Here is a 64,572-nt window from a genome sequence, read left to right as displayed (position 1 = left end):
ACACACACACACACACATACACACACAAACAACATCAGTGCGACAGTGAAATGAATATTGAGTTTCAACTGTCTCAAATCACTGGCCTATTCATCTGCACCCTCAGACCATTCAGCGACCCCACCCTTACACACACACAGACACTCACACACACACAATCCCCACTTACCCATTACACACACACCCTACTCCACCCAGTGGTCCGGGGTCTGCTGGCCATATGTCAGCCCATCTCTTGTGAGACACCTCTCCTGAGACCCTGAGCCCTCTTTTGTGTGCGTGCATGTGTGCGTGCATGCATACCCTAATGTGTTTGCCATCTTTGCTCACGATCCATCTCGAAACTGCTGTCATCCACCAAGTGTTTGAGTGCAACTGACCGCACCACATCTGCACAGAGTCAATACTTGTCTAATTGCCAAATAGGATCAACGCTATTCACCGGTGTTCATACTTGGACCACCAGGGTCTTTGTCTTTGCGGGGTGTCAGAAAAAGCATCACTTCATGTTGAACTTAATCTGTTCCAGGATGCTAGTTGAGCTCTAATGTGTTCCCCATGAGAATCATGGAAATACAATAAATCAGTTCAAAAAACGGCTTCGCCTTCAAAAAAACATTTATTAACTGTACGGCCAATGTTTATAGTAAGATTTTGACGTTATGTGTCGTGCATAGGATTTATGTACTCACCTTTGAGCCTGCATGCTGAATGTGGTGCAATTTTCTCCACGCCACCATGAATGCATCAATCACAATGAGGATCGAAAAAAAAAAACAATGGAAGTGAACAAGGGTCTTCCCTTTTTGCTGTAAGACAGTTGCCCACACTAAAGCGACATTTTAGGAGCAGATAAGAGATTTCTGCAGCAAAGTGGAGACTTTGGTATAAAACTGCAGTGTCCATAGCTGAGGCGCAGCAACATGGTAAGCTACCATTGTATTTGCCTGCTGTGTATCCTCAAATATTGTCGCAATGTGATTAATCTTTTTAATCTTTTTTTAATCTTTAATCTTTTTTTCTTTAATTGTTATTGTTGTCTGTGCCATGTTGTAGTGAGCATCCATAGTGTGTGAACTGCTTTCTTACATTGCATTCAAGGTCAACATGAAACTTTCCATCTTTGCCAACAGCCCTACACCAATTTGGAAAAACACAAAAAGGTAAAGAATAAGAAAAACACAAATCCTTGCGATGCCTCCTGAGCTGAGGTCTTGTGTGATGATGGCTGACATTAGCGTTGCTCCTCACATTAGCAAATCTATTGAATACTTCCATTCATTTCCTATCGTGCTTGTCCTCAACAGGGTCGCGGGTGAGCTGGATTCTATCCCAGCAGACATCGGACAAGATTCAGGGTACACCCTGGACTGGTCGTCCGCCAATCGTAGGGCCAGTGAAAACAAACAACCAGTGACCCTCACATCCGCACCTATCAACAATTTAAAATCTTCAATCAACTTAACCTGCATGTTTTTGGAACGCAGGATAAAAAAAGCATGGAGAGAACATACGAAGGCCCGAGCTGATATCTGAACCCGTTAAGCCGACAAATGTATTCTTCTCTTAAAATGATGTGTTAGCAAGCAAACTTTCCTGCGTGTCCCTGTGAGGAATAGCGAGTTCAATATGGGACTGATTGGATCATCCCCAGTGCTTGGCCCATTCCTTATTGCGGTGTTTAGTTTTCAAGTCCTGTTATGATCTTGGCTTCAGAGTCAACCAAGCTAAATTCTTTCCCATTTTGTCATCCGTTCTCACCACTGTCACCAGTATCTGGCAATACAGACAGGCGGATCACACACAGATTTGGCCCAAAAGTGCACTTGTGTTGTTATTTTATCGACATCTAATTTGTCATTGAAAATTGAGTGACTTGAAAACTTTCCTTTTTACGCCTGCATAGGAACTTCTGCTTGCCTCATCATGAAACCGTTGGGAACATTTTATGGATCCGCTTTGTAGTTCTGATTTAGTTGAATGCATTGCGAAATATGCATGCTCTGTTTCAGGACAAAAAAAAATCATCACACCATTTGAAAATGTATCATGACTGCAAAAGTTTTAAAACACCATACAAACAAAAATACTGGGCTATTACGCCCACAGGAAGTAACAATTGACATGTGGAGCTTCTCCCACCTTTGCTGCAGTCAAAGATTTGACTCGTCTGGGAACGAGTTTGACGATTTTTCTACATCTTTGAGGCCGCACATGTTGAACTTGACCTCGCAGCCCACAATCTCTGGCCAAGTTCATTTCAAAATTTGGATGGGTTTCTTCCTAACCAAACTCATGAAAGCATGCATGCCATTGAGGAAGCATGCATGCCATTGAGGACCTTGCTTTTTACATTGGAAACTAAAAATAATCTTTCACAAGCTATTCCCACAAAGCTAGAAGTAAGAGAGGAATCCACATTAAGAGGTGTCTTTTAATTCCTTTTTCTGTTTTGTTTGCAGTTTGAACTATGAAGCCGTGACCCCGCATGTCGGAACTTTTATCCTCATTCTCTCCACACCTTTGATTTCACTTAAGCAGCCATCTTTGTTTTGGGGGATCTTGTGTAAACAGAGTCACAGCGTGCACATACGCAAACATTTACCATTTGCCACAAATTTGTGCTCTTCCTTTAAAGTAAGCAAACAAGCGTCCGGTGGCATCCTCACAAATGTCTTTTGAGTTGAAGCTCCCACTAACGTAATGCATACTAAACGTGTGCGAGTGAGCTACTAGAGTAAGAGAACTCCAGTGTGTTGACTCTGGACTGCGAAATTTGTTTGACAGCCCCTCTCGTTCAAAACAAATCATACCATGTATTGTAAACATGACTTTGAAAATGAAATAAATTACAAATACAATGTTGTGTACATGCAAGTCACCAAGACGACAGGCTATTCAAATACAAACTCATGTGCCCAAGCGCATGCGCTGCCTTAACCCTTTCGGAGACAGCGGCTACAGTGGACAATTTATCGGGTCATCATTATTTGTGCATGAAAGGGTTAAAAGTGAAAGGTCCTGCCAACACAATATTTGTGCAACAAAAACACGTTAAATTATTGTAAGAATATTCAATTCATGAATTCAAGAACATAAGACTTCTCCCCTGCCCAAGTAAACCATGAAACGACCCAAAAATTACAGTACGCTCACATAATGTACTACGGTACTTAAATGAAACCCGATGACGCAACCCACTGTATTTCTTATCTCAGTGGTATCAATTTTAAAACGTCCTTTATTTGAAATCATCTCACATATATAACCATTCATATTAATGATGTCAAGATTTGTCAACTTATTTGCAACTTGAAACGTTTGCGTATCCCGCAGGATGATCGCAACGACGACACGCATGGATCTTGTTTTGTTCTGGATTCTTCCTTTTAACCACGTCATCAGTTGCGCACACCCAGACGCTAGTGCTGCCTGCGTGCCACCTCTCGACGGCATTCCTGTGTTAATGCATGAATCATGACACTTTGACTCAGTTGCTCTCTTTCTTCCTCTCCCTCAGGCCGCAGTTCATGTCTCCGTCTCTTTCTCACTTGTGTCTCTGGCCCGGTAACGCTTTAAGGCTGCACAGATGTCTTGCTAATGCTTCTGTCTCTGAAGTGCTTCGTGGGTCACATGCATGAAGATTCACGGTTAACCAACAGACAGATTGGGGAGGTGGCTAAAGAGGGTCATGGTCAAAGGTCGGGATAATAGGGAAATCCCAAAGCTGGACGCATGGAGATACTTGTGAGGTGACTTTTATTAAGAAGTATTTGGGTCTTGTCCACGTGAACAACTTTATGTTGTCTGCTGACTGCAATCCATCCTGCTCAGGATTGGCCTCAATCACAATATTTCCTGAAATTGTGTCTTTCGAGCTTTCACTCACTTCGCTTTACATCTTCAGGAAATGTTTGAATCGATTTCTCTGATATCAAAGAGTTCACCGCTCAGCCCATTTGAATTTAATTGCTTACCAAAAACAGCACGTCACGATGAAGTGGTCTCTCTGGTCACCACTCCCAATATGTACTGATAGTTTGTCTGTCGATTTTCTGTGCTCAGGGGTGTTGAGGGTAATTATTCCATTTCACTTAATTAATATTATATGTATTTTTTATCAATAGCAAGTTATATCTTTGCTCAACTGTCTATGCCTGTGATAGTGACAGAAAAAATAAACTGAAATAATCTTCCACTAAATGGCAGAAGGTAAAATTAAAACCTGTGTAGCTTCTTGTTGCCATTCATATAACAAAGCATTTTTTGTTTGGTGGTGTGCTGTGAGATTTCTCGAATGTAAAATGGCTGAGGTATGAAGCAGTAGCAGTTCTTTACCGCTGCAAGCTACACCCAAAATACTGCAGTGAATTTACTGCATTGTGAAAATAAACAAATACCGGTACCTCGAGCTACCTAAAAGTCTGCTCGCTTGTCCACCCCCCAACTAGTAAACCATTTGCAGCTTAGACGCCCGTCAAGTAGTAACCGAAACACGGAGTTTACAATTTGTGATTAAACACGCAGAGACTGGTTTACTTCAATCACTTGGAGGGGCATCATTGGAAAAATTACGTGTAAATCAATGTTGCGGCTCTAAATATCTACCTGGAAACGCTCTGCTCACTGAGGACAGAAAAATTAAAGAGACATGTCATTCGTGAGGAGCACCTCAGGTTGGTCCCCTTTTTTTCCCCCCCAACTACATTTTGCCAAGATAATAATGCTCAGTTTTATTCATGCTGTCATAATTGCATCATAGCTGCAATCTTAATCATAAAATCACAATTTACTACTTGATTGCACTGTAATTTAAGTTGGCACCAGTGAGCTTGTATAAGAAAGCAGATGGAAACATTAACTTGTTGGTTCTTTTTATGACCTTAGACAGCCTCCCGCCAACTGATTTCTGCAAGGGTCCGGGGAAATTCTTTTGCACAGCCTGGTAAGTTATTTGACCTTCACACACACACACACACACACTCACACACACACACTAGCACAAGGCTGGGGGGGGGGGGGGGGGGTACATTGTAGTAAAAGAGGTGATAGTGCTTCAGCAGGTACATGTCACCTCTTCCTGCTCTTTGATTTGCTCAGACACTTCCCTTTAGCATAGGACCGCCAAATACACACACAAAGCTACAGTCTCTTTAGTGCTTGCATAAAGTAACCCTAACTTGTGTTTGCAGCAAGTCATGCTTGAAATGCCATGATTGAAATGCTAGATTGGTTGCAGTCAAAGGTGTTATGTTTGGAACCACTGACCACACAAGGGGAAAGAAAGACAATACCATTTTGGAATTTGGAATTGTATAAACCTCGGGAAGTCGATCAATTCAGATGCTCACCGGAGGAAGCTGGACTTGACACAGAAGCCTTAAATAGTAGAAATGAGTCCCAGTGTCTATTTAGCATGTAACTGTCAAAAAAGGAACAGGATGCATGTGTGTGAATGGGAAGAAGGAGCTCACAATGCAAACTTTTTCAATCTTTATATCTCATTGACTCCAATCATTTACTGTGCTGAAACAAGATATAAAACATTAATTTTTTGCAAGTCTTGCCAAAAAGCACTTGTATTGTAAAATGCAAACTATTTTATGTTTGCTGCTTTACGATGCTGATTGTCGCTGTACCCCCAAAAATCTGTGGTAAATAGGCCTCCTTCTGATACTTACAAAACACTGTATTTATTCCCAAAGACAAGGTATCTCAAAGTTAGGGTTGGGACACAAAAGGGGTCTTAGGTCAAATTTATTTGATTGTTGTCACGTTAAAGTGCTGAAAATGTTTGATAGAATCGGGGAAAAAAAAATAATTTAATGTTTGATTTTAGCCTTGATCCATATTTGGCAACCCTAAGCCCACACGCCTCAGTCTCAGACGCTAACAAATTGTGACTTCTCCAAGTCGGACAGTAAAGAAAGATCACAATAATGATGGTGGAAAATAACAAAATAAATACAATAATATGCACCTGACGTAATAATATCATAATTCCTTTTTTTTTGCCTATGGTTGAAAAAAGTCGTTTTCTAGTCTTCCAAGATTGTGAGTGCCAGAGAGTTCATGTAATCGTTACGACCAATATTGTAGGGAACGCAGCCCCTTCTATTGTGTAAGTCATCTGACACGGTGATATTTGTCGGAGTATTTTGCACTACAATATGACATTCAAAATATTGATTGTGAAAAGAAACTTGAGTTTTTCTTTCAAACCTTTGAGCCGACCTCATTATTATGTTGAGAGAGGAACATCATACGGTATGTTAATCCAAGTAACCATTATTTCTTTCGAGACGGTGTGTTTGCCTGTGTATTAGGAGGTTAGTTAGAGGATCATCTCCTACTGTCATTGAGGTGTGAAGCCTGGACTTCTCATGTCCTCCTACACCCCCACCCCGACTCCTTTTTTACACCACACCAGGTGTCAAAGCCCCCACTGAGGTGACACTTTTCACTGGTGTGAGAAAGCGCTTCCCTGCAACAACGCACACACGCACGTACACAAATAGTAGAGAACGAGTCGTGCTAGGAAATGTCTTTTCTTCTTGTATCGGATCAAAACAAGTACTCCAACTAAACTCATGATGTCTGTGTACACATTCTAGCTTTTGGGGCCCACTAATAGTCTGACTTGTGGTTGGTCTGCGCTGAGATTTATACCTTCATTGAGCATTAATCTCTACCTTAATGGGTGTCTGTTTTTAGGAAGCTTGTCTTGTCCTGCTCTTCCTCCTCATTTCCCCTTACAGATAAAGATGTCACTCGGGTTGTAGAGACGTGTGTGTGTGTGTGTGTGTGTGTGTGTGTGTGTGTGTGTGTGTGTGTGTGTGTGTGTGTGTGTGTTGGTATGGCGGTGGATGTTGAGTCACCCGCATGAGCGCAAACACCTTTTTATATCAAGGCACCAAAATGACTTTTAAGGGCTGAGATTTTGCGGGTCTGTGTGAATGAGTATTGTTTTGACAACTTTTCAAAGGCTTGCAGAAGTGTCAAAAGTATTCACACTCTTTATTTAAGCACTTTAGTAGAAGTGCATATCCTTGTGTAACCAAAAAGAAAAAAGTGGTAAAATGTATTGTCCATAAAGGTTTGGTGTAATTAATCAATGTTTAAAGGCAAGTTACAATAAATGAGGTGTTACGTTTTCAATTGCGCCAGTTGTCTAGGTGTCGGCAAAGCCGTTAAAGCATCGATATCTGATTTAATGAGCCATTTGCAGCTTTACAGTGCAAACAGGTCCGTGTGTACATAGATTTGCACGGCTTTCTCGAGATGTTCATCTCGAATTAGCCTATAGACGACAAAATGAACAACTGTAACAAAATGAGTAGGAGCAAAAGAGTTGATAAAATCGAATTGAAGACTTTATTGTACATCCCAATGGATGTTATGAAAACATAAAGGACAACAAATAATAACAATGACAAGTATGTAGTACTAACTGCCAAGATGAGAATTTTGCTGTAAATGTTCCCACGGCTCGAGCACTTCTCGACCCTCGACCGTAGCTCAGAGACGGAGAGAGGGTGCTTGAACCGTCATCCATTCTTGTTTTGTGAACCTGTCTCGGTGAACGTAAACTGTCAATCTCCTTTACAGTACTGGCTCACTGGTAAACATATTGAAATAAAAGGCTCAGTTGATTCAATGAACAGCCAGCTCACCAACAGACTTGGCTGGAGGGCCTATCCTTTGGTGTATGGGCCATTGAGTGAGTCTTTTATATACCACGAGAGGAAGCCCACGTACCACCACACTTTGAGAATTAATTGTCTGTATCATTTATGTTGCCTCCTTGAAGTTGCTTTAAGACTGTGGATGCCAAAAAACACTCTCTTGGATCACTCCCACCTCAGTTATTGTAGCTGTATCTGCCGGTGCATGTCACGGAACTCCCTTGTGATAAAAGATGATAAAAGTTGTCCTCTACAGTCCTCCAAGGTGTCTTGTTCCACGTGGGTGTGTGTGTGTGTGTGGGGGGGGGGGGGGGGGTCCACGCGACTCCTTCCAACACAGACAACGTTTGATGTATCACCCCCTCCGCCTTCACATCATTTTCATGGTTTCAAGCACTCTACTTACTCGTCTGGAGTCTTCTTGTGGTTAGCATTTAGAAAACCTATTCAAATCCCACTTTGTTTCATTACAGGCTTTTGATTATGCCATCCCCAACTAAGTGATTCAAACGTTGACGACCCATTGGAAAAGCAGTGGTATCCGTTTTTCATTTTATGACATAATCCACAGCTGCAAGCGCCCCCTAGTGTGTGTGCTGATTACGTTTGTTCTAAATACTGAACAGGCACTGCAGATGTACCGAGTTGACAGAGAGTAAGTCTGCCACCTAGCGTTTCTTTTTCAAGGCACACCACATTGTTTCAGGGCTGAGCAGTTTGCATCATAGACCCGAGTCTTGTATCACCTAGTTAAGTAATTAAATTTAGAATTAGCGAATTATTGCTATATTTCCAAAGAGATGTGACCTACCTTTTATTTTTATTGTACTTGAACGGTTTTAAACTACTAGCACATTATGTTTGAGAGGAATAATGTTCAGTGTTTGCTGTATTTGTCCATTAGGCCACATCCTGCTTCACACCACTGTGCTGTTCAAAACACCAACCTAAATTAGCTGCCATTTCCTTAAACCAGGTGTCACCAACATTTTTGAGGGTGAGAGCAACTTCATGTGTACCGATTGTGTGAAGGGCTACCAAATTGATACACGTCTGAAATAACATATTTGTCCAAAATACCTTCAATAATATGAGGATGGGTTATTTTTAATACTTGATGATTTAAATTGTCAGACTTTGATCGTGTTTCGAAATGTCTCACAGTACTGCCAATGTTTGCATTTTTAAATCATAATTTCTACTAGCGGGCGGCCCGGTAGTCCAGTGGTTAGCGCGTCGGCTTCACAGTGCAGAGGTACCAGGGTTCGATTCCAGCTCCGACCTCCCTGTGTGGAGTTTGCATGTTCTCCCCGGGCCTGCGTGGGTTTTCTCCGGGTGCTCCGGTTTCCTCCCACATTCCAAAAATATGCATGGCAGGCTGATTGAACACTCCAAATTGTCCCTAGGCGTGAGTGTGAGCGTGGATGGTTGTTTGTCTATGTGTGCCCTGCGATTGGCTGGCAACCGATTCAGGGTGTCCCCCGCCTACTGCCCGGAGACGGCTGGGATGGGCTCCAGCGCCCCCCGCGACCCTAGTGAGGATCAAGCGGTACGGAAGATGAATGAATGAATGAATTTCTACTAGCAAATCACAATGTCCAGGCACTGGCGGGCTACTCAAGTGGTCTTCACGGGCTACCTGGTGCCCGCGGGCACCAGGTTGGTGACCACTGCCTTAAACGATCCTTAGTGCATCGAAAACCAAATCTGCGTTTCAAAACAATCAAAGCACGGTGCAGTTTTCAGTGTGAATTTAGAAAAAAGAGAACATTAAAACATTGAAGATTGAACCTGTATTTGAATACCCATCAAGCGTGTTTACAGATGCAGAGAGCCTTTGCTGAATAAATTATGCATTTATATTAAACGATGGATGGATGGATGCATGTGAAACTGCGCTCTTATTTCTCATCTAGCGGTGCCTAAATTATATAAACAGTTCTGTTTGCAGTCTGCAAGTCATTCATCCCTATAAGATCTTTTTGTCCAATCATCAGGGATCGGACTCAACACTACTCATGTACCCATTCACCAACATGCATTATGCACTCATTCACATCTTCATGTATTTATGGGACATGAACAGTAAACCTCCTTGCCGTCTTGAGTGGATGGATCTTGCGTTCTCTCCCCCTCCCTCCTGTCGCATCCATCCCCGACTATCCCCACCCCCGTCTCTCATTGGGTACTGTGTGGTGTGATGGTTGTGGTTTCTGTCTGTGATGTCTCTGCCACAGCGTGTACCGGATTACTGCCCTGCATCAGATAGATAGATAGATAGATAGATAGATAGATACTGTAGATAGATAGATAGATAGATAGATAGATTTTTTTCAACATCATGGGAGTGGAATGCATATTTGTTTGCTGAGCTCGTGAGGTAAGATGTCACATGATATGGTTTATGGGATGATGGCTTGATACATAACGTATTTTTGGCATGTGTCTCATCTGTTGAGGTTGTGTTCATAAAAATCCATGTATTATCCCTCAGTACTTTACAATGTTTATCCACAACATACATTAAGTCACATTCCAACAGTGCTGCAGTGAGGCAGGCATTTATTGCCATGAAACAGCATCTCATCCCTATTGGAGAAAAGAGCTTTCACCGAGCAGTGTGAGCATCATTGATTGGCTGGTTGAGCCCTGTTGTTGAAGGCTGTATAGTACATATACTGTAGTACCAAAACATTGTTGTACATGTGAGATTCAGGGGAGGGGGGGGGGGTCAGTGAGGATGGGCTTTTAAGTGGAGGACGGAGTTTGGGAATAGACTGAGAATGCTTTTGTCAACGTTTGTATTGACCAAAACAAATACAGTGGGACCTCCAAAGTCAAACACAGTTTGATTGCTGACTCACCTTCAGTTTGTTTTAATTTCAGAAGCAAGGTGAATTAATTCATTCCAAGCCTCAGTTGTTACCACCATAAAAACTTGATTACCGGTAAGTGTACAGACAGCGTTTGAAGTAACAGTACAAACTGACCAGCTATCCCATGTCGTAATAAGTATTAGTTCCTTGTTCGATGGTTATCATTACCGGTACTCTTCCTATTTAGACTACTACCGCAGAGACAATGGTTTTTAACAGGGCTGGATGATAATGGAAATAATAATAAACATGAATATTTTAATTGAGATTAAAATCATGATTATTAAAACAATTATTCAATGACTTCGAAACTGATGCCTTGCATCTTTGCATCAATTCAAACCAGTGAACAACCGTCTCTGTTATCGCTTTATATTTCTTTTTTAATATACATCTCAACATTGAATATAACTTGAAAGACAATGAGAAGATTAGTAAGAAGAATTCGTAAGAAAGTAAAATAAGAATATACTAATATACAGTAATAGCAATTAAAAAAAAAGCAATACATGAAACCCAATACCGACTGTTCCTACTGTGTGTGCATTTGCCTCTTGAGTGCAGCGTGGTGCACGCATCGAGTTTATACAATGAGACATGAAGAAAGTTGGAATTAAAGTCTATTATGAGTCTTTTTCACAGAATGGGAGGAATTTGTGCCTTTGTGTACTGTATTATGTGTGTGAGCTTCCACGTTTGTGTATGAATATTTGTTATTTGAAGAAATAGCACTTCTGAAGTTGATGCTAATTTGCCGTTAGCATGCCAATGCGATTTTACATTGACTTTAGCATTAGTACTTACAATGTTTTTGTAAAAAAAAAAAATGTCGTGAATATAAATATACAATGTGTGTAAATCATTTTGTTGTGCATTTAGCTTTAGAGAAAATTCCAAATGTTGCATCATTAAACAGCTTCAATGATGCTTAAGGACGACAGAAGCACATTAAACTGCTCAGCTCATACTTTTGACTCTTACGTGACCTACAGTGCATGACAAGACAAGTAAACAATACGTAAGTAATAAGTAGGAGATTTTACAGTATGAGGCAGCAGTGGCCATCAGACCACAGGGCGTCAACACTGAGTCATGAGCAACGTTTTTCTCTGCAGGAACTTAACAGTGAAAAAGGATCTGGAAGTAAACCAGTCATATGATCCATGGTCAGCCCGAAGCTATTAGGGTGAGAGAGGGCCAAGGGAGAGAGCTCTTAGCGCATTTTTGCAAACGCTCATGAAGAGGAAAAGGGCAATACATCGTTTATTATTGCCTCCGGTCATAGTTTGTGTTATAACGAACGCTCCATAGGGTGCTAGCTTCCATATTTCTTCTCATGGATGCCTATATTTCCAAAGCCAGAGCTTAAAGGTAAACTTTGATTTGATAAGCAGTACCAAACTTATTGTTTATGGATGCAAAAGATCTTGTGTGATGTACTATATCTTTCTCTTTATTTGCAATAGGGACAAGGTAGTATGTTGGTCTTATATTCTGCTCATAAATTCTGCAGATTCTCTTCTGAAACACACCAACGCGAGCCATTTCGAAACCCTGGTGTTGGTGTGACCCACAATCACATTGGCATCAAAGCATCAGGTCAAGGAGGCTCCCGCCCGGCCATGTATTCCCCCCAGAGCCTCCATCGCTGGGGCATCACTCACAGTGAGAGTATGGAGCGCTTCGCCTATGGTCAAGGTAAGCGGCCACTGCAAGAAGTGCAGTACAACCGAGATTGGTAGCCAGCTAAACACAGGCCACATATACACGAATTCACACTCACACCTAAGAACAATTTGGAGTCTTAAGTACCATTGCTCTAAATCAGACATAGCAAAGTACCGCCCGCCCGGGGGCCACATCCGAGTCGACCCACTGAGTTTCTGAATGGCCCTCACAGTGACCATGAAGTCAAAGTAAAATGCAAAGTATGCAGTGCTTGTAAAAGTGCTTGTAAAAGTTTTATTTATTTATTTTATGCACACGTGTGGATGCTAGAAGTGAAATAGTGAGCAAGAGCTATGACCTGTGTCTGCAGTGTTGCCAACTTGGCGACCCTTTCACTATTTTCTGCACTAATAGTGGTCCGAATGTTAGTAGTATGCTTAAAACCATAAGCACATTACTTACCGAACATGAATATGCAATGTTTGTGAGATACAGTATGCCTAAAATTACGTGATTTGCGTAATAATTACAGCGCTATTATTTTTTCATCCTCGCACATTCTCGCGAGAATGGGCTTTTTGATGGCAGGCAATGCAGTTGTCGCGCGTAGCCTACAGGTGGCGGCAAAGCGGCACAGTATGTATGACGTAGTGTTTCCTTTTGTGTGTCTCGTGAGTGAGTTGTTGACACCGCCCCTCCGGAGAGAAGCTGCAACGAGGGCGGCACTGTCACAAGCAGACCGCGGCTCACTTTTCCTGGCTGTAAACAGCTCCACGGCGAAATCATGCACGGAAAAGAAAGCGTCTCCGAGGAGCGGCTCCTCTGTATTTTGCCACCGCCGGTGCTACGGACGTTCACCATATAGACTATCGAACGACGCCTATCTACGGCCGCCTAGCCTCACGTCACCTCCCGTCGTTTCTCTTGGACTAGTGCTTCACCTGTCAGTATCGGTCATTGTTTAGCTGATGCAATTGCTGCTTTTTCTAAACTGCGGTTGTGAACGATCTCCGGGTAACTCGGCGCCAAGCTCACCCGCCGAGCGTGGGGCCAGACCAGCGGCTGCTTAGCTCCAGAGACGCAGCCTAACATGGCATCGGCCGCCGAGCACGACCTGGCGCTTTCTGAGGCCGACAGCAGCAAGGATAAATCTCAGGTGTTCGGAATATTGAGGTTGCAAGAGGAGAAATCTAACATCGTCGAGAAATGTATCCCCGCTGTGAGGGGAGGCGGGGGTGGAGGAGGAGACGGACGATGGCAGGCTCCCATCTTCGCGTTAGCCAGGAAAGCCTCTGAAACCATTTCAGGGAGCATTCACGTGCTGCCTAAAGTGTCGGAGAACAGAGCATCCATGCCAGGAGAATGGAACGTTCAAGGTAGTGTATCCCCACTCGTACGATTTCGATAGCGCCTCTCCTCATTCGCTGATTTTGGGGAAGACAGGGTACATAACACCCTAGACTGATCATTAGCCAATCGCATGTCACTAAGCCATTAATACAGCCACAGTCGCAATTTAGAGTCTTCAATCACTCTGGCTACCATATTTCTCAAATCTGAGAGGAAGCAGCAGAAAACACGCACAAGCACAAAGAGAACCATGCTTTTGCTCTGCCGGGAACAGTATCTCGAAATTCATAAAAGTTGAAACGTTTCTTTCTTTCTGTCAGCTTTGCGGGATCCCATGGCCATGGAACGAGCCAACCTGCTCAACATGGCCAAGCTGAGTATTAAAGGCCTGATCGAGTCAGCCCTGAGCTTCGGAAGAACACTGGACTCGGACTACCCGCCTCTGCAACAGTTCTTCGTTGTCATGGAGCACTGTCTCAAACATGGTCTGCGAGGTGAGACGACTACAGCTTCATGCACTGCACATGTTGCAACTCCCGTTCAATAGATCCTGTGTGTATGTAAGTGTCTTATTGGCTCTCCTATTTTTTTCCAGTCAAAAAATCATTTCTGGGATTTAACAAGTCTCTTTGGGGACCTCTGGAGCTGGTCGAAAAACTGTGCCCGGAAGCAGGAGAGATCTCAGCCTCTGTGCGAGATCTGCCAGGACTCAAGTAAGGAGTAAACACGGCCCATGATTAGGAACTTCAACCAAAAATTCCCAACCAAAAATATATCATGTCACACAAAATCACTGTGATACAATGTTCAAGATGCCTTTCTCACAAGACTTCACTAAGGATTAACTTCACATGAACGTTTTCCACAAATGTGGTCCTTTTGGGGAGGGAGGGGTTATCAACAATGTCTATTCTAGAGATTTACATACGAAGTGAAAGAAAGACAAAGTAATCTGATGACATGTTCAAGTAACCTTTTCTTCGCATTAAGGACTCCTCTAGGTCGGGCCAGAGCGTGGTTGCGACTGGCCCTCATGCAGAAGCGGCTGGCCGACTATCTGCGACTCCTCATCACTCGAAAAGACTTACTATGGTAATTGTTAACACCCACAAAAAGACAAACTTCTAATCATGAGTATTAGAATTGTTCATCCAAAGCGTGTGTGGCCGTACAGAATTTGGAGGTAGTTGGACTACTTGTGAGAAGCTGTTGTCCTTCCTCTGCAGTGATTTCTACGAGAATTCGGCACTGATGCTGGAAGAGGAAGGCGCCGTGATCGTGGGCCTGCTGGTTGGCTTGAACGTCATTGATGCCAACCTGTGTGTCAAAGGTGAAGACCTGGACTCTCAGGTAAGCGCAACCACATCCGCTGCACTCCACTCACCTCGTCTACAGGATCCAGTGGCGCTGAGAATGTTAATGAGATCATTGCGGAGGTAATTATAATTGGACATGACTTCTGTCGCTAATTTGTATCAAATTATAAATAGGCTTGCTATTAACTGCCGCTACGGCGGGTCACTCATTGCATCTCCGTTTGTTTTATGCGCCTTAGTTAAAGAAAAAAGTAGATCATCATATATTATCTATTTTTTAGGTCGGGGTGATTGACTTCTCCATGTATTTAAAGAATGACATCGATGATTACAGGAGCGAAGAGAGGTACGTTCTCCTGTTGTTTATTCGAAGGTTTCATGCCTTGCCCCTTTAATATGATTGTTTCTTTCCATGACAACAGGAACAGCCAGATAGCATCTATCTTGGATCAGAAAAACTACGTCGAGGAACTTAATCGGCAACTGAAGTAAGACTTCACTTTTGACCTCAAAGTTGGGAGTTTCCAAGATATTCAAAGAGATTATGATTTGTGTTCAATATTGCTGTGTCCAGTTCTACAGTTCATGGGCTACAGGGCAGAGTAGACTCTCTGGAAAAGTCCAACTCGAAACTCGTAGAGGAGGTGAGATTTTGCATTTTTGGTGAAAATGAAAGGTCACACTCAAATTCATCATCCGTCTCGTTCAACATTTTTTGTTATATGTGCAGTTAGCCATCGCCAAAAACAACATCATTAAACTACAGGAAGAGAACCAGCAACTAAGGAGCGAAAACAGCCTCATTCTTCTGAAGGCACAACAACATTTAGAGGTACTCATACACATTGTAGTACAAAAAAAGTACTATTTGTCGTATGATCAGTGGGAACAGTGACCGAGCACGATTTTCTGACTTGATTGACGACTTGCTTGACTAACTTGACTTGCTTCGCTTGACTTTTGAAAAATTCAAATTTATTGCGATTCCTTTGTATGACTCTTACTTCAGAGAAGTACTTTTAAGATGCATTAGGCCCAAGCCCGAAAATTTACAGCAGTTGTGGAATTCGGTTCTATTATTGACCAAAACAACACAGCACAAACTTACAAGCTTTTTGTTCCTTGTTCTATGTAGGTGTCTCAAGGTGACGTGTCATTGGAGAGAGACACATACAAACAGTCTCGTCAAGGTTTGGATGAGATGTACAACGAGGCGCAAAGGCAGCTGAAGGAGGAGTGTCAGCTCAGACAGGTGAGAGGCTGCACCTCACGTTTAAACGTCCGCCGTCTTGTGAGTTGTGCCAACGCCAGCGCTTGTGTACGTGGTTGTGCCTTGTGAACAGGATGTGGAGAATGAGCTGGTGGTCCAAGTGTCAATGAAACAGGAAATGGAACTGGCCATGAAACTTCTTGAGAAAGATATTCATGAAAAACAGGTGCAGATAACATCTCACGAAAAGTGTACAGTACCAGTCAAAAGTTTGGAAACTAACAATTCAGTACTTCTTCAGTATTAAAAAAAGACAATCTGAATTGCAAGTTAATACTTAAGTTACCATTATGATATTTATACAATATTGATGGAATTATTTGGTAAACAACAAAATGTGAATCAAAAAGAGAATATGTTTGACAGTTTAGATTCTTCCAAGTAGCATTCTGATTTGGAATGACTCTATGTTCTCAGCTGTGCGTTCGCAAGAGCGAATCGCTTGAATTTCTGAACCTCTGAAATCTGAGAGCATTTCAATTTGAAGGTGTCTCCCAACTTTTGACTGGTACTGGATGTGCACACGTAATAAATGTCAAAGGGTTTGTGCAACTGTTATTGCCTACAAACAGGACACGTTGATCGGTCTGAGAAATCAACTGGACGAAGTCAAAGCCATCAATGTCGAGATGTATCAGAAGATGCAGGTGCATACAAACCCACACTTCTTGTCTCATATGACAGCTATGAAATAGAAATCTTCTGTTAGACCAGGGGTCTCAAAAGGGCCGTTCACACGGCACACATTTGCTCCGGCGCTGCACCTATATATTTTGTTGCAATATATTTTGCACTGCAGCAAATTGTGTGGAGCGTTCACACGTACAAAGCCGCTGAGCGGGGCAGCCCCGACACTGTGTCGGGGCTGCCCCACTTGCATTCACACGGCAGTTTCTGCAGCGGAGCAAAACGACAGAAAACAAACGAGCTGTCGTGTTGGTTCTTTTTAAAACGTACTGTATATACACAACTCAAGCAACTACTGAACTGGCACGTCCTTCTCCTTCTCGGTCTCCGTGCCTTCTGCTCGAGAGTGACCGCCCAAGAAAATGTAAATGAACGATGACTTCAATGACACTCAGAAAAGCAAACACTAATGCGCCAAACAGAAAATCAAGAGAGGAAATCACAAAATAAATTCTATGGGGGGCGGGGGGTTGTGAACAAACAACAAAGGAACAAACAACTCCGAGACAGTCCAGTCTCCTACAAAAGGAAAGATGTTACTAGCCAAGTCTTGTGTCGTTATGAAACAAACACATTACGGATGTCCGACAGAGCACGAAAGCAACGCATTCTCGCCATATGTACTCTTCACAAGCATTTGCTCTGGAGCAAATTTAACCCAGTTGCGTTCACACGTGCAAATTTACACCGGTGCTGCTTCGCAAACGAGCATTTGGTCCGGAGCAAATTCAAATTCAAATGAACAGGTTCAATGTCAGGCTTCCGCAGAGCTTGCTGCTGATCTGATCGTTTGAATCAGCTGTGTTGCAACAGGGAGACTTGGAAAACATGCAGGACAGCGGCCCTCCAGGAACTGAGTTTGAGACCCCTGTGTTAGACCAAACTGGCCAACAGCTTCTGAGCCAATTATTCTCATCTTCTAGTCATCCGATGACGAAATGAAGAAGAAGAACAACATGATCAGTCGTCTTGAGGAGAAGACTAATCAGATCACTGCCACCATGAAGCAGCTGGAGCAGAGGTGAGCAACACACAATGTTTTGGGAAAACAAATGAATCAGCACAAGAAAATCATGTTTCCTCTTGTATCTCTTCAATTCACCCAACTCCTGGTTGCTCTTTTTGATATTTTTGTGATATTATCAGGCCGCCTTGACTCAGGGCGTTGTACAGACTTGTCGACTTTACTTCTCCAAAACCATGCTTTAGAGCTTGATGTCAAATATTAGCTAATCACATTTTGTTTTTTTTCTCGCAATGTTTGCGGAAGAGGAGGGAGCCCCTCACTGGGGCAGATGATTTTATTATTCTATACCAAAAATATCAATGACACCATCAGCGACTAGTTGACTACACAACTTTTACCACGTTAGTGTTGACTTTAAAAAAAAGTCTGTAATAATGCAAACCCTTGTTCCGACTGTGACCTTGCAGAGGAGAAACAGAGGAAAATGATTTTGGTCTTCACTCCAGTCACGCCTGTCAGGGTTTCTCCCAAGAAAATCGGTCATTAGCCACCAAACGGAACCCGTTGTCACGGCAACATGATACACAATGAAGTCTTGTCATGAAAGTGTTTGAACCGGTTGGCCTCTCAAGTTTTGTCATCTCTTCGCTCACCAGATAACATTAGCTACAGTTAATGATTAAATGTATGAACTTTGTTTCTGTGCGAAAACACTCAGTGAGTTTCAAAGAATCCTGTTCGTTCATTTCCGCGTTGTTGATTTCTTGCTAATCAGGGAAAAAAAACCCAATCAATTTTCACGACATGAATGGAACTTTCGTTGTTGAGTGCGCACAGGAACTCACTTGTAGTCACTGCTCGCTTTTGTCTGAGAATTTTGTGGTGTCGTATGCAATATATATATGGGTTCTCAATTTATTTGGAGTGCCATGCATTTGCATGAAGATTGCCGCTCCTCTGTAGCTCGATGTGGTCAACAAAACAATAAATGCGGGCTCTCACTCTGATGCAGCGCGGTTCTACACCACTGCACCAAAATGCAGCCGCAATAATGAACATATTGCCAAATGAAGATGACAGTGTCAGTGATAACCAAGTATTACCGTATTGGCCTTAATATAAGACTGTGTTTTTTGCATTGGAATAAGACTGAAAAAGTGGGGGTCGTCTTATAGTCGGGATCTAGACATTATACCCATTCACGACGCTAGATGGGGCCAGATATCATTGAAGCGAATGCTGAACTTGACTCACCAGGCCAAAGCTGTCACAAAGAATAAAATAAAAAATGGCGGTAAGAAAGAAAAGAGAAGAAAATAATAGAAGAGATAACAGAAAATGGAGAAACGTAGCGACAATCTGGATAATAAGTGGGTCGAAGATCGGAGAGGTTAACCGGCAGCTGAGGAGAAGTTATGATGTAATTTACATTTCAAAAACCAGAAGCCATTCATTTACAAATGTGATTGCACTTTAGTTTATATATTTAAATGTTGAGGTATTAAGATCTGAATGAGGCAAAATAACATGCTTTTTCTCTCAAATATATTGTTAGAATCATTTGTTTCAGATGTACTGTAATTATTTTCTGTATAAAAATTTATTTAGTGTTCAAAAAGTCTTTTTTCAAACTTAAGTCTTGAAAAAGAGGGGGTCATCTTATAATCAGTGCTGTCTTATATTCGGGCCAATACGGTGTTGACAGTATCTTTTGACACCGGATTTCAATGGACCAGATGTGGCCAATGATTTGATGTGTATGCCTTATATTTTATTTAAACCAAAAAATAAATAAATATATGCTCCTTCTATCCTGTTCTTCCCAAATCATCAATGAAAGCCTAAAATACATATTGGAGCATATTTCCGTCAAGAGTAACTTCTTCGCGATATCTTGGGAGAAATCCACTGACGTATTTAAGCTGCCACGCATGACAAGTTTGGGTATTGTTGCACTGTGTCGACGCCGATTCATGAGGAATCCTCCTTACGGTATCAGTGAGAAACCTCGCGTAACTCCTCCCCCCAACCCCGGAGTCACCCAGCCATCCGTTTCAGTGTGCTCCATCCTCTCTGAATGGTTTTCCTCTGCGCTGACATCATTACTTATTTTTTGCTAAGCTGAAAAGGAACTTTTCATTGACAGCCAAACGAGTCAGCAGCTGTATATTGTGCAGGCATCAAACTGTGCTGTGATTGTATTCATTTTCCCGCTTCTCTTCACGTCACTCAGAGTGAAAAACAACCACAACTCTTGCCTCGAGCGTGTCGGTGGCGAATTAGAATACTGATGTATTGACATCCTTTCTTCCTTCCTTTTCTTTCTGATCTTTTACCCTCCCCCCTTGTTTCCTTCCTCTCCCCCCTGTTTATCTCTTTTTATGCCATGAAATCATCCATTGATCCATTTTACCCACATTGCTTTGCGATTTGCTTCCTCTTCCCTTGCGCAGCGATAAAGATCTGCTAAGTCAGACCAGAACTCTGGCCATGTCGTTCGTCAAGTGTGCCAGCACAGACACCGAGCACCAGTACAAGCTAGTGAAGGACATCTCCTTCTGAGCACAAAGGCATACTTACACATGGACTGACTTGGAACATACCCAGCTTTACTTCTATTTTTTCCTTTTTTCCCCACGTGTTTTTGTGGACGGTGCAGTTTGGGGAAATATTGTCGTCGTAGGCCGAGTGAGGGAGGCGGGCAGCGTTGGAGAATCATTTGTGATGATTGCGGTTGTGATATCTTATTTTCTCTCATTGTCACGTCACCTTTTCCTCATTGTAACATCTCACGAAAGATATTAAAAGAGAAGCTGTCACAGCGGGGTAAACTCCCCATACCGCTATAAATAGATGCAAGCTTGCTGACTTTAAGATAAGAAAGTTGAGGCTCTGGTGTGTACAGAACATCCTATTTCGGAGCAATAACTTACACAACACCCAAGTGATATTTTCTCATTCATAATGCTTGGGGCACCATCCACTTCGGTAGACGACATATATGAACATAGAATTCTTTTTTTTTATTGTACAATCTGAGTTGTTGTTATTATTCCTGCTCGTATATACATTTAACCATCAACAAAATTGCTAATATGGTAGTCACATGAACAAGAGACCGCTTTAATATAGAGGAAGTGCGTGTTGCATTGATATTTAAAAAATAAAAACGTGTTTAAAAAAAAAAGAAATGGAGAATGTTACAGTTAAGCAATTTCTAAGTTGGGCTGTATGCAAAAAGCTGACAGTCGCAATGCAGTCAAGATATCATTCCGTCAGATGACCGATTATCGATGTCTTGAATCAATGCATATTTTCTTCTAAGCTCTCTTTTACTTGCAGTTTGATGATTTCATACTTTTAATATAATTGTAATATTCACATTTTCACTAAGAAACGAAACTACAGGTGCGTTTTACTTGCGTTATCTTTTATCAGAACAAAATGGAAGCGATGCAGTCGGAATCCCCGTTCCTTCTTACATTCCAGACTCCCTCCAATAAGTGAAAATCTGTGGAATACAAATACACGACTCAAATACACTCCAGCCATGTTTTTTTTTTCATAGCACTTTGATTGTAGGTTTTTAAACGTGCTTTAAAACAATGCAAACACATTTGTGCATATTTTGAGAGAGAGAGCTAGAGCAATAGAAAACACAGAAATATTGTACAGTCTGAAGTGTGAGCCACGATAGGGATTACTCTACTGTGAATTAATAGACCCAAGTTGATAAACATAAATCTCCCTGGTGGAGACGTAATGCTGATGCTTGTCGTGTTCCCAAAATATTTTAATTTATTTTTCGGGACGTGTGTCAAATAGGCTGTCCGCTAAGCGTTTCACTTTCAAGTTCCTCGGATTTAATTGTTTAATTGATTTCCATACATTTCAGAATCGATACAGAATCTACATCGCAATGCATCCTGTACTCTTTATTTTATCCCACCCTCGCAACGACAAAAATTTGAGCTAAAAATACACGATTGAAGTTGTTTTTTACCACTGCAGCGCCATCTGCTGGATCAGGTGGGTCACTTCCCCCGTTAACCTCAAATGCAAAATAGACACTGCTTACAGCGCTGCAAACTAAAACATTGAACGTTGAATGTTACATCATGTCAGGGCTTGGCGTACTATTTATTGACTGGAGTGACAGACTGAGACATACGAAATCCATGTTTCTAGAAACCTAACTGTCGAGGGATTTGTAAAAGCCCATGTTGTCACTGCTTTTGACCACCTTAATCAATAAAACGTGATTTTGAACGTGCTTTGGAGTGTCTGTGTAGGAAGCTCACTTGTTCATCGCAGGCCATCTCCGCCACTTTACTTTCTGCCTTCGATTGCTCCATTTTAAGTTTTTCCCCTTTCATCCTCCGTTGAGCGGCTTGCGCATCATCCCGGTTCTTTTCTACTTCCCCACCGTCCTCCTTCCCGCTCCTACGCCAGTTTTTTTGTTTTTATGTTTTCCTCGCCATGGTCCTGAGTTTGTCGCTGGTTGTAATGGCGCAGATTACAGGAAGCCGAGAGCCACCGCACCACGGCTGAGGAAGGCACCAGGCGCTTCAAGATGGACTTTGCAAACAAGGCCGACAGCCTGCAGAAGCAGATCGACCACAGAGAGAAACAACTGTAAGCCCGGCAGACGCACTTTTGTCCTTAATGCCTCCTGAAAATGGCTCGATGTCCGTGCGTTCCATTCGGCAGTCGCCGTTTGCGCCGATTCTTAATGCGGTGTCCGCTTCGCAGTTTGCAGCTGGAGACGGACCTGAAGATCGAACGCGAGTGGAGGCAAACGCTACAAAACGATCTGCACCGAGAGAGAGAAACGGTGGCTCAGCTCAGGACACAGGCGCTGCAGATTAACGGCCTCAAGATGGTAAACAAAAGAATGAGAGAAACACACCTGATGAGTACATGTACCGGTACTCTGCCTGTCACCCAAACTGGGCTGAGATCAGCTCCAGCTCTCCCACCGCGTTGAGGAGGACAAGCCCCATAGAAAATTAATGGAAGGATGGATAGCATCCGTCCCACTGTTTTACCTAATGAAGCGAGTGACATTACTGTAAACCACGCTTTCTTTTTATTTTTTTATTTTTATCCACAGGAGTTCCATCGCCTTCAGGATGAGAACTTCCAGCTGAAGAGTATATGTGAAGACCAAGAACAAGCTCTCGAGGAGCTTGGCTCCAAACTAAGCGAGTACGTCTGCTGTTTAACTTGGCCTCGACTTGGTTTCCATGTTCCAATTGGAGGGGGAACAAATGCATGAACATTAATGCAGCTAATAGAGGACTGTTGATGATGTAAATGTTGGTGTGGCCCGCCCACCTCTGCTCAAATAATTTCATGGCATTTTCTCAAACTACACACACACACACACGGGTCGACCGACCAAAACAGCAGCACTCAAACATTTCTCCATAAACATCATTTTGATATTGTTTTAATCAAGACTCTCTTGGCTTGTAAAGTGAAACTCCTCTACAACAAAATCATTTTTGTAGCAAATTTTTCACAACAGGAGGTTTCTCACTGTAGCAAATTTGATCTCAGATGTAAACACACACACACACACATACACAAACGCATGTGTACATGCACACACAAATGTATGTGTACTATTTATTTTTATTCCAATAGTGCATAAGTATGAGCATATACGTATTTGACACTTTATATAATCTGTGTAGAAAGAAAAAAAGGGAAAGAAATTGCGAAATTTACAATCAGCATTCACTTTCCCTCACATCAATTTCCTGGCTAATGTCTTTTATTTTGTTTTCTCCGGCTTTCATTTTGATCTCTTTTACCCTCTCTTCCAGTGTCAGAGCTCTTCTTGTATTAGCTGCTTGACATCCAAAGGTCCGTTTTGTAGCCATTTTAACAATGCAACGTTCTTGCTGCGTCTGAAACTAACAAAAACAAATACTTCCTGTACTACTGCCCATGTGTAAACCAGTGTGGTGGTTGTTGTTGCCGTTTCTGAACGAAGCAGTAGAGGTTGCTGTTGGATTAGACTTGGTTGGAGTGAATCTCGTCACGAGGCAAGAGCAGAGAAAAAGATTTCGTATGCGCAACAGGGTTTTTTTTTGTTGTATGCGGGGCAGGAGAGTGGGAATGGTGATCATGCATGATTCATAATTTTTTCACACTAGGGGGTATTTTTGCCCATGTAGGTTTCGTTGTAGAGGAGTTTCACTGTAGTGTAATACAGTAGTAATATTTTTTCATATTTTTCGAAATATGCATTTGCGATTAACGCCCACTGTTCAAGGGGCACCGAGCCGAGCCATGAATATCAGAAATCCACCAATAATTGATGCCCCGAACCGGGAAAGGAATTAAAATTGCTTATTTGTGCCGAGAGATGGTGACAAAGCATTTAAAACACAGATGACCATAAAGCATCAACCCCATACACCTAGCATGCACGAGGCCACGAAGCCATGTCACACAAACATGTTAAACTATTCAACACAAACAAATAGGGCTGTCACTAATGAATAATATTTAGAATCGATTATCCTTTGGAATATTCCGTCTGTCTGGCTCTGACACAATGTCCTCAACACTCTGTCATACAGATCCAAAATGAAGATTGAGGACATCAAAGAAGCCAACAAAGCTCTTCAGGTAAAATAAACGCGAAGTGTAGCTTCATGTATGTAGCTTTCATCTATAACTGCTTCAGACAGCAAAGTGTATGCAGGAAAGTGGTTAAGATTGCACGATTGTCTGTGTCTCATGTATTACTTTGTCATTTTTTTAACTTTCTTTTGATGGCGGCGCGGACACCCGCAGCAGCTCCTCTTGTTTTATGTTGTCTTGAGAGGGAAGAAATTTCATCTGTACTGTATGTACAGCACATTTGACTATAAAGTTGTATCCAATCCAATCCAATCCATTGACGTGGAGTTAGTTGTAAGCTTTCGTGTGGCGGCCCGTTGCAGGGTGGGCAGGTGTGGTTGAAAGACAAGGACGCAAGCCACTGCAAGCTGTGTGAGAAAGAGTTCTCCATCTCAAGACGCAAGGTGAGCCTAAAGTGATCACTGATGAAGCTTTACACACTTTGGGTGCCTACATCATGAGTGTTGTTGTTGTGTGTCCAGCATCACTGTAGGAACTGCGGAGAGATCTTCTGCAATAGTTGCTCAGACAACGAACTTCCACTGCCCGCATCTCCCAAACCAGTGCGAGTGTGCGACACCTGCCACGCTCTCCTCCTTCAGAGATGCTCGTCTAATCCCACTTGAAAGCTTTTCACTCTACCTCCTCTGGTATGATGAGCGCTCGTCAGCCCTCTGCAAGGTCCATCTCTTTAAAGCTTTTGCATGCACATTTGTCGCATATCTCACTGCGATTGGATTGGATTGGTTTGGAAGTTGAGATGCTGAAGTGGCGCACTGCGTTTCCTCAAATAGTGGCCTCTGCTTGAATTGGGCGGCGTGCCTCGTTACATACGGAAAATGACATGACCACAAAGCACAACCCGAGCAGTACAGACGTGGTATCTGTAAAGATGAAAACTTTTTCGGAGGCTCCCTGTACAAGGAAATACAGGATGCTGGATGTACTTCATATCATTTTGTTATTCTATTGGAATTGAATTTGTTTAAAAACTCAATTAAGTTGCATCAAATCAAACATTTGCATTTTACGATGACCTGGATGATTGAGCAACTGTACAAATATTTTTTTTTAATCCTTAGGATTATTTTTATTTTATTTTATTTTTTTACAATTGTGACAGTATTGTAAAAATAACTTGCATCATGCAATGCCAACCTTCCCCGCTAGATGGGGTAGGTACACCTTGAGCTTTCATTCCACGTGCACATTCCAACTTCATGATGTGATACATTGTGTTCGCCTATGGCAGTGCACTTGGGTTTTCTGCTCGACAGGGTCAAATATTCAGATGTTTACATCTCCTCAACTGGATGTCGCTGCTCTTTTGTTAAAATATTAGAAACTCGATCACTGCCCCATCGCGTGCGTTCTGGAAAAAGACTTAAGGCACTGAAAGAAGATGGGACTTGCCCAGCTGTAAAAGACGGGGCTTCACACTAAGAGAAAGCACTTAAGCAAAATTACTGACTGCATGTTGTTTGTACCAAAATGTGATCAGATAAGTGCCACCACTAATTGAAGATACTCACGAAAAAATAAAAAATAAAGTACAGAAAGTTTACTGTTGCCATCTTCCCAAGGCTGCTGCTCATGTTCTGTGTTGGTGCCACTTGAGTTTGTCTAATACTGTTCGTGCCAAAATGACCCAGGTACAGTCCCAGTCAGCAAAATTGGTCTGGCCCAGCTTTGGGCAGACACAACGGTACACTCGGCGCACGTACCTCAATAAATGACGGTCCTGCAGTGGCCCACATCTGGCATTCATGATGTGGGATTTGTATATTTTACTCTGAATCATATTGAATAACTGAATCTGAATTGTACTCTGAATTTGAAGCGATATACTTTTTTTTCTTTGAAACTGTATTTGATCCTCAATGGAAATTAAATTTTGTTTATTTTCATATTCAGTCATACAAATACAAAACGATGTTTTTTTTCAACGTCAGATTTAGTTTTTGAACTGAGGTTTTATATTAACTTTATGGTCAAGTATGAAGTATCCGTTTTGTATTGCAGCAAACGGAATCAAAATTAATTTCATTGTATTTCAGTGCAGAAAGGGTTCTTTTTGGCAGCCCCTCTGACTGTTCAATCACCTACATTTTCACAAGTGATGTGTCGGTTGCGAACGAGCCGGTACAGAGAGCCGGCTCTTTGAAGTGAACGATAAGCCGTTTTTAGACGAAAAAAACTACCACGTAGAGCAGTGGTCCTCAACTAGAAATGCTGCAGGTCCACTTTTTTTTTTTTTTTTATAAGACCAATCTCAGCGGTCATGGTGAGCAGGGCTATATGCCCATTTAGTATGGTCAAGCCAAGCTTGTACAAATCAACACTCCTCACAACCAACCAATAATGGGGTGCATGAAAATGAAAAAAAAATCACTTTGCCAGTACACAGCAAATAATGAGAGGTATTGATTGTGTTGAGGCACAGAAACTCTTTTATTTTGTTAAGTTGTGCCTGCTTAATAATAGAAATAGCCCTTTTAGGGAAATAAGACATTTTTACTTTAACTTTGTTAAACAGTAGTTGTCTTTTTTTCCCCTTAATTTAACAAAAACAAAACAAAATACTCTTTTTACCAAAATAAATACTAAACATGAAAACAAAAATATATATATAATATAAGAGGAGGTATTGCGGTCCGCCAGTTGAGGAAGGCTAATGTAGACTAAGGCGTATTTAAACGGAAAAAAACGACCATGCATAGTAAGGCGTTTTTAGCTAAAAAAAACAAACCTGTATAGTAAGGCGTTTTGAGCCGAAAAAAAGGACCACGTAGAGTAAGGCGTTTTTAGCCGAAAAACGACCATGTAGAATAAGGCGTTTTTCGACGAAAAAAACTACCACGTATAGTAAGGCGTTTTTAGCCGAAAAACGACCATGTAGAATAAGGCGTTTTTAGACGAAAAAAACGACCATGTATAGTAAGGGGTTTTTAGCCGAAAAAAAACGACGATGTAGAGTAAGACGTTTTTAGACGAAAAAAAACGACCATGTATATATAGTAAGGCGTTTTTAGCCGGAAAAAAAATGACCATGTATATATAGTAAGGCATTTTTGGACGAAAATTTTAGCCGAAAAAAAACGACCATGTACAGTAAGGCGTTTTTAACTGAAAAAAAAAAACATGTATAGTAAGGCATATTTGGACAAAAAAAACCAACCATGTATAGTAAGGCATTTTTGGACAAAATTTTTAGCCGAAAAAAACGACCATGTATAGTAAGGCATTTTTGGACGGAAAAAAAAACGACCATGTATATATAGTAAGGCATTTTTGGACGAAAATTTTAGCCGAAAAAAAACGACCATGTATAGTAAGGCATTTTTGGACAGAAAAAACAACCATGAATAGTAAGTAACACCTTATTATACATGGTCATTTTTTTTTCGGCTAAAAACGCCTTACTTTATATGGTCGTTTTTTTCGGGTTAAAACGCCTAACTATACATGGTCGTTTTTTTTCGGCTAAAAATGCCTTACTATACATGGTCATTTTTTCGTCTAAAAACGTCTTACTACACATGGTCGTTTTTTTTCCACTAAAAACGCCTTACTTTAAATAGTACATGGTCGTTTTTTTTGGCTAAAAACACCTTACTATACATGGTTGTTTTTTCGTCTAAAAACGCCTTACTGTACATGGTCGTTTTTTTGTTTCGGCTAAAAAAAACCTTACTATACCTGGTCGGGGGGGAGGGGGGTTCGGCTAAAAACGCCTGACTACATATATATGGTCTTTTTTTTCGGTTAAAAACACCTAACTACACATGGTCGGTTTTTTTTTTCGGCTAAAAACGCCTTACTAGACATCACTGGTGTCAAACTCATTTCACATGGTGGGCCACATACGGCCTCGGTAGATGTCAAGTGGACTGGACCATTAAAATTATACCATACTTTGCTATAAACAACCAAAACAATATGTCTTTCCTTTGTTTTGGTCTAAAGAAGCACAAGAATATTTGGAAAATGTTGTAATTTAATTAACGTATCTTTTACAAAACAATTCATGACGCACCTTACATTTCTTTCAACAAATGTGCAATTTACTTTTATCATTCACATATATGCATTGCAACTGATTCCATTGATTGTACAAACTTTAACAACTAATTGGTATTGAAAAATATAGTAATGCACTTTATAATTAAACAAGATTTTAAGAAAGGAAGTTTTAAACCATTTACACGTGCATATAAAATCTAAATGTAATCCCTGCCTACACCCTACAAACTAAGGAGAGTGCTATTACATCTCCCTTCCCAGCGTTTTTCTTTCTGAATTCTGATTGTAATTTCCCCATTGCGGGACAAATAAATGATATCTTAATCTTAAATGTGTAAATGTGAGAGTGCTGTTGATAGCGTCTGCTGACATGGGTCTGTCTCAGTGACGGATTGAGGCTGTTTTCTTCTCTGGTCAAAACAGTGTCCCCTAGCGGATACTCAATGATTTGCACCTTATTAAAATATTCATTGTCTTTTATGCATTTTTTTTTTCATTTTTAAATTATCCTGCGGGCCTGGTTTAATCTCTCTCGCGCGGGCGCGTGCGTGCGTGTGTGTGATGAATGGAATTCCGCATCGGTGTGCAATTGTAAAACAAGGCTGTGTGTTGAAAAAATAAATCTGAAACTGCTTTTAAGGGTGGCTCAATACTGGCTGGTCATATATGGACAGGAGTTGTAAATTGATTTCTGGCCCAAATACTTCACTCCACAACTTGCACTTATCTGGTTTGCCAGAGTCAAGCCAGTGCCTCCTTTGCCACTCCTGGGCCGTGTTCGGCCCACATGCATTATGCCAGTGCCGACTGCAGGCCAGCTGTGCCAGCTTCATGCCGAATCCGGGCCAGATGCCTTTGCTGACTGGGGTATTAACAGTTTAAGGATCATTGTAGAAAACAGCAATTCCCAAGTTAAGTGGGAAGAGGCTTGATTTAAGTTGCTGGAGGTTCAAGGCACAATTGCAGTCAATGCTGCTTCAGGTTTTTTTTTTCTTTTATCTGAGTCAAAGTGAGGATTAGCGGGTCAGAAAATGGATGAACATAGAATTTTATGTTTACAAGAGCATTTACCTCTCAGAACAGTCTGTAATCAAATGTCAAGACGACATGCTCATCTGCACCTTTAGTTTTGCACTTGGCACTCCTGACAACCCGGAAGTGATTTTTTTTTTCTAATTTATTGCATGTTCAAGGATAACACTTTATGTAATCTAATTCTGATTAGCACCTCATTAGAAACCTCATTTTAGTTTTGCTCTTTGTATAGGAGTGCCAGTCCTAAAGAGGATGGGGTTTTTTTGTTTATATTGTTAATGAAAGTGAACTTTATCACTACAATTATTGTCAAATTATGCTGCCTTGACTGTAGCAGTTTTGATTAAATAAAACTGTAAACCTCATCCTGCAAGATTCTTTTGCCATGTATTTTCTCCATATGCTATATACACCAAACAAATGCTAGGGTATTTCATTTTAAAAATTTATTGGGCAAAATGTACAACAGTTGTAAATGGTAGACTTGAGCTTTAATCAAATTCCATTCTGAAGATATTGAACTGAAATTTTTGTCATGAACTGAGAAAAGATTCACTCAACACAGGGTCACATTTGTTTAACTTTTAAAGAGAAACTTAGCCGGGAATACCACAACCAATCCATGTGGTCGTTGGCCCAAAAAAATATAGAACACTTCTTTTGAACTGTGCTAGCACAACTGTATTGTACTCGCATGAATTTTACCAAATATTTCCAACATGTGTCAGTAGCTGACAAGCTGAACATGTTGATGGGAACATCAACATATTCAGCTTCGACCCGTTCAGTCTCATCGTCAAAATTGAATAACTCAATGTAACTCAACGTAATTCACTGTTTTTATGCATTTTTTTAAATAAGCATGAAAGGAAAAAGAGGTGGCACACCCAAAGATCAACTTGGTGACAAAATGTGGCCCTTGAGGAACATGAGAGAGAGGTCAGGTAATGACATCAGTATGAGCCTCGCAGCCCGCTACTCCGTGAGCCGCCTCCCGAGTTACCATAGTAACCACCACGACCTAAGAAACAAAGAAAATTTTTATTTTATTTTCAACGACAAGCGAACAGAAAGATTTCACCAGCACGCACTCGTTTCCGATCCGATGGCTGTGGAGTTGAGAAAGAGCTCAATGTAGCGGTGCTCTGTGGACAACACGGACAATTGAAGATCACTCAAGTGAACGACTTCTTTTTGTTCTTAAAAATGACTTGTCAAATCATTAATACATTTTTTTCCACAAATATGGGCAATTTAATTCCTATGGCAAAAAATTGGGAGGACAGGCCGTACGCATGTGGTGCTTGTCCTTGCCCATGGCGGCCACGGCGTCCTCATGGGAGCGGAACTCCACGTCAGCCTCTCCTGTCAGCTTGCCGTTGAGAGCGACGTCGATGTGGACACTCAGAGGGTTCAAAGGTGAGAAGAACTGGAAAGGAAACAAAATGTGTCAGACACAACACCATGCCAGTGAAGCTTTTGGATGCCGTCTTCGCACCTTTGCGACGTCCATCTCGCTGGTGCGGAAAGGCAGACCCCTCATGTGGACAAAATGGCCACCGTGGTAACTTGAGCCTCCTTCAGCTTGACGACTGTAACTGTTGCCTTGCGACAAAAAGTGTCTCATTAACAATACAATGCCACGCGTTTTATTAAAGTAATTGAGCCGTTCATAAGTTTGTGCTACTGTTTTTTACATTTTAGTTCATTATTATAGTTTATCCACCAGATGGTACAACCATCCCACCACAATTTCAAAGCATGCAGCAATATTTTACAACTTCCAATTTTTTTTTCAACATGCCTGCCTTGCTACTGAAATAAATGTGGATGCATCTGCAGTTTCCTCTGTATTTATTGTTCACTCCGTGAAGTAATTCGATAAAGAGTTAAAAACCCGAATATGTGATGTCTACTTCAGACTAAAGTAGTCTAAAAGTACTTCTGTACTTCAAATATGTACAACTCAATCAAATATAAATCATATTTTAACAGTGTTGGGCAGGAACAAGTTTTCATTATCATACGAGGAGCATTTTTCAGATATTTATTTTATTCATTTATTTTTTTGTCAAATTTTTACTTACTTACATTTGTCACAAAAAAAACAACCAATAAAACTCAGGACTTTTTTTTTCACCTACTCCGCACAAAAAGCAAATCGCAGTCACGTCAACCATGATTGAGAGTTTGGGAACAACACTTGTTCAAAGAAGTCAGAAGACATTACCTCTTGCTCCTCGCTCTTCTCTTACACGCTCATCAAACATGTAGTTCCCAAAGCCGTAGTTGTTCAATCCGTTGTAGCTGTCAAAACTATGTCCATAACCTGGACGAAAACAGTAAGAATAATTAGAAAATAAAAATAAACGTCTTCTTTTGCCTCAGTCAGTCAGACTGTTTCTACATACTGTACTTAGGTACCATTTGTATTTCTGTGAAATGCATTTTGATTAAATCTTGAAGTCATAGTAATACTGCTTTTACTTCTTGCCATATTGAAGTGCAGCATGGATGTTCAAAATGTGCACGTCTTTGAACATTAATTATGCAAGACCGTGTTGTGTTAAAGGAACACTTCCAAGTCGAAGCCATCGTTCCAAGTGATATCTTCAGCATATCATGCGTAACTTCAGCTGAGCGAGAATTTCAAACCTACTTACCTCCCCCGTAGCCCCCTACGCCCCTCATGGAGTCCATGAGAGAGCTGCTGCGACTGAGACCAGAGCCAAAGTATCCTCCCCTGGGGCCCTCCATCACAGGTCTGTCGTAGGGCCCCGGTCTCTGGCCCCCGATCACCCGCCGGGGTTCGTCCAGGTAGTCTCGGATCTCGACGCGACTGCTCTTAAAGATCTCAATGTACCTGCGAGGAGAGAGTCCGGGCACGGCAAGTGAGGTGGGGGTGGAAATGGCTGAGGTGGGCCAGCACACACATACATAGAAAGATACACACAGAAAAGACAGATATGCCTAACAGTTGTCTAGTTGGCAACAACCTGGACAAAATGTCTTGCTCTACCTCAGACTCGGCAAACTGCCTCTAACAAGCCCAATGCCCCCATTATACTAGGACTACTACATGTAGGACATTTTACAGTAAATAAGAGCCGAGCACACATTACTTCTACACATTGCATTGTATGAAAGCCCCAATTAAAAGTGTCATTATTCTAGCAGACCCCCCCTCCCCCTTATTGGCAACAGAATGTGACAGAAGACATCCCCCCCAGTAGAGTATGGACTAGAGCTGAAGAAGCCCAACCCAGTCCAGCCCGTCCCCCTTGCCGTCCGTCCCACCTGTGCCCTATCCTTTCCTTGTGTTTCCCCCGAGCCTTTTCTGCTATCTCCTTTGAGGCAAACTGCACGAAGGCTTCCCCTGTGCTCCTCCCCTGGTAGTCCACTGGCAGAGTAATCCCATTCGGCACGATTCTCAACCCTTCAACCCAAGCACACAAATACATAAGTCGGTAGGTAGGCAGGTAGGTAGGTAGACAAACACCCACTGGAGCTTTCAGTTGGAGGACAAGTCATGAGGGCCACAAGCTGGACAGCTTTAACAGGGCTACATTCAAGCTAAGCATCTGACTTGATTGTGCGTGATGGAATAGGCCCCGAGGAGGGCAGAATGACAAGAACTGGCCTGGAGTCGGCAAATGCCAAATGGGACGTCACTGATTGCGTTGTGGGACCGACCGATACTCTCGAGCCACGACATTAGGTACACCTGCTCCACAAAAGAGCAGATGTGCGCTAAACCCGCACTACAGTGAAAGAAACAAAACTCAGAGTGAACCCTTTTCCTAACTTATTCCTTATTCTCAATTTGACATATTTGCGTGTTTGGCTGGAACCTATCCTAAACTATCAAGGCATCTTTTCTGTTTGGTTCTGTTCGAAAAGCAGTTGTTGTTGATAATGATGTTAGAAGTACACTTTAGTACATCAGGGAGGAGCTAAGTTCAGCCTGAGTGGATGTTACGAGTGAGAAAACAAGACGTCGGGTTTAACTTTGCACTTTGAACGACGGGAGCCATTAAAATAGGTTGCAAAAAAGAGACAATCATTTGATCTCTTGGTGCTACACTTTTACATTTTAACATGAGTCTGCGTATAATGTAGATGCCGCACAGAACAATTGCAAGTACTAAAGACCCCATCCTGAACATTACAGTGCATGACTTATGAAAGGGCAGCAGAGCAGACCCCAGGTCAGTGTCATGCATCATTCATTTCCCCTAACCCAAACAAGAACGGCCTATTCCATTACCTCCTTAATAGAGATCATACATAATATCATCAAATCATTTGACAACATAGGAACATATTAGAACAAGGTCAACATACTACAAGAACAAACAGACATATGGAGACATGCAATCCTGCCTATAAAAAGCTTGAAGGTCTACTACCCAAAACATTCTTTGTCATCTTGAGAGATATTACAGACAAGTGTACAGAAAATACAATCACGGTTGAAAATCTATTTGGATTACTACAAAATGATCGGGTAAAACATTGATAGAGTGATTTTTTGCAAGAATTTGAATAGTTGGGTTTTAACTTCCTTAGTTGGCAAAAATAACATTTAAAAAATCACGTGGGAAGACTAGTAAGCTAATGTGAGTGTCTGATGTTGACATACCTGAAAAGAACTGAACAATTTCCTCCTTGCTGCATCCAAAGGGGAGGCCTCGGAGTCTCAGCATGCAGCCGCTAGAGCTGTCGTAGTCAGCAGGGCCGCTACGTTTCAGCACCCAGTCCATCTCGCTACGGTTTGACTTGAACACTGATATACATATACGCATCATCAACACACAGTTCAACAGAAAGTCAACGGTTTAAGACAAACAAAAAAGTGAAACATCTGAATTCAAACACCCTTTTCGTAACATCCAACGATTCCTTACCTTCAATGTATCGGTGTCCCATGTATTTACGATCTTTGGAAAGCGCATTCTTGAAATCCTCTGATGTTTTCAGCTCAATAAACGCTTCGCCGCTCGGGCGGCCTTCTTTCGAGTAGGTGAAACACACACCGTTGACTTTGCCTATGATGTCACAGTCTGCATACAAGACATTTATTGTGATTATCTTTGGGAAAAAAAAGACAGACCCAGATGTGTTCTGTGCTTGACAAAAACGTATAAGAAGCTATGTCGCTGCAAAAAACGGCTAATTTTTAGAAAAATAATCTAATTGTGATCACCACCCTCGCCAGTATTACAAATCGGAAGTGTCCCCGCCCCACCCCCAAGCTCCTCCCGTGTATTTTTTAACACACACAAGCAATGTGCTAATTTGTGAACACACACTTTATGTGTGAGGAGTGCAACTATAGACCCGTTTCATACGCAAAGTAGCTTCAGATAACTTGTTATGAATCGGGGCTCTATAAATCCAATGTGAATTGAATTCCAATTTGATGTACCGGTATATTCAAGTATCTGGTTGTGAACAGGTATGTAAGCTCTGTATCACCTGAGAAGAAACTGGCCACTTCCCCCTGGGTGCAGGCCCAAGGGAGGCCTCTGATCCTGACCACGTAACCTTCTTCGTTGGAAGACATCCTAACTGGGAAGACAGAATACACAAGAGAAACAAATTGCTTGAATCTAAGTTTTGCTGGGCATCCCAAACCAAGAAATATATCATTAACAATAAACACTGATTAAGTCGTCTTGACCACACAGGGCACATTCAAGTTAGTTGAAAAACTGCTTTTACATACGAACTGGTTGTGTAGGATCAATTTGCACAGAAGCTAAGAAATCCTGCTAGTTTTAATTCCTCTTGGTAACAAGGTTGCCGGCTGTCAACAAAACCAAAAAGTTCCTATGGTAACCCTAACAACAAGCCAAGCAACTGCCTAAACTTTACAGAACATTTCATTTCTTTGTATGGCTTACGTTGTAGAGAAACGCCCCAAGCGAAACGTCACTTTAACGGTTGATTGCTCTATGATAACCAGATGATGACATTTGGAGTCAGCTCGCTAGGCTAGCGCTTATCTGACGTGCTTATGTTAGCTCTGGAGAACGATAGCAGTTAGCCTCGCCTGACAGCGGTCAAATGTCCAACCCGAGCTCGCCTAATTTAGGCCCACTAAAGATTCGTCAATATGTGCTACAATTTGTCGCTGACCATACATGCAAACCAAGCACCCGTTTATAAATTTGAAAAGGGTGAAATTGTCTCACGATGGTGGATAGTGCAGCCGATGTCTTCCGCCTTGTACCAGCAAGCCTCAGGTGACACTTCCTGTTGTCACTCTGACGCTATTTTCTCGCGAGACTGGGATTTGACTACACAACTAATGTACTTTACCACCCCACTGTGTGTCCTCGCGTTACTTCGGGACGACTACTCGTGGACACTACTACTAAATAAATTATTGAAATCAAGATTACACTGTATTTTTACCCGTTTTCTTACATATTGTGAAAACGTGTACCTGTATATATTTAGCAACCATCTAACATTGAACAATTTCAAACAAAAAAAAAACATGGAAGAATATATATTAATAAAATTAGAATTGAATCAACATGAGATCAAAAACTAAAGATGGATACTTTTAGCCTAGTGGCCCTAATTTGTGTCTTACACTTTCTATTGAGGTTCAAACGTCGTTTGGATTTTATTTCGTTTATTTTTTATCTTATTTACTTGCATTTGTAAAATTGTTTATGAATTGTTGTACTGTATTATGTAACTGAAATGGAAAAAAAAAAAGAGATGACCGCCAGAGCTCACTTGTCCAGCAGACAGAATTATTATCTCAGTGTACATACCACTTTTTTTAAAACAACAATGTTTGGTTGTTGGTATGCCCAGAGATTTTTCGAATGTAAAATATATGCCTAAATTAGTTCAACAAGGTTTTAAAAACACGGTCAGAGAGGACCATAAGAAAATCATTAAAAAGCTAGGATGCACTTTGTGCGGGTGGCAAGCCTGACTTGTGAGACCAAACTGCCTGGGTCAAAGTCCCAAAACTGCTCTGTATTTTGCACATTCACAATGGAGATTCCTATTTTTATCGTGGATGCCTTTACTAATTTACCATTTAAGGGGAACCCAGCAGCTGTTTGTCTTTTAAAACATGTGAGTAGCAATGCTAAGTTAAAACAAAATGTTCTTTTCATTTTGGATGATAAAAAACGCTTACAGTAGTTTATTCAATGGTTATGAGAAAATTTGGTTCCTGGAAAATGATATTTTATAACAAGACAGTTTCATGTGTAGAATATTCATCAAATAGGCTGCATTCATCATGTATTTTGGTTACGTGTCACAATTGTTTCTTCAGGAGCTGCTCGATGAATTGTATCAGAAGATAGCAGCGGAAATGAACTTATCGGAAACTGTCTTCATCACCACGGTCAAGCCTTCTGAGGATTTCACAAAGGGTCAAATGCAATTATTGTTTGAACGCACTCTTAAAAACAACAAAAAATCATGAAAAGTGTACATTTTGGCATTATGCGTTCAGTAGAAACACATTGTAATCTGCGAATGAAATACCCACAAAGATTACACAACGTAATCTGTTTTATAATACTGTATTTGTAAACGTTTTGCATTCGGTCTGTTTATAAAAATCTGCATTCATTCAAGCAGATTGTTCACCCCTGACCCCCCACCCCTCCAAAGTGTCATTCTTATTATTGCAAATATGATTATTTTTACTGAATTCAATGCTTTCATTTTTTTTATTGGACAGACTCAAGGTTCCGCCTCCGTTGGTTCACACCGACCACAGAGGTCAACCTGTGCGGTCATGCCACTCTGGCCTCTGCCGCTGTGCTCTTCAAACACAAGCGTAAGATACTTTACCGACTTAAGCTCAATGTGCCTTTGCATCAAGCACACACCAATAGTGACACACTCGAGCAGAACACACACCTTAATTATTTATAAAGAGCTGGTCTTTGGCATCAATAAAAAAAACATCCAATAACACCAATATCACATTCTTTTTGAAAGAATGTGCTTTTATTGTTTTTTTTTAACCTTTCAGAAAATGTGAATTCTGCTGTGGTATTTGAAACCAGGAGTGGAGATCTGTCTGTTGGACAGGAGGGTGAGGATTTAGTGATGGATTTTCCCCTCAACGCACCCACCAAGAAGGTACACTATTAGAAAAGATAATTGTAATTTCAAAGAATGGATGTTGACTGAAAAAAATAGTACAAGTCTAACATATTCTGTAAAATATGTCAGGAAAGGTAGTGGGAAATCATTTCTCTCAATGTGTGCACAATTTTTCAAATACAACGAAAAGATCAAATGCTAACACAAACACGAACATATTTTTATTTTTTTACCCGAGGCTCCTGAGCATTTTAGAGACCTTATCAAGGTGAGTAAAACAAACCGGGCTCAAAGTGTTGTTTTTTTCGCCCCCGCCCCTCAATTGTTCACATGTGATGTGTCCTCCAGGCCTCAGTAGGAGATTACCCAGTCCAGGACGTTTATCTGTGTTCCAACACTAAGAAACTACTGCTGCGACTGGCGGACACCTGTGACAGGTTCCAATTCTCTCTCTTTCACAAACACACACGCACGCGCGCACACATGCAAACACAGTCACTGCAAACCAAACGAAAATTGGAGTCAATATTAAGGAACATCCATATAAAGCAGCTGAATATCTTGATGAAGTAGCCAAACATCTCTTCGCACTGGTATGACTGAATATCAATGTTTATATGGTGCGGTGCATATTAAAGCACCTCCAACCAAGTACAGTCGACACTTCCAGGTCAGTCCTTAGCAGTCTCAAAGTCAACCCTGAAGCCCTACGAAGCAGCGACCAGAGCGGACGAGTCAAAGGCCTGATAATCACCGTGAAAGGTATTTTTTAATATCCCTTAACCTGACCCGACCACTTACAGTCTATAAATCAGATTATGACTTACTGCAATTTCATTTTGATATTATGTGGAATGGTAGTCTTTGTCAAACATCATTTATAGACTCAAAGCCATGTTAGGTACTATGACACAACCCAAGGAGATCAAATTGATCAGAAATGTTGTCTTTATAAAGATAAAGCTCACCTTGTCAAAGATTTATCACAGTATTATATTGTACAGGTGTACCATGAAATAACCCGTGAGCGAATGTAAAACTTTTGATAACTACCCATTTTTGCATAAAACAAACTTATTCAAGTCAAAAGAATCTTTCTACCAGTGTTTTTTTTTTTTAAATAGTAATCAGTGTCTTTTGAGGAACGCACACTCTTTTACAGCATCAAGCGTTGTCATCCTCTCCATTGTAATCGCATGTATGCTTAATTTAAGGATCTCCAAATTGCCAGCCAGGATATGATTTCTACTCCAGATATTTTGCCCCCTGGAACGGAATTCCGGAGGATCCTGTCACAGGTTAGGATTCTTACTACTATTCTACAACATGGATTCGTCATGACAGCCACCAAAATGTACTTGTTCACGAAAATTATGGCTTTATACGTTTGGTGTCCTTTAAAACGACACCTATTTTGTTTGCACTTGCAGGTTCTGCACACACAGTCCTGGCTAGCTACTGGTCTAAAGAACTGGGAAAGAAGAAAATGCTTGGTCATTAATTTCACAAAAGTCCTTTCACATCTTCAGTCATCAAACTCTTATTTTTGCATAGCACAGTCACAATCATCTCAGTGTTGATTTTACTTACCGGTATTTCTCCATCCCGATGTGTGTGTGTGTAGCATTCCAGTGTTCCAAGCGAGGTGGAGAGCTGCAGCTCGAGGTGAGAGAAGACGGAAGGCTCAATATAATGGGGAAGAGCGTCACCGTGCTGCAGGGAACGATCACACTGTAGACACCTGCAGAAAAGAGCGCCTTAACTCCTAAGGCACGATTATTGTATTGTGGTTTACAATACAAGGTTTATACACAACTTCACAGTCTGAGAGATGGTCATATGTACATTGCAAATTTTATTATTCCAATAGGCTACTCACACACAAAAAAGGGAAAATAGCATACATATAATCAAAGACGATCCAATAGCGCAAAGGTAAAAATTACAATTCATTAATTCATGCATTTGGAGAATTACATTGTAAAGGAGATTAGTTCATCATCATATGTGATGTTTGACTGGTTCAACTCTCAAGTTTAAGTGCAAGCATGTCAGTTCTGTTGTCCTTCCTCTTGTGTAGCATCTGCAGCAGTATCCTCAAATATCCGATCTTGTGACTTCTGCGACTCAAATCTTTTATTTGATCATAATAAGAAGGAGGCTGTTCATTTGCACCATTTTAAATAACTTAAATGATTCATTGTACTGTACATCAACAATTTTGACATGTTCACAGGTTTACAAAGTCGTATGTCGCATTCAAATGTATTCAAGTATAAAAATAACAGCAGGTAAACAGAGGTAATTTATGTCAGCTTTGTTAAAGGTGAAAAATACTCAAATTACTCATATAAATTATTTGACTAAAAACCGACAATGATTCATCACCTGGAGCATAAATATAAAGCAGTGTTTGATCATTCGAGCAAATGAATACGGATTTCTGGTACTGTAAAGACATGCAAGTTGCTAGACCGTGACCGACAAGGTTTTGTTCAGTCGCTGCCGACGTCGATGTGATCACAGGAGCATCAGGGGTAAGGCTTTGTGTGCTGACGGAGGGAGCTGGATTATGTGAGGTTAGTTAAGGTGGCTAAGAACAGCGGGTAGAGGACAGAAGAGCCAAGTTGCGAATGTTTCCGTTCAACTTGTTAGAGAAGGACAAGTCGTGCATGTTATGCACGCTGTGCATCAACAAAGTTGTTTTAAAGTTTGAAATTAACAGTGGCCTAGTGTCAGACGCTCCCCCACCCATCCCTGATAGTGAAACATAATTGACAAGCAGACTTGTCACTGGGAGTGATCATCTACGGAGTGAATTCCCTACTAACAATCTGATGAATTATTTGATCAGGGACATCATCAAATCATTACCAATACATTGTAAATGTGTATTTATGGCTGTTTCTCATACACAAATTTTAATTAATACGGGACCGTTGTGAGGATAAATGGACTGGATAATGGATGATGGATGGGAACATTTTTATCTCAAGGACTTAGATGAGGGAACTGTAGTCACCAAAGTAACAAAAAAGTGAGCACCAATATTACAGAAATAAAAAAAAGAGACAAATAAAATTTAACAAAAATCCTATACTTATTGGTATTGTTTTGGCCCATACAAAATACAATATATGTGCCTCATAAATGTTCACGCTCTTGTCACGGCAGTAGCTTACCCATAAGTCATAAATTCCAGAGGGCCCATGATGAGATCTTCAGTACTGTTACAAATACCATTATGAACATGCTCAAGAAGAAAATAATGACGAGTGTCCGGGCGCAAGCGCGCACGTCAACTCAGGCGGGCAAAACAACCAACCGAAAAGCAAACGACATGTTCTCAGAGAGAAGGCAAAGGATATCATGTTCTCCTGCTCCAGATGACCGAGTAGTTTCTCCACGGGGCTGTATCGTCTGAGCGTGGACACGGAACCCACCATGAGCAGTTTGTGTTTGGCTCTGGTGATGGCAACGTTCAGGCGGCGCCAGTCCTTCAGCAGCTCTCCTAGCTGGCAAGCAAGAAACAGGTCAGCTAACAGGTCGCCTCCGCGCACGAGGGGCGTAAACGATGAACGCGTACATTTCCTTCTTCTGTCGTACTCCTGACGAAAGAGAGCACAATGACACTCTTGTCCCGTCCTTGGTATTTGTCTACCGTGTTCACCTCCAAGCCGCTAAACGCAGACGAACGCAGCAGAGCCGAAACACTCTTCAGTTGTTGTCTGTATGGGGCGATGACGCCGATATCATTGGCCTTACAGCCGGCCTAAGAGGGAAAAACGCAGCCCAGGTTTGGTTGAGCGACGCATTCAGTGAGCCTTGGTGTCACGTGACATGCAGGCATACCTTTATCAACAGTGACAGAAGGAGGTGGATGATGGCCGCCTCGGTGTGGTTGCTTATGCCTCCTTGTCCCATTGACTCCAAAGCTGGCACCTTCCAGGAGAGAGGCCATCTTTGAACATACTTGATGATCACTTGGTAGTTGCCGATATGTGCAATATGCACACCGGGTGACATCTCGACTGGAAGCGAGGCCTACTTCCTACATACCACCGAGCAATCCAGGAAGCAAACGGGCTTGCTAGGTAACAAAGCGGCCTGTATCCAGCCCAGATCCTGCTGGGGATGCGCGTCAGGGAGGAAAATGAGCTCTGACTGGACGGACGCCAGAGAGGGAAGGGCGAGGAGAGCCGACGCAGTCCTCTCCGAGCCGCACTCCAAGCGGCCGTCATACATCAGACAATTGCTCAGGGACATGATCTGCCTGGAAAGAGACGCAGTCAGGTGGACTGGTAGTTTGAAGAAGAACTTTGGTCAATGTCATATTTCATTTTCTGCAAAGACAACGCATCAAAGCGATGCCGACTTTGACCGAGTCCTTCAGGCAAGAGGTAAGATGTACCTGTTCATGCGGTACTGGACGTTGAGGTGGACCACGGCTTCACTGTGGCACTCGAGTCGCTTGAAAAGACTCTCATCCATCCCGAGTGACCTATTGAAAAATGAAAATACTGTATATAAACAACCGGTATTGCTGAAGAATAAATCGTGACGATTGTGAGACATAGTGCACAATAAAAGTGGCGGTTGTTCTAAAAACGGTACCTCGCTTCCTGATGATGCACTATGGGGGGCAGCTGTTGGTGGTCGCCAACCAGGACAAAGCGGTTGGCGTAGAACAGCGGGCCCAGGCAGATGAGCTGGCTGATCTGCGACGCTTCATCCACGATGCAGAAATCAAAGCGCCTTCTTGTGAAAATGGGATGCTTGATGCCCATGCAAGTTGTTCCTACGACCAGCTAAAAAGACAAAACAAAAATGACATCTTCAAAAGAGCTTAGAGCAGGTCCCCCCAGTGTGAACCATAAAGCTCACCGATACTGGAAAGAAAAAAAATAATAAAAAGCGTTCAACCTCTTTGTTATAAAGCTCTTCCAGTTGTGACAATGTGTGAACTCCATTTTTCCTGATGCTTTCCTCCGTGTACGGAAGGATACTTGAATGGACCTGTGGAGAGGAAAACTCTTATCTTTCTGACTAACATTTTAGTCAATGAATTGGAAGTTTTGTACAAGTACAGCTGCAGTGTCGCCCACCTTCTGCCCTTGGCCGAGACGCAGGAAACCAACTTTGAAGCGCTTCAGCTTCAACAAGATGTTGTCGACAGCAGAATGTGTGTAGCTGCTCAGCAAGACGCTGAAGCCACACGCGTGTAAGATGCGAACCTGCAAGTGAGAGAAGTCAAGCCATTGTGACACTGGCGAGGTATTCGTCACTCTTCTAAAGTGGGTTTGTAAGGTTACCAGTGTGCAGATGGTGGTGGTTTTGCCCGTGCCGGGCATGCCAACAATCAGTGTGTAATCTTTTGACAACAACACCTTCTTCATGGCCTGCTTCTGGGGCTTGTTGAGACCTGCAACATTTGTGCATGGTTAAATCACATACAGTAAACTTGCTGTCCACTAGCGAGGGCATAATAACACACAAGAAATGTGACGGAATTTAAAAAAAAAAAAAAGACTTGGAAGACCAAGGTGAAACGCGCAACATGTCATGTTTTTAAGTTGCCGCACAAAAAAATGGTTTTCATCCAGGTGAATTTTTCAGAATGTGGATAGATTGACACTCAAAATTGGCAGGCAAAATGCTCATTGGGGGATCAAACTGTGGATGCTGAAGATGACACCGGCCGGGCCTTAAGATGTAATGACTTAAAAAAAAAGTATTTGGATTTGGTCTTCCTTTTCTTATTTGTTGCATTGCAGAGGAATTGGATCAGGACTTGAAATGGCTGTGATCCATAGAGAACACTAAGAAGTGGTGATTTATTTAATGTATTTTATCTCATCTTTCAAATCAAACATTTTATTTTGACCTCAACTCATGCCAACATCTACTGACCAATGTTTAATCATCAGTAATAAACCATAAATACTGAAAAGCAACATTAAAATGTTATGTCTATAAGATATGTTATGAAAGGAGTACAGCCATGAGGAGGAGGGGAAAAAAAAAAAAACAACCTTTGAGGATGTTTGCCACTGTGTCTTTGGCCTCTCTGGGTAGAACGTCACTGAGATTGGAAATAAACTCCGGCGAACGATGATCGACAACCAACTTCCTCAGACGATCGCTGTGCAAATTGAACACATTGCGACGGAGTTTTAGGAAACAAGTCGGAAGGACAGAATGTATGGATGGCAAAAGACGAAAATCTACCCGTCTTGACTGTTTTCCATCAGCTTGGAAAGGTTGGTGAGATGAGTGCTGAGACCATTCACTCCTTCATCGACATCCAATCGAAACACTTCCCCACTGAGCTTTGACACATCCCTGCGACAGACAATAGACTCTCTGATTTGGCTGGGGACCATGCAAGAACGACATGTCGTGAAAGATACACAGGTCAAGTATGTGGATGCATTTTTAGATCTGACCTCACCTGTCTAATGTACAACTAATGGATGTCCTGCTTATATCACAAATGTAGCCTGTTGCCAGGGCGATGAAACGACCTCCCTGGTCGCTAAGGACAACGCGCTCCCCGCTGGCCAGGCCGCAACCGCTTAAATCGTGCGTCTCGTTCGCTCGCTGGAAACGATGAAGGAAAACGCCTTCCGGGTGGACGCTCGTAGAGCCGAGCAGCTGCAGGTTCCCGATGCAACTTCCTTTCTTCTCGCTAGGAGGCAAGTTATCAGGAAGTCACCCAAAACGCCAGTCATCATCAAATAATGGCCATCCAGCAGATGGTGCAGGATTTCTTTCTTTGGAAGAACTTGTTTTTAGATAGAGAAGCGGTTGAATTTTGAAATGACTATGGCTGATAATGTGCAAAGAAATGACATTAATGCATTAAAATGATGGCCGTATTTAGTATTGTCTATTTATTTAATTTCCACACACAGAATGACTCATTGAATCCATCCATCAGTACAACGACTAATAAGACCTTGGAGACTCCTGCTTGCTATTTATTGATGTTTGGTACAGTGAAACTCCTCTACAACGAAATCTACATGGCCGAAAATACCCCCCTAGTGTGAAAAAATCTTCATGCATTAACACCATTCCCACTTTCCCGACGGAAAAAAAACCTCTGTTGCGTTATACGAAATATTTTTCTCTGCTCTTGCCTCGCGACGAGATTCACTCCAACCAAGTCTAATCCAACAACGACCTCGACCGCTTCGTTCGCAAACGGCAACAGCAACCACCACACTGGTTTACACATGCGCAGTAGTCCAGGAAGTATTTGTTATTGTTAGTTTCAGATGCAGCAAGAACGTTGCATGGCTAAAATTGCTACAAAACGGACCTTTGGATGTCAAGCAGCTAAGACAAGAAGAGCTCTGACGCTGGAAGAGAGGGTAAAAGTGATCAAAATGAAAGACGGAGGAAACAAAATAAAAGACATTATCCAGGAAATTGATGCAAGGGAAAGTGAATGCTGATCGTAAATTTTGCAATTTCTTTCCCTTTTTTTCTTTCTACACGGACTATATGAAGTGTCAAATACGTGTATGCTCATACTTATGCACTATTGGAATAAAAATAAAGAGTACACATACGTTTGTGTGTGTGTGTTTACAGCTGAGATCAAATTTGCTACAGTGAAAAAAACCCTGTCGGAAAAATTTTGTTGTAGAGGAGTTTCACTGTAATGTGTTAAATCATTTGCGTTACACTTGCTCTTTAAAACACTGCCATTGGAAACTAGACTAGACTAGACTAGACAAAGAAGCCTTTGTTACCTTTCCTCGGGCGTCTGTAGCCATACACGCTTTCGGCCATTCCTGGCCTCCATGCTGGCGGCCTCGAGACTGCAGAGCAGCAACCAGTGGGCGAAATAGTCCAAGTGTGTAGCGGCCAGGTGACCCGTCTCCAGTTGTATCAAGTCATCACTGATATCTGTGGATGGGCCTTCCAACACCCTGGCGAACGGGCAAAGGAAAAAAAATGAGGTCATCCACGATAAACGGAGAGCAACATGTTAGGATTTGAAAGAATGTACAGCCGTACCTTTCATACAGAGCACAGTTTCTCCTGTGAGGGCAATAATGGCAGGTGTTTTTGTCCGTCACCATGTCAGGGAGTCTGGCCAGGCGACTTCCCCTCACACCCTTCTGCACGCGGTTGTGGACGTAATGAACCATGGTGTTCCTCCGTTTCAGCAATTCTATAAAGAATAAAAACATGGAAAGAATGGTTTAAAAAAAGAATTGGTTTTCATACTTTTTTTTTTAACTTGAATGCATTCGTCCGTCATGGTCAAGTGTTCAGACTGCTAGCTGCCTGCCCTGTGGGGATCTCAGTTCAAGTCATTTACAGGCAAAGGAACGTGAGCATTAAATGTCACTTTACTTAAGTGTGGACAAAGAAAGAGAGGTTACGGAAACGGACCATCCGCCCCCGACATCCCTTAGCACCACAGCTATGGTGTAATTGAACAAAAACCTACCATGAAACTGCCACAATCTGCGTGCGGTTGCTGTGCGCCAGGCTGTGACGCGCTAAGGACAATTTTCATGTACCGTTTATGCATGCAATCATGAGCGTAGAGATGATCATCTCTTGCTGTCACCTTCTTTCCATTTACTCAAGGCACAGGTATAATCTCCCTGAGAAAACCACCTGGTTCTCGGATCTTAATTCTGAAAAATGAGATGTACTGATATCCAATACACCGGCAAGCTAACAAAAATAACAATTTGAGGTGCATTTCTAATTGCCCGTCTCGTGTACCTGTAACTTAACATGTAAATGATCCGAATCAGCTCTAATTATGATGTAGTTTAATTCTGCGACACTGCGAACTACAAACATGAGAAATAAAAAATATTAAATCCATTACTTGAATATCCATTACCATTCTTACTTACCAGTTATTGAAACAAGCTAATGAGGTGTCCAGCTAAGAACACTGTATGGGCCAATATCACTATAAAGCATGGATGTCACAACACTGCGGCGAGAGGGAACGAAAGTCCCGTCAGAAATCAGTGTTGCCTCAGTTAAGCCCCTCCAGCATTTTATTTGCCACGCTGTAATGTATACATAAATTATTTTCTCAGTTCCCGCCATGCATGCATCAGTCAAGCACCTCTTTAGGCCCAGGAGGGAAAAAAAATCCCGGAACCATCCCAGCTTGGTGGAGGGTCACGTACCTCTGTGGTCCATGTGGCTGGCCACAACAGGATGCAGGTTCCCGGTCTTCAGGTAAAGCAGGAAACCGGCTGCAGGATTGTACCTCTCCAATGTCATCAGAGTGTATAGAATCACCTTGACACAGACAAGACTCGACATGATCTTTTTTGAAACCCCTAAATACAATCCTGTATGCTACCGGTACGGAAGTACTGTCAAACCTGCTGTTTATCGTGGAAAAAGTTTCTAAGTAAGAATTCCTTGGAAACAGCAAAACAGTCTTAATTTTTTGGGTTTTGATTGTCGGGAGCAGGCACAATCGAACGTAGTATACAAGGTCTTCCGACCAACACAGGCAGCTGTTGTCACCCATCAACGATCGCCACCGCTGGCATTGCTGTTGCAAGAAGACGGGAAGTCTGCAAACTACTGGTCTTTCTAATCGAATCCATAATATTGGTCACCCTTTCTCTTCATCACCAACTGTGCCCCTATATGGACAATTTCCAGATACACGTCGTTCTTTCCTGCAACTATTACAGCACACAGTTTTTTTCATTGCCAAATACTGTCGACCAACCTGACTACGATGTTCGATGGAGTTGGACTCCCTTCCAGTTTTCAGCTCCAACGGGATGGTCATCACTTCAGAGGATTTGTGACCGACGTTTCGGGTCCTTTGGATTTGAACTCGTGTCGTCAAGTCGATCTTCCCTTTGAGACCAAATCGCGGCGACCACACATTCTCTTCGATGTCGGCCAGCTCTGAAATGGTCGCGGTGGCGGAGTCCTGTGTCTTGCCTGCAATCCCGCCATTCCTTGGGCTGTAGTCCCAACCAACCAAAAAAAGAGAAACGGGAATAAGACATTTGCAAATAAATGCGCACTGAGAGAAAATGTTTGTAAATCAGCAGTGTTGCAATGTTACATATTGAGAATGATGGCTTTTGATGTTGGTGAGGTAAGGTATTCCTTTGCCCAGAGCTCCAATGACGGCAGGTAATCATACAGCTCCCGTTTCATCTCCTCCTGAGTGACACCCAAACTGTACCTACACACACATACAAAATAAATCAACAGAGTGAGACTTTCCTCTTTCATCTCATTTTGCACTTCTGCTGGCTGAGGGATAAAAAAAAAAAGCAACAACTTACATGTCACCAAGATGCTGGGGACTGTGAAGAGCATCCTCGGCCATGTTCGACAAAGCACCCAGAGAGAAATCTTTAGCTGTGGCCGCTCTCTGAAAAACTTCGTGGATGATGGTGCCGTTCAGCATTTGTTTGGAGGCACCGTCAAAACTCTACTTCCGCAAATAAAATAGCAGAAGACAAAAGACGGTGGAGGGCAAAGAATGAGATGCTGAATCGAAAAGTCATACTTGTGGACCACCAACTTAATTTGGCTTGTCATACATCTTTGATAGAGCCAACAAAACCTTGAAAAGATTACGATTCCCGTCTTCTTCTTAAACAATGTTCATTTGGATTTGATAATGATGTACCGGTATGTTCATCTGAACAAATATCCAACAGATGTCTTCAATTGTATTTCCATTCATGCCATTTCATAACAATAATTTCCAAAAATAAGCCATTCATTAATAAGATGCTAAAATCAAGAATAATCCAAAGCTAGTGGGAAATAATATTACATATGAATCATGCTGTGACTAAATTATATTTACATCTTCAAAATTGCCCGTGTCCTTCCGATGTTGATATGGTGGCCAAGAATGTGAAAATCTAAATCGTGCGGTATTTGAAGATTTTGCTTCCAAAGTGAAATAACTTCTTACCTTAAACATTTCCCCGAGCACGGCCCGCCTCATACAGCGGATGGAGCTGGCAATGCTGGTGCCTGAAACAAGACTGTCAGGAAGTAAAACCAGCAGGCCTTGTTCTTGGTCCACCACCCAGGATCCAGCATCAGCGTGGCCTTCAAGGTGGACCACATCACCGCGGCCAACGGGAGTCATCTCCCTGAAAATAGAATTAATAAATTTTAAAAATATTAATAATCACCATGTTGGAGGGATAAAGGAAATTGTTGAGCAGCAGAGGGTGCCCTACCATCCGTCCTTCAGCAGACAGGTCTCAGTGGGCTGCAGAGATCTGAAGTGTGTGATGGTCAGGATTTTTTGATTCGGCTTCTCCTCCACGTTCAAAACCCAGTAGCGGTTGTTTGGACCGCCACAGAGGATCACGTGATCTGGTAACTTACTGCAGAGAAAAATAAGATGACTCAAGGTCAGATGTAGTCTATATATACAAAGGAGTGGAACAAATATTTCTTATAAATTTCACATTAAATATTTTATTCAATTAATATATTGTTCATAAAAAGTCTTACTAAAATAAAACATTTGCCACTAGTCTGTTTTAAAAAAAATATGGCCCCGAAGCACAAAAAAATTAGACTACACCCGATCGAGATGGATCCCTATTATTTAGTGCACTCCTTGAGAAATTGTTGGTGGTGTCACCTAATAACAATGGTTTATTTTTTTAGAGGTGTGGTATTTAGTTATGTTGGCAATGAACGGGGACTTTTAGAGCAGAGGCCACTACTTGATGAAATATGATGTGTGTGTATAAATTACACACACACTTGCACGCGCACACACACAGCATCTTAAGAATAAATCTTATCTTGATTGATTTTAAATGACAAGAGCATATCTTGTGATTAAGTTTGCATCTAATGGGCATCTGCGCACATGTCAAGGGAACAGGGCTGTCCGTAAGCAGAGCATTACCAGGGTTTCTCCTTGGGGAGGAGACATTCACTTGGCTCCATCTGCTCTGTGAACCAGCTCTCCTCCAGATCCTCTTGCATGGGAAATGCTGACGTGGTCACAGTTTCACCTTATTTAGCATAAAATAGAGATATCTTATTGCGTGTAAAACTTGACCGACAACAATACTGTATTGTTGTTGCATGACAACAATTGTTGAAGTAGCAGGATGCACCTCTTGCTGGCTTCTCATCGGGTGGTTTCACATTGTGCCAAACCACATCTGAAGATTCCAAGGCCGTTGGATCTTTCTCCACAAAGTCAACCTGTCCTTCCTCGACATGCGTCTGTTCAGCAGGCGTGTCGGCTTGCCCGTCAGGTGTGTGCACACAGACTGCCTCACTTTTGCTTTCTGTCGTCTTCTGCTCAATTATGGCTGTAAAAACTGCCTCGCCCCCATGTTGATGTTCTTTGTTGGGGCTGTGTTCCAATGCATTAGCAGTTCTTGGCCTCTTGGCATCACGGAGCTCTTCAGAAGGACTGACGAGCCTTTTGAACAAGCCAGAGCTCCCCCTTTCACTGTCTGACATTACACTCAGACCTTTGGAGCAGGGACTTTGACAGACAGGGGACAAGTGGACAGGTTTCCACACAGTCGCCGTTTCTTTCCTGGGCTCAGGGCTCAGGTCTTTGTGGCCTCTGGAGGGCGAAAGTAACATTTGACTACTTGGGGTCTCGGGAACCAGGACGAGGTCCGGAGAGGAGGGAAGAAAGTTCTCAATATCCCTGAGGACGCTCCTCTTTAACGGAGAGTACGCTTCAGTGGGGAGGACGCCTCCATTTTGGATCTGGAACACAGAGCTTTTTTCTGGTGACTTTGGGGGTAAAGCCTGAAAGCAGCACATTGATTTTATTATTGTTAAAAACGCAAACCAATAAAAGTCTCTGCACTAATATGGAGAAGAAAAGGAAAAACAATGAATCCAAAGCACACCACATCAAGTGCCAAGCATAATGGAGGCCATGTATACATATGGTACTTGTACAACTGCTAATAGAACTGGCCATCCTGGTGTTTACCAAAGCCGTGACTTCGGACAGAACTAACAAGATGAACCGAGAGGCATACAGGACTCACATCTAGCCAAATATGTGTCAACAGCAGAGATGCAAGTGGACTTACATGAAAATACAAATATATATTTATGATATTAACTGACTTACTAGGTTTGTCAACCTTTCTAATGTAGTCGGACAAAAAAAACACAACAGAAAGTGAACGAATGGATCGACAAATCATTCAACTAAATGTGCCAAGAGTATCGATCATTGTGGGCTTTATACAAAGCACCTTTCATAGAAGTGACACAGACATCGCAGGGAAAACAACAGCATCAAACTGTTACGGGAAGACGCAAATGAATAATCAAGATTATTTCGTGTTGATGTTTCAGTACAAAAACAGCTTTATGCACCTTGTTTCCAGGGGTAAAGAAAGTAGAAATGTCTCTCTGTCCTCCTGGTGTCACCTGATAAAGAAAGACATTAAATGCTGTTTTAGAATAGGGGTGGTTGTTTATCATCACCTAGGCAGATTAAAGTAGACCACGCATAAATCTGAAGAGGAGCAGAAGCAGCTGTTTTGACAAGCGAGTAACTCGTAACACGTTGCATTTGTTTTCAAAAACACGAATATAATGAAACTATTCAAAGTGTGAAATTGATATTGACAGCTGTAGCGTCACCTCACCTTGGGAATCTTCAGTTTGGTTCTGTTCATGTTGGCCAAAGTAGTCAAATGCGGTCTGGCTTCCTAGCGTGAACACAATCCAGGACAAACGACGACTGTATTTCCATGCCAAGTTAGCCGATACCGGTAACGTCCGATGGCTTCAGTCGGCGTTGGTGAACGTTGTACATTCACCGAGGACGCACACGATTCAACAAAAGGGAATCTTAGCGACGGGATTGAGTCTGTGTGATCTACTCTATATGTGACATCTTGAAGTTTGCTTCAGCGCGCCATACAGTACGAGTTTGGCGCAACGGAAATGACATATTATATATTTCCGGTAACTGTTTTTTTTAATTATACAGAACTAATGGGAGAAGTAAATCAAACATAAATATAACACTATACGGAATACATAAATAAAACATATAATAACAATACATAGTACGTGAAATACATAAGTAAATATTTTGGGGGTTTTAAACGTTACCGTGTTTATTTGTATTCGTTTCCTCCAAACTTTTTTCACATGGTGGTTTCCACATTTCTCAACCTAATCAAACCAAATATTTGCAAAATTTAGGACAAGCAGGGAGCTATTTTCCACATTCTAAAAATCCGCAATTTTCCCACAATTCCACATTTTCAATAATAATAATAATAATAAATAATTGTAATCATAATGCAACAAATGAACAAGGTTTCAATTTATAAGTGTCATGTCACTTTTTATAGGGCAAGGAACCATATTTGGAATGTTAATTTAATCATGAACACCATAAGGCAGTAGAGAATGTGATTTCTCACAAGCCAACAAAAACACAAATAAAAGAGAGGAGGGAGGGGTTGAGAGAGAGAGAGAGAGAGAGAGAGAGAGAGAGAGAGAGAGAGAGAGAGAGAGAGAGAGAGAGAATTGGATCCGACTAATTATGTTAAATTTGGAGCTCAAATTCTGTTAATTAACTAACTATTTAACGAAGAATTTAGTGATTCTGAAAGCACCAGGCAGATTAGATTGATGTGGCAGCTGGAATCTGATTGGACAACAACAACAAAAAAGTCTGTACATCCCGATACAAACCCAATTCAAATGAAGTTAGGACATTATCCATCCATTAGTGAGCCGCTTTATCCTCAAGAGGGCCGTGGGCATGCTGAAGTCTATCCCAGGTGCTTTGGACAGTAGATGGGGGTTAACCCTGAACCGGTTGCCAGCCAAACACAGGGCACACGGATGAACAACTAGGGACAATTTCAAGTGTTCCGTTAACCTGCCCTGCATGTTTTTGGAACGTGCGAGGAAACTGGAGAACCTGGTGAAAAAGCCACACAGGTACGGGGGAGCACATGCAAGGCAGGCAGACCAGACGTGTATCTGTTCTCTTTTACTAAAAAGGCACGCTGTTGTACAAAATGCCATTATCTTGCTGAAATTAGCAGGGGCCACCATCAAAAAGACTAATTGCTTGGATGACCGTCTATGTTTCTCCAAAATCTGTATATACCTTTCAGGATAAATGGTAACTTCACAGATGTGTAGGTTACCCATGCCACAGACACTGGCTTTTGAACTGCATCCATTAACAGATGGCTTGTTTCCTCTTTGGCCACCTCGTCTACAATTTCCACAAACAATTTGTAATGTGGACCCGTCCAACCACAGAACTCTTCCCGCAATTCCTTGCAATTTTGTTTCTTTCTGACTTCCGGGTTGAGTGAACGCTGGCGCGTTTTGGCTGCCGCTGCTCATCCCGTATTGTTTTGTGTTTTTTGTTATTGTAAAGTGTCCTTGGGTGTCTTGAAAAGCGTTTATAAATAAAATGTATTATTATTAATGTACGGTGAGGAACATTATCCTTTAAACTGTTCAACAGTTTTCTCAAGTAGTTGTTGACAGAAAGGTAAATCTCGTCCTATCTTGGTTTGTGAATGACTGAGCAATTCAGGGAAGCTCTTTTAGAGCCAATAATCATGGCACCCACATGTTCCCCGTGAGTGTTGTCACCTGCAGGATGTTCCAAAAAGATGTTTGATGAGCAACCCTCAACGTGGTCTGTCGTTTTATCTACCATTTTATGCGACCAGCAAAGCTAAATATGCAACGCACAAATATTAACTACGTTGACCTGACGATGGAAAATTAGAGTGCATAAAGTGAAGTGTAATTCAGAATCATAAAAGAAGTATAAAAGTGAATGATCCACAGTTATAAAAAAGTAGTATAAAAGTGAATGATCCACAGTTATAAAACAATCTATTTTCCTCATTTCAAGACAGTGTGCCAATTTGAAGTCAAAATGTGAAATCATGTTGGGTGCCAAAAAAATTAAATGACAAGGACATGCGTGCGTGTATAAAAGCACGGTGAAACAAAAAGATAGGGAAGCAGAGCTCTGAGATTAACTACCTCATTATTTTCGGCACACAGTCTTGTAAAAAATTCGTCATCGTAAACCGGAGGTGACAAAGGGTTTTAAATGATTTTCCTTTGATGCCAAAACAACTCCATCATAATGACATTTCATATCAAAACCAATTCTGTAATACCACTGTAGGTAATATTGCTTGAGTGGGTCTAGGGCTTTTGACTTGGATAGTGACAGTTTCATTTCCTCCTGAAAGTTAAACTCCTTTTAAGTATCCTTCAAAAACAATAAAATCAACTGTTGGAGAAATTATTTTGCAAAGAGAACCTTTACGGTAATCCCGCCTACATCTGAGGGGTTATGTTCCGGAGCACCCTCGCAAAAAGTGAAATCCACGACATAATGTAAAAATATGATTTAAATACTCCTGAAGTATATTTTTGTAACATTTACAGTGCTTAATTTTTTGGTATGGTCTTCCAGGACACATTTATAATAATACAAACACGTGCACTAAGAACAAGAGCAAATATTCTTGGACAAACAGGGCAACAAAATATCAATTCCGCTATGTGTTCACAGAAAACAAATCCCGCTTTATACAAAATAACAAAATTATCATCTCACAAATAATTATGCTAAAAGATATACATGACAAAGCCATCAGGTTCTGATGAAACGTGGTTTGCATTCAATCATTTTCAATAAAGAAAATAGGGTGTGCTGAAATACACTGCATTTTCGTTCTTTCCAATTTACATTGTCTCATCCACAATCAATGAGAGTTGGACCAAAATAATTATAAACTGCACACAAAAAAAAGAAAGAAAAATGGCGAGATTGTCAACCCGGAACCTACGATGGAGAGGTTTTTACTGTATATGTGTCACGTTGACTGTGATGGTAGAGGACCCATAAAAAAGCAGCAGAGCGGCAGACAGAGCAGGGTTGAACTGAACCATAACGTATTACGAAAACCATTTTCCGAGGCACGGTGGAAAAACGAAATCTCAAACACAAAGTTCTGAAATATCATAGAAAATGAAGCAACAAAACAAACAAACCCCCACGACAATAGCAGAAGCAAAACTACACGACAGTAACAGAACGATCCGAGATTGACTGACAGAATACAAAACGAAATACAGTACGGCAGTCATTTCCAAAATCCGGCCCGCGGTCGAATTTCATCCGGCCCTCGGCCCCTGTCATAAAATCAGCGCCGTCTGGCCCGCAGGTTGGGCGCAATGGAACACGTGTTGCATTGACTGAGGTCTCGTAGACTGGTGAGTGATGTTTCATAGAGTACTGCTTCCCTCTAGTGGCTAAATGAGTAATAGCATTTAGACACTAGGGGGCATCACTCACGAGTTAACAAGACATCATTACGTGTTTATATTGACTGATATGTCATATTTCAAATGATCATTGCAGTTGTGGATATGTGTATTGCTTGTTCATTTCCCTGTTGTTCGAGTCAAAGGTTTTGTGACTATTGAAAAGTCATGGTGATACATTTTATGTTTCAAATCAATCAATTTGCACTCAGGAGACTTCTGTTTAAGAAAAAGTCAAGTGAATAAGCAGTTGCATGTGATATACCTGTTTCAAATGAACCAAAAGAAATTCTTAAGACTGTTGAAATTAAAATAAAAATGGAAATGTGAAACAGACTGGCTTACTAAAATTTGTTGAACAATATTGTTGTTCAATGTAAAGAATGTCAGCCAAGGTCGGCCCCCCGACATTTTACCACATAAAATCTGGCCTCCTTGGCAAAAAGTTTGGACACCCCTGCAGTACGGTATAAACAAACTGACGAGCCAACAAAGACGACCTGGACAAGACCGAAAGGATTGAGGGAGCTGATTGGTTGACACCAGAGGACCCGGATGACAAGAACAGATTGACACAAAACCTAACGAGGAAGACGAAAGCATGTGAGGAAACTCAACGATAAAATAGTCCTGGTCAATCAACTAATCAATAATCAAGGTTTCCTTTTGAATTACTCTGAATTTTTAAAGAAATTTAATCTACCGGTCACCCCAAAAGAATTTGCTACAGTCATGGATGCTATTCCTTCCTTCTTGACCCTCTTGAAAGGGGTGGACGGAACAACCTCCACACCAACTCTGGACCCCAAAATGACTGCTATCGGCAAATCCTGTTTTACGTCAACATCAATCAGAAATAACAACCGTAATATACGATCCCTGTTCCAAAAAAATATTTCAACAATCCCACACGTTATTACCTACTGGTCTGGCTTTGTTGATAATCTTCACTGGGGAAAAATCTGGTCTCTCCCATACAAATGCCTCCTGACTAATAAAGTAAGGGAAATCTCTTTTAAAATGATACATAAATACTATCCCACCAAGCATTATCTTCTTAGGTTCAAGAAAGACATTTCTTAGGTTCAAAATCAACATCTGTTGATTGTTCATTTTGTGGAATGTTCCCTGAAACAATGGTTCACTTGTTGTGAACCATGTACCAACATGGTTCACAACATGGTTTTTGTTGTATGTACCAACAAAAAAAAAAATGTACCAACACATTTTGGAAAGTTGTATCCAGATTAATCATTGAACATATTGACTCTGACTTTATGCTATACTGGAAAAATGTACTATTTGGGTTCCACAAAGACAATGAAAAAAACACTAAACAAACCTTCATTATAAATGTAATAATAATTCTCGCTAAATTCCATATCCACAAATGCAGATGGAATAACTCAAAACCTCTTTTCTTAATTTTTGATGCAGAAACATAGCAGTACCTGAGCTCTATTATGGATTCCAAAAACAAAAAAGCTGTTAAGACTCTGGCTATATGCTCCTTATTTGGAATTTTTGTCTAAAAATCCCCTGGCTTCATTCTATTTTTTTCCCTTCTTTTTTGTTTAAACGTTTGTAATATGCATGTATTGGTAGCACGTTCGTTTTGTTTTCTGTTTACTGAGAATTGTATTCTGACTTGTTCAATAAAGATTTTTTAAAAAAGCATGTGAGGAAACAAAACCAAATGACAATATGGAAATGATTTCACTTTTTTTTAACCACAGTTATTTTCCAACAAATAAACTGTCACAGTGAATCGCACAGAAAAGCAGATTGACCATACGTGTGTTCTGCAGGCCGCCGACAGATATCCTGCTGTTGTTGAATGAAGCAGCGTGCGATGCAGCGCTGTATACCTCCAGGTGGGGCCAAAGATTGGCGAAGTGATTGCCCGTTTATTGTTTTCAAGAGCTGACGCGCTCAGCTGGTTTGAGGGTTTACGAAACACACGCACACACATACACGCACACACCCACGTACACACACACGGTGGGGAGACTGTGATTAGTGGACCCCGGATCCTTTCCTGACGTACAATTAATCTCAGGTGTGGGCTGATTTGTACTGTACAAGAAATTGAACTCCATGACTCAAAGAGCTTCCTGCCTACAAGTCCCACTGGAAAAGACCATCTTTTCAGCTTCTGCCCTCTCCGCCATTAACTCCCTAAACGGGAACTCAAATCAATCGTGGCTCTTTGCATTTTTGCACACCTCTGTGGAATGGTATTACTGCATTGGTCAATCTACATATTTGAACAATTGTCATTGATCAATAGTCTACAGTACCAGACGCTTTAAAGTGCTCAAGGACTTTCTGCATAATTGCACTTTATGTTGGCTCGATGACTCTGCACATTGTCGCAATCTGTCATTGGGTTGGTACTACTGCACAGTGGTTCCCTTACGTGACGGAAATTCTTTTGATACGTAAGTGGTCATGTGGTTGTTTAGTGGAGTTGCTTCTTATTGCAACACGAGAGTCGCCTATACAACCGGAGACAAATTCATTTGTGCGTTCGACACACTTGGCCAAGAAAGATGATTCTGATTTTTTTTTTTTTACAAAGTGGGGAAAATGCGCTCGGACAGTGTCCACGTATGGATCCATAGAAATTAGTGTAATTAAGTCATTTGCACAAATTGCTCTATTTCAATAAATGATGTCCATGTACTGGTGAAAGTGTCATCCATTGATGGGAAGTAACGAGTACACACACATTACTTTTAGAGTAATCATTTAGATTTGTGGGCTTGACTGACTGAGAACTGGGGGACTTTCAATGTGCAACGTAAATCAGGGAGCAAGAGCGATTGATTTGGAGAAGGGAAATTTAGCACCCCCGTGACCCTTGTGAGGATGAAGCGGATTGGAAAATGAATGGATGGATTTTGCACATGGATCCACGGCTTTATTTTAGAAATGTTTTCATGTTGCCGGCAACAAAAAGGATTCACGGTCAAAGCGTTGCCTTGTTCCAAACTTGAAACCGCCAAAGAGGTGAATTTTTTTTCAGCATTACCAATATCAAGCTTTTTTATGTTTGTTTGTTTGAACACATTTTAATATAATAAAAATCTGAGCCATAACTAGGTCGTGTAGCTGTCAACTTGGGTCACATCTAGAACTGGCTTTTGCATGAGACGTATCAGGGCTGCTGCCTCTCCCCCTTGAACCATATTGACATAGACTGTCAGAGAGTCAGTCGCATCCAGCTCGTGTTCAAGCACTCTTGACTTCATTTGAGACATATTTTATATTCCTCTCAGACCTTCTGGACCAGCAATCTAGCCTCTACCTCTGCTTTGTTAACCTCATCACTCGCCCGCCGGAAATCCGTACGTGTGCACCTAATCTTGCAACCATGTCCGGAACCTCTGGTGCATTCATCAAAGGATTCAATAAATATTCATCATTGTATATCTATTGTCCTCCCGCGTCTGCTCTTGTGCCCTCCTTGCCGCACTAAACACAAGTACATTGCGTAGTCTGTACTTGTTGAACCGGTACTTCTGCTTTTACAACTACTTTTTACACAAAAATAAATCAATGCAAAATAATTTTGGGCCAATATAAAGTCAAGTATCTATCGTCAATGTTTTTTTTTTTGGTTTCTGTTTTTTTGTAGCCCCGGAGTTCATTTTGGGTGATGAGATGGAAACAAGCTGCTTCTCCAGGTCTGCATCTGCAGAAAAAATATTACAATGTCTGCAGGGGAAAAAAAAGATTAGCAGCAGAGTGTTGGAGATTAAGGGCGTTCTAATTGTGTACAGGTAATTTGGAATGTGATGTTTGCACTATTCAGGAAGTTTAATTGTTATCTCAAATTTGATGAAAAATTGGATTTTGTTGTGATTGTAGGAAATATGATGGAAAGGTAACTAGGGGAAAAAACATCTTGTAGCATAATACTGCAAATTCCAAACAATCATAAAATAAATTCTAATCACTTTAAATACAAATTCAAATTTCCACTGTTCTCTATGCCCCCCTTCTATCCACCCCCCCTGTAAAAAAAAAAATCGACAAATTCCAGTTAATTTTCCTTCAATGGAAATGTTCTAACTTTTTCAATTCAATACAGTTAATGTCCCGTGAAAGGTTTCTGGAAATGTTTTGTCTGTTGGTGAAAATAGATTAATCTGCAGACGAGTCTCTTATTTGCCCTAATTAAAATGTAATTGACTTATTGCAGGCATCCATCAGCAACTGTGTCAAAACGCAACATTAGGGAATTAGATCTTATGTGGTTGTGCCATCTTTTTGCTTTAGTTGCACTGCATCAGTTTCTTTTTTCTCTGTTCATCATAATGTCTTTTATTTCTGGCACAATGCAGTCAGAAGCTCCAGCACGCAGGCACAGGCTCAGCCAAGCTTATAAAAGGAGTCCTGATCACAGATGTGAAATACAAAGTTTTGCCGTACTTGACTCTTTCATCTCAAACTGCTTCAAACAACAAAGCATGTGATGGAAAAGTGGTTAAAACTGCATGGCTGTCCATGTTTTATGTTATGTGTTGTGTTTATTATTTTACTTTATGTTAACTGTTTTGTTAAGCGCTTTGTTACAGCTGCCGCTGTTGTGAAAGCGCTATATAAATCAGCATGTATTGTATTGTATTGTATTGACTAGCCCAAGTCTGAAATTCGCCCGGAGAAGAAAAGCGAGCCCTCTGAGGGCATACACACGTTCATCCATATTTTATCGATATCAGAGATTGTTGTGAATGTGGGTGTGAGAAAGAGTGCTGAATATGATACACGAATCTGACTGCTCTCCTTTGAGGATAAAACCAGCAGCCAACCAGAATCAGATGAACTTTGTCCTGTTAATATGCGACGAAAGACTTTGTAAAAGCGTCACAGTGATTCTCCAAATACCCTCAATGAAACACTCCAAGCGCTCTTTTTGTTCGGGCCTTTAATTTGCCGTGACTTTCATTTCCATTTATTTCTTCTATTCTTATCTGTCTCGCTTCACGCTTTTTTCTTTGGCGCTGGGTACTTATTATAAAGATCCTAAATCAGAGCATAATATTAATGTCCATCCCAAAAGCAAAAAAAAAAGGCATAAAAGGTGTTAGAAACTGTGGGTGCTGAAAAATACGTTAAATTGTACTGAGATGGCTGGCCATATGGGGAACTATGATTTGAAAACGGCTGGCAGTGAATGAGTTAAACGGTTACCAGGTTATAACACGGAGACGCCTATTAGTGTATTCATTCATTTCAACTTAAGGATATGCAGCAAGAAAGGAAGGTCAAAGGTGGCATCTTCTTTAATGCTGCTAATCAACATACAGTAATGACTATCCTGGGCTGGAGCATTTCCAAAGCCATGCGGTTGTTAAAGGGCCAGTAAGGCCGCTTGCCGCAAATCCGACTGGTTTCTGGTCTGTCCCTGCAAATACCACGTTGCAGTTTTGCTGGTTCAGTGTTATATTTTTCTGTGCCTTGAACTTTGCGACATGAGCCAGACAGCACTTTCAGTAATAAGTGTTCTGTTTCACAGTGGCTGCACTCGGGAGCATGAAACTGAAAATGGGATCCGATTTATGAAGCGGGCTGCGTGGTAACAAGTCAGCGATAAAATTTTAATGGAACTCTACAAACCGGACAAGATCCGTGGAAGCGGTGACCCCGCACATGTTCTTCTGTCCATATCATCATTATCATCGCTGGATAAAAATGAATTTGGAAAAACAGTTTGAAAGTAGTGTGCATTTGCATCTGTTTCATTCAGAGAAATTATTTATGCATCGTGAGAAGCAGGCGATGTAGCATCCTGGGCATATTTAGTGGCACTGCAATTTTCGGTGTACAGTACAATCACATTTTGTTTTTTGTATGAAATTTAGCATCACAAAAACATGGAAAATACCCATTATAGAAAATGTACTTTATGATTGTTATAAGTAGACGTGAGTCTAGAGTGCTTGCCCACTCATGAAGTGTGAAATTATGCAATCAAGTAAATGTTTTGTTAGCATTTTGAAAATGTGTTTGTGAGCAAACCGTGCGGAATTTGTTGAATTGAGGCGTCACGAGCCGCCCTCTAATGTGGGGCCAATGCCAAGTCATTATGATGACCGCGGGCTACTTCACAACTTCTTGAGCCTAACCTATAAAACCTCCCCACCTCCCAGTTAAAAAAAAAAATCAAGTGCAAAATGCCGTTAAACCAGCTATGCCACAGCCTAGACCTACTATTATCTGGTCGAAATTACGGTCTACTTTTTGTCAGCAAACGAGATTTGACCCGGCCTGAAAATGAAGATACACCAGTTGTGGGGATAAATGGATTAGAAAATGAGTGGATGGAATGTGTTGTGATTTTTACAGAGCATATGACAAATAAACAACTTGAATCTTGGAAAAAACAAAAACCACACACACACAAGTGAATCTTAAGCACCAACAGGGGACCACCCAAAAATCAAAGTCCATTAAACAATGCTGGTTGGGCTTCTAACTTCAAAATAAACTTTCCCTTAGGAAATCATGAAAAGTTAAAAAAAAAATCTGCCGCAGGAGCAAATTAGAAACATCATAAAAATTTATTAACTGAGCAAGCCATGCTTTTTAACTGGCATTTTTAATGCTCAGGCAGCACGGTGACCTCGTGGTTAACCCGTCTGCCTCACGGTGCTTCAAAGTTTTTTTTTTCCCATGTATTTTTGTCTTTCCCCCGCGTTCCAAAGGCATGCACGTTAAGTTTAGCAAAAACTAAATTAGCCATTGATTATGAGTGCGAATATACGATGTGCCCTTGGGAAAGTCAGTTCCCGGTACTTTCGACTCCAGCTCACCCGTGACCCTAATCAGGATAAGTGGGACAGAAAACGAATGCAAGACGAGTTGGGAATTTCACTGTCACAAAAGTCACAACTCATGTTAATAGCGAGATGTTGCCTTCTTTCCGCTGAGCTAAATCTTATTTATTATTTTGCTGACCAACTTCACCTAATGAGTAGCTCCGAACCAATAAGAGGATAGAATATTGCTGCAATTCACCAAAGCCGACATGCCGGCTCTGTAGTTGAATCTGACAACAAACATCTGAAAACAACAACAACAACAAAAAACAAATAGAAATCAGACACTTCAACTTTGTCTATTTGACATCAGTCAACAATCACGACTCTGAAGGCCTTGAAAAATGTACATACCGTATTTACATTTAGGTTACCGAATTAATTGGACAAAAAAAAAAAGAAGAACCCACAAACAACAGGAGCTTAGACACACACTATGAAACGAAGAAACACACATTTTCATGTAAGTGCAGGTCAGAGTTTTTGATCATGTTTAGGCCAGCAGAGAACGCTCTGTGGGCCTTCAGTGCACACCACTGAATGTTTCAGGACTTTTTTTTTCACAACTTGCTGTTCTCTATCCCCTTGTGAGTCGTGGATCTTCTTTTCCAGGACACATTTAGACACGCACGTGCCGGATGTTGTTTTTCGCATTAGCATTCGGTTCCCTTCTTCTTAATTTGTTAGAAAGACATCAGCTGTTTGAAATGAGCACAATCGACACCTAAATTAAAACAGCAGTGGCCTGAATGGAACCCTAGGAGACATCCATGTCTTCATTATGTACCGCTTGAGTACCACATCCTAACTTTCCATTACTCATACTTTGAAATGGAACGCCTCTCAAATCGGACTACTTGCTCAGCTTGACAAACTATCGTTGTTTAACATTAAGTGGCGCTCAACCAAAACATACTTGAGTGACACCTAATATCATTTCTCAGTTTTTGTGCGTTAAATAAAGTCTATCTCCTTGATCTTCTGCTAGTTCCGATATTCAAGGTTTCCATTTTCGGGCTCATTGATTCGAAATTTCTCATTTACCAGCCAAAGTACACATGCTGTGTAGGGTAATTATCATTTGTCCCCAAGGCGGAATATATACAGTATCGACTGAAGATGGCTGTGATTAGGGCCTGTGGATCAAGTACAACGTTCTCATTTCCACCATTTTATGTACAAAGTCAAACCTTACGGTACAAGTAACGCTGTTGACTTCTTTGACAGGTGTAGAATTGATTGGAAATGTGATTTTCGAAACGATTGTAGGTTTTTCTTTCCATTTGTTTTTTTTTTTTGTGAATTCAATCTCTGTAATTGTTTATTGAGCGTTTTCCATCTCAGTTAAACGCCAGCACCGGATTACGATGATTAGCTGACTAATATATGAATGCCAAAAAATGTTGGTCGGTAAGGCGCAGTCGTTTGTATGACACATTCAAAACAATTGACTTGGAAATTGGGGGCATTGCGGTACTGTGTAGGCTCCTGTCTCATGTGCCTCGTGCTGCATGACCCCCGACATCAATCTCAAAGGCTCCCAATAATTAGGAGAGTCAATCACAAAATTAAGTTTCCCACCAGACTTTGGCTGGAGGATAATTTCTTAAGGAAGGCTCCTTACATCCTTACTTTTTTTTTTTTGTCGTCAAGACGAGTGACGCGCATATGATGCAACAGATGCGTCATGTCGAATTGTATAGTATTGAATGAATTAAGTTCCATGACAATTGGCAGGAAGATTTGCAATTGTAAATTCAAACACCAGAGCCGCACTTAAATAGTAATTCACCAGAACAGTAATTCCAGGTTTAACCACTAGAGACAACCAAATTTGATTTGAAATATTTGTTTGCTTGTTGACAACTATTTTGATATATGATGTACTGTATAGCCATCATTTTCCCGACCTAGGTATCCAGAAACAGCTTTATCATGATCGATTTAGAAGAGTACCCATGATCATATACCACATAGAAAAAAACACACACACAAACACACACGTACCGTATATTGTTATCTCTAAAACTGATGTGGCTTGACCGTGCCTCATTCAACTAGAACTAATGGTAGCTGAAATGTGGAAAAAAAACAACAACATTTACTCGAATGTGATTTGAATCTTTGTCGGGTGACTAACTCAGACGCCAATTAAGATTATATTGACAGTGTATTCATAAGCATGTCGCTGAATCAGTGGAAAGTGGGTGCGAGTGAGAGTGATGGTAGTGATACAGGTGAGGGTCTATTAAGTATTGTTGTTTTTCATAAATGGGCAATTATATTGGGGGAAAAAAACTACTTTTTGTCAGATTTGTTGAACCTGTCAGTATAACATGACAGGAATATGTCATTAAAATGATCTGGGATGTGGGATGTTTTGGAGAAACCACAACGCCCAAGGAAAAACAAATCAGAGACAGAAGGCATGCAAGGTGACAATCTTTTCTACTGCACCTATGCTGCAAACAACATTTTGCAGGACTGCGACTTAACGGTAACTTTGCTGTTCTCTTCAAGCAATTGCATCTCTTACCGATCTTTAATATAAACAAATATAGAATCTGCACGTTTATTCCCAGTCTTGTTTCAGTCCTCACATTTATCCTCATACTTAAGAAGTTTTGTATTATTTCATTTCAACAGAGCCATTCATCATCTCAATACAAGGTCTGCAAATCGGCTTCAATCCCCAATTGTGTCGCACGGTTCTCTATCGGTTTTCATGAAGATAGCTCGGGGAACTCACTCGGCAACTTTAAAACCAAGCTTAAGATATATGTGATAATCTCCTTGCACATCTTTTCAATCAC

General features: G+C 41.3%; 4 protein-coding genes across 8 annotated transcripts; 2 read left to right on the top strand and 2 right to left on the bottom strand.

Annotated features, from left to right (window-relative positions):
• Positions 1 to 10,021: 10,021 nt before the first annotated feature.
• On the top strand, positions 10,022 to 26,609 carry rufy2 (RUN and FYVE domain containing 2). Of its 4 annotated transcripts, none has more exons than XM_052062610.1 (20): positions 10,022 to 10,065; positions 12,075 to 12,259; positions 13,900 to 14,073; positions 14,175 to 14,292; positions 14,570 to 14,671; positions 14,806 to 14,929; positions 15,177 to 15,241; positions 15,318 to 15,383; positions 15,470 to 15,539; positions 15,626 to 15,727; positions 16,031 to 16,147; positions 16,239 to 16,331; positions 16,738 to 16,812; positions 17,776 to 17,873; positions 22,335 to 22,454; positions 22,572 to 22,701; positions 22,933 to 23,027; positions 24,413 to 24,461; positions 24,779 to 24,859; positions 24,938 to 26,609. In XM_052062610.1, exons 2-20 carry the CDS (start codon positions 12,184 to 12,186, stop codon positions 25,079 to 25,081), a joined length of 1,899 nt encoding a protein of 632 aa, XP_051918570.1. In that variant the 5' UTR covers positions 10,022 to 10,065; positions 12,075 to 12,183; the 3' UTR covers positions 25,082 to 26,609. The 4 variants fall into 4 exon arrangements, with proteins under 4 accessions (XP_051918570.1, XP_051918569.1, XP_051918568.1 ...); XM_052062609.1 differs by lacking the exon at positions 10,022 to 10,065 and adding an exon at positions 11,715 to 11,932; XM_052062608.1 differs by lacking the exons at positions 10,022 to 10,065; positions 12,075 to 12,259 and adding an exon at positions 12,520 to 13,605.
• Positions 26,610 to 29,949: 3,340 nt separating this feature from the next.
• Positions 29,950 to 35,803, bottom strand: hnrnph3 (heterogeneous nuclear ribonucleoprotein H3 (2H9)). The gene is made up of 11 exons (XM_052063403.1): positions 35,711 to 35,803; positions 34,992 to 35,084; positions 34,421 to 34,576; positions 34,156 to 34,299; positions 32,811 to 32,949; positions 32,177 to 32,376; positions 31,744 to 31,842; positions 31,012 to 31,118; positions 30,807 to 30,942; positions 30,605 to 30,658; positions 29,950 to 30,534 (listed from the first exon to the last, which is right to left on the bottom strand). The coding sequence occupies exons 2-11, from the start codon at positions 35,077 to 35,079 to the stop codon at positions 30,467 to 30,469; spliced, it is 1,191 nt and encodes a 396-aa protein (XP_051919363.1). The 5' UTR covers positions 35,080 to 35,084; positions 35,711 to 35,803; the 3' UTR covers positions 29,950 to 30,466.
• Positions 35,804 to 36,457: 654 nt separating this feature from the next.
• On the top strand, positions 36,458 to 39,420 carry LOC127599460 (phenazine biosynthesis-like domain-containing protein 1). 2 transcript variants are annotated; one of them, XM_052063423.1, is made up of 10 exons: positions 36,458 to 36,617; positions 36,823 to 36,922; positions 37,237 to 37,335; positions 37,534 to 37,643; positions 37,846 to 37,875; positions 37,956 to 38,044; positions 38,278 to 38,369; positions 38,862 to 38,905; positions 39,038 to 39,100; positions 39,232 to 39,420. In XM_052063423.1, exons 1-10 carry the CDS (start codon positions 36,534 to 36,536, stop codon positions 39,274 to 39,276), a joined length of 756 nt encoding a protein of 251 aa, XP_051919383.1. In that variant the 5' UTR covers positions 36,458 to 36,533; the 3' UTR covers positions 39,277 to 39,420. The 2 variants fall into 2 exon arrangements, with proteins under 2 accessions (XP_051919383.1, XP_051919382.1); XM_052063422.1 differs by having other exon boundaries at positions 36,460 to 36,617; positions 38,822 to 38,905.
• A 22-nt stretch (positions 39,421 to 39,442) lies between these two features.
• On the bottom strand, positions 39,443 to 51,627 carry dna2 (DNA replication helicase/nuclease 2). Its single transcript, XM_052063421.1, has 25 exons — positions 51,248 to 51,627; positions 50,973 to 51,026; positions 49,733 to 50,387; positions 49,519 to 49,627; positions 48,833 to 48,982; positions 48,559 to 48,742; positions 47,915 to 48,063; positions 47,689 to 47,811; positions 47,341 to 47,584; positions 46,781 to 46,895; positions 45,636 to 45,792; positions 45,368 to 45,547; positions 44,059 to 44,295; positions 43,836 to 43,949; positions 43,640 to 43,749; positions 42,920 to 43,029; positions 42,713 to 42,841; positions 42,531 to 42,623; positions 42,222 to 42,415; positions 42,019 to 42,108; positions 41,667 to 41,880; positions 41,460 to 41,549; positions 41,194 to 41,379; positions 40,976 to 41,122; positions 39,443 to 40,181 (listed from the first exon to the last, which is right to left on the bottom strand). Exons 1-25 carry the CDS (start codon positions 51,275 to 51,277, stop codon positions 40,128 to 40,130), a joined length of 3,918 nt encoding a protein of 1,305 aa, XP_051919381.1. The 5' UTR covers positions 51,278 to 51,627; the 3' UTR covers positions 39,443 to 40,127.
• Positions 51,628 to 64,572: the final 12,945 nt, after the last annotated feature.

Source organism: Hippocampus zosterae, chromosome 4 (assembly GCF_025434085.1).
Source record: "Hippocampus zosterae strain Florida chromosome 4, ASM2543408v3, whole genome shotgun sequence".
Classification (NCBI taxonomy): domain Eukaryota; kingdom Metazoa; phylum Chordata; class Actinopteri; order Syngnathiformes; family Syngnathidae; genus Hippocampus; species Hippocampus zosterae.
This window is presented reverse-complemented; position numbering and strand designations above follow the sequence as displayed.

Bases quoted from the DNA above. Each gene is read 5' to 3' on its own strand.
- rufy2 (XM_052062608.1), top strand. From the start codon at position 13,320: ATGGCATCGGCCGCCGAGCACGACCTGGCGCTTTCTGAGGCCGACAGC. The intron at 14,672-14,805 runs GTAATTGTTAAC...CTTCCTCTGCAG, and splicing joins ACTCGAAAAGACTTACTATG to TGATTTCTACGAGAATTCGG. The intron at 15,540-15,625 runs GTGAGATTTTGC...TTATATGTGCAG, and splicing joins ACTCGAAACTCGTAGAGGAG to TTAGCCATCGCCAAAAACAA.
- hnrnph3 (XM_052063403.1), bottom strand. From the start codon at position 35,079: ATGTCTTCCAACGAAGAAGGTTACGTGGTCAGGATCAGAGGCCTCCCT. The intron at 34,577-34,991 runs GTGATACAGAGC...TCTTGTATGCAG, and splicing joins AGTGGCCAGTTTCTTCTCAG to ACTGTGACATCATAGGCAAA. The intron at 31,119-31,743 runs GTAATGTCTTCT...TTTTGTCGCAAG, and splicing joins AGAAGAGCGAGGAGCAAGAG to GCAACAGTTACAGTCGTCAA.
- dna2 (XM_052063421.1), bottom strand. From the start codon at position 51,277: ATGAACAGAACCAAACTGAAGATTCCCAAG. The intron at 46,896-47,340 runs GTTGGTCGACAG...GTCTGTGTCAAG, and splicing joins CCATCGAACATCGTAGTCAG to GTGATTCTATACACTCTGAT. The intron at 41,380-41,459 runs GTATGCCTGCAT...TTTCCCTCTTAG, and splicing joins TTCTGTCACTGTTGATAAAG to GCCGGCTGTAAGGCCAATGA.
- LOC127599460 (XM_052063422.1), top strand. From the start codon at position 36,534: ATGGAGATTCCTATTTTTATCGTGGATGCCTTTACTAATTTACCATTT. The intron at 37,336-37,533 runs GTAAGATACTTT...TTAACCTTTCAG, and splicing joins TGTGCTCTTCAAACACAAGC to AAAATGTGAATTCTGCTGTG. The intron at 38,906-39,037 runs GTTAGGATTCTT...TTGCACTTGCAG, and splicing joins TCCGGAGGATCCTGTCACAG to GTTCTGCACACACAGTCCTG.